Here is a 54839-nt window from a genome sequence, read left to right on the forward strand (position 1 = left end):
GGACATCGCAGATCGCTTCGAAGATGAGGTCCGCCCGGGCGCGCACTTTGGCCACGTTGCAGATCGCTTTCAAGACACAGGAGCGCCGGCAACGCGTCCCTACAGCGTCCGTCAAAGGCGTCTGCTACGGCTTCCGCGATTCGCGTGGCCAACGCCGTGGGAGACGCCGTGGTTGTCTCCAATTTGTACGGAGCGGCGGGCGAGCAGGACATCGATGCGCCCTAGCAGCCGCCAGAGAAGAACGCCCCTCCTCCCTCGCCTGACCCCTCTGCCTCGCGCACGACAAGAGAGGGCACGCATCCGGGCGGCGTTTCTCGCTCGCGGACGCGAGATGGAACCGCGTACGCTGGCTCGCCCTCACACACTTTCACTCAAACGGAACCTCACGGAAGCGGCGGTGGCAAAAATGCGCCTAAAGTATTCATATAATTGCTATCGCAATACTAAATATTCTCTACGCATTGGGTCGTTTATAAAGCAACAGTTCTAGGAAATAATCAGTTTGCAAACTGACAAAGTGGTTTAAAGCCCAGAAAGGCGAAATTTAGGCGATTTCATTCATGCATGAACCATCGATCTGATGCCGGTTTAATCGTTTTTCTTGCAGCTGCAGTACACACTAGCGCCAAAGTTCCCTCTAGAGATTTTTGTAGAAAAATATTTTTTTCCCGTAATTGCACGGCCCTGCTGGTGCTCGTGCCCGATTCCCAAATGTACGCGGCTCCGGTAACAGCCTTTACAGTCGCAGTTGTGGCAGTTGAGTTTTATTTTTCTTCGTCCTTTGGTGATGTGGAAGCTAGGGACCACGAAGTGGCCTAACGGGGAAAAAAACACTTACGTGTTGTCGTTCACGACGATGGCTGTCGTCACTGTAACGTAATGGACTGAAGAGACGGACAGGGCCGACCCGATTTTGAGCATATAACTGCTGTCACCGCACATTGTTTCACTTTATTTCACTACCACTGGTTCACACACTTTTTCTCGTTCGCCCACATTAAGCGCTCCTTAGTACCGGCATTTCATGGCCTCAAATGATCCCTTATTCTTCACGAAGGGCACCTCGAGGCTCCTTCTCTGAAAGCGACCGAAACAAAACCACCAAAAACGACAATATTGAGAATAAAATAAAGGTTGTCCAAAGCACTAAATTAGACACCGGGCTTGAGCTCGATGAACCGAAATCTCGCTGGCTTGTCCGGAGCATTGGCCACTTTCCCGACGAATCCAATGTCTTCGTAATGGTACTCAACCTTGTACTTCGACAGCAGCTGCAGAGAGGAGAGTACACGTAATGAGCAGAAAATTCTGTAAAAAGAGCTTCTGCTCTTCTGTTTTGCATAGATTATGCTCTGTTTGAGGAATAAAATAAGCCTCTTACCCCTCGCAATAACCCTGTTTCCTAAAGGTAGAACCAGTGAGTGAGTTTGTCACTTCGCAATGTCTGGAATTCTATGACTCATCGACAATGTGGGACGCCGTGCTGCTACGTGTCCATTCTTTGTGCTTCGAGCTATGCAGCTAACTTTATGTCATCAAACCTAGTTACTATGTAGAAACGTCATAGTTGGATGTGCGCACTAACATCCTTTAGCAGGCTTGAGACTGCGTTGATTTAGCTTAATCCCTGTGCGCCGATTGTAGGAAGCGCAGACCATGTTTCCAACAATCGGCGCACATTTAAGAAGTGCAAATGTTCAAAGCGCAATGCACACTTGTGCAATGTAAATAGCAAGAACAGCGCATAAAAAAGAATGCCAGCATTGTCTAGCACAGCAAATCAGATTTCCAAATTACGGATTTCGCTAAATGCAAAAAACAAATGTTAATAAAACTACGCAGATTCGCTTTACAAAAACCGATAAAGACTTTTGTTAGAAACAGAGGTGTCTGACACAATTTACGAAGTGAGCGTTAAATAGGCGCTCGATAGCCGCTCTATTAAACGAAGTTCAAGGACCAGCAGATGCTGATGAGCTCCTGGTGCACGTAAGATTGATACCTACCATGCGTCGCATTTTCTTTTGAAAACTTTTAATACGGTGAACATTCTTATGGTACTTCATGTACTTTTGGGTGTCTTCTTGCCTGTTTGCCAGTCTGTCTTCCTGGCTGTCTCAGTCTCTAATCTTTCTCCGCCAAATCGAGTCACTGGTAGGCCCACAGTCTAAGGGTTCGAGCATCGTGCTTCTGTGATCAGGGAACCAATCGTCCGGCCAACTTGGATCACGGGCACGTGACAGAGCGTATGTGCCACCCATCAGTGAAACCGCTTCGCACCTACTTGTGTTACTCGGTATGTGTCACAGCTCATGCGCCGCTATTCCGTGAACCACGTTCACGCCAAGTTGGATCATTGCGTATGTAAAGCTAGGTATGTTCCACACTTCACTGAACCTCTTTTTTTTTCTGTGTGAATTGGGCCCATTGTGCTTGTGCAACTGGATATGTGCCGCTGTTCAGTGAACCTCTTTGACACCAACTTGGGTCACTGGTTGTATGCCGTAGAATATGTGCCACAACGTATGCGCCGCTCTTCAATAAACCTGTTTCACACCAACTTTGGTATGTGTAACTGTGTATGTGTAGCTCTTCAATGAACCTCTTTGATGCCCGCAGTGTTTCCTTTTTCTTTTTTTTTTTTGCAGCTCGTGCTGAATTCCTGGGCTATCACAGAATATAATGCAGCTTGATAATACGAACCTAAACTCCACTTTACTCGGTAAAAGACCGACCAAGCAGATGTGCCAAATCCCAACCCCTAAGAAAGTTGGCATAGAAAGGTTTGCTTCATTGAAGGAATTGTGCTCTTGATGACGTATACTTGCGGCAATGCCGATATTTAGGTCTCGTTTGTTTTATCAATGAGTAAACTTGTAGAAAGAAAGGCCAGAAGGCAGGACACCTGTGATGGTAGTAAATATGGTAGTGTTCTCCGCCGTATGAGCTGTTCTGCTAGAAACAAAGCAGCGCTATACCCAGGGAACTTTGAAATTACGTAAAGTGTCTCTGTCATATCATCATTGTACATAACCATTGTCTACTACACTGTATATGCGGAAAATCATTTTGTACATGTGACATTTAGTTCATATGTAACTGCGCTTTTCCGTGGGTCTATGTTGTTATATGTTACTGAGTGAGGACTCGGACACTACTTTGAGAACGTGCCATGTATACAATCCTTCGTTTGTTGTATATTTTATCATCCTGGTGCATTTGTGCCGTGATTGTGACTCAGTGTTCGTATCGTCTCTTGTTTAAATAAACTTTTTTAGGCAGAATATTTATCAAAAAGGCTTCGCGTGAATAGTGTTGGCCTAGCGCCAATGAGAGGTACTTGCTAACCATGCCGCAGACCTAGGATCGATTCATCGTAGGGGCTAGGCTTTGGTCATTTCTTTGAGGTTGGTATTGCATCGGGGCCCCTTGTACAGAAGCCAAATTGGAGTATGGTAGCCGAAGAAATTCTCGTGCATTTAAAAGCCGAAATGAGTCATATAGCCATTACATGTGCTTTTGCGTTTCTGTTCTTCAAGTCTAGCGCGAGGACTCGTCCTCGCCCCAACTTCTTCAACACCAGTCGGTACAGGTTTTCAACCTATGCGCATTACCGCGCAACTTCACGACATTGACCTGGGGCCAAATTTATAGAAGAAACAATCCCGCGGGCTTTATTTATTGCGATGGCACCAAAAGGCGCCGTCCAGCAGGGAACTACACTGATGTATCTTTTACTATATGTAGTAGCATTCGTGTAGTAAAATTTATATAGGTAGCAACTGCAGATGCTGCTTAAGCAACAGCGAGGCTTGTAAAAATGGTTTCATATGGCAAGAAAGAGAGAGAGATAATGTTTAATGGCAGAAAGGTGGAGAGCAAAAAGTACACGGTGTGGCTTATGGAATCACTCGAGGCGACAGTTGTGTTGTCAGAACGTGCGTACCGTCTTTTGTTGGAATTAACTTTTTCTAAACACAAGCTACACCGGCGTCTTCTACTAAGCTATCTTATACTTCATGAGAGAAACTGCGAAAATGAAAAGAGAGAATGGTACAAATGCTGGCAGGTGACTGATGCAGTAGTTTCAAAACATAATACGAAACACGAAAAATGTGGATGGCGATTACACGGGCTCCAGACAAACCGCCAAAACATTATGCGCTTTCTTTCCGCTTACGCTCACTTAATTTCTCATGTTGTACATACGGTGTTATGTCTCTGTAACACGGCTTCTACACTTCAATATTTACGATTGCCGGCTTACAGTTGGTCTATCGAGCACCGCTGGATTTTCGTTTCTATCTGCCTTTTTCGGCGGCTTGCTGCCTGAGTCCGGCTCCACTGTTGCACTGTGATCATTGACCCGCGGGGGACTTCACCTCCTATTTCTTTGACAGTCGTATTCACCAGGCCTTATTTGCGGACTACAGATACTAAACAGAAGTACGTGTAGCTTTATGCCACAGCAGACAATACATCCTCATGTACCGCAGGTCGGGCCTGATGTATCGTACTCGATAGTGGCATATTGAGCACAATGGCCGCTCGACTTGTCCCTCCAGGTCCCCAGCGCTAACAGGTTTGCGGCATGCTTTCTTTAAAGGCATTATACGGAGTGAGTGCTTCAGCAAGAGCACATGACGATGTCACGTGACTATGGCACGTGCCATTTATTGTGTCCTTGTTTAATAATAACAAAAGTCTCTGCGTCCAGAAGAACTGGTGTGCTCAACCTAGGGCTTTGAAGCCGATGTTATCTTGTGATGACTGCCGTTAAGCCGTCATGAGCCCTTTGAGGAGGCAGCCGAGTTAACACTGAAAATGAACTTTTGTCATAAACAACTTCCTGTTCACAGCGCCTCTAGCGCATGCTTCCGTAACAGATTTCATATAAACTAAGGAATGGCAAAATTACCCATGTTCATCACAATATCTAAATAGGAATTGGCGAGCGCGCTTTGAGAGTAAACGACGAATTTCATCAGACAGGCTTCCCATCACACAGGGTTCTCTATCTTACCTTTACGAGGAGGATCCAGACTTCCAGTTCCGCCATTCTTCGGCCAAGGCACATGCGTGGGCCGAAGCTAAACGGCAAGGACGCATAAGGGTGTAGGGTCCAGTCATCACGCTGCTCTTCGGACTTCAGCCAGCGCTCCGGAAGAAACGCGTGTGCGTTGGTAAAGTTCTCCTCCAATTGACTCGCAACATAGTTTTCCGAGAACACTGGCGTCTGGAAAGTTTGACCCACGCGCTCTGTTTATGTTACAGTACAAAGACAACGACAATAATCTCTCATCGTTTGTTGCTTCATTCTGGCGTTTATGGAGATATTAATTTATGTCCCTTATATATTCGTCTACCTCTGATATTATGTCCCTGATATATTCGTCTAACTATGTTTAACGTGGCAAAAATTAGCTTAGTTTACCGGTGAACATTTTCAGTTCCGGCAACGCTTTTTCAGTGAAAACCGACACTTTTGGCTTTTAAGAATCATTTATTATGACGACCCTTTCCCGTATGGCTCGCGATCTCAAACAAAAAAGAAAGAAAGAAAGAAAGAAAGAAAGAAAGAAGGAAAGAAAGGAAGGAAGAAAGAAAGGAAGAAAGAAAGAAATGAAGAAAGAGACTCTTAAACTCTCGAGTTCCTCTGGCTTGTGCCAAACAGAGTTAATTGCCTTATGGACTTGTACATTCACTTTCCAGGTAACTTGTCGTCAAACCATTCTTCGTGGAATTTTCTATATGCACGAATTGCAAGGGGTCGATTCAGGGCAATTTATACTTGTGTTTCCTCTGAAGAAGTAACTCCTTATAAAACATGACGCTGGTTCTGTTTACATGGTCATGACAGTATGAGGTGAAGCTTAAGAGGCCACTTAACTTTCACGAAAATAAAAGCAATTTTCCTCCTGTCCAAATTTTTAAAGCTGTATTTTCTTTGAGCGCACGGCTGTAGCGTATCGTAAATATTTCCTGGTCTTCCGTGCGTTTAGAGAGCAGGCAGCATTATATTAAAATAATATTATTGTCATTTCAGCGACTGGGTACTCACACCTGCAGGGATGGTGTAGCCAGACATGACGACATCATGGTCCAGCTTACGGAAGACACCAGACAGCACTGGGTTTAACCTGCAAGGCGAATGTCGTGCGGTAAGAACAATGGGTATGGTTCGGCTGCATTTGATATAATTTTATTTAGTTTACCTTTATTTGCTTATCTGATTACATCAGGAGATGGGAAGGCCCAGTCAAAAAGTTATAGGTTCGCTTAAAGGAATATTTTGCCAGCACCAAGCTACAATCAGTGACATTGACGCTTTTAAGTAGTCAAAGTATGTACGTCAATGTCGAAACTGTGCGTTAGGGGCGAGACGACAGGAGCGGAAGAATTTTCATGTTCAAATGTATAGCTTCATTTCTTTTTCACATAGATACAAGATGAACAGCTTAACATATATAACAAATACTCCCATGCATTAACAAAGGAGCTCTTTCAACGACCTTCGGAAAGCTTTGAAGAAAAAAAATTGCAAACAATAAGATGTGTCTCCTCCACCCTTTAAATTCGGAAGACCGCGAAATCACCTGGGAGGATTGGTGCACATTGATTTCGGCGTTAAGAACCTGTCTATTAGATATTATGCGGTGTCAGGTCAACATTTAACACAAGCAAGAACTTCAGAATTTCGAATTCCCCTAATATTTCTGTCTCTGGCATCTTTGATACGAATTCCTATGGTCGATCAGATCTTCAATCTGCTCGAGAACACACATACGTCAAAACGGGCAGGCAATAAGAATATCCATGTGAAGTTATTAAACAACAACAAACATGCAGCTTTACTTCCTCTCATCACCTTCACAACTAAATTAATGAAATCAGAGCTCTTGACTTTAGCTTTTAAAAAATAACTGATCTTTTCCTGGAATACGTACAAGCGCAATCATAGAGAAAGTAGCGTTGATTTAACTTTCGCTGGGGTCCGTGAAAGCCAATTGCCGGCAGGCCCGGAGCCTCCGCTGTTGTGAGGGAGGGACAGTCTCCAGCTTCGTTTCTTCTGACGTCAAGAAAACTGACCTGTTATTCGATGACTTGATCGACTATCTTATGAACATGTACGGTTCTTTTCCGCGCCTTTCATTGCCATGAATACTACAGAGTTCACTCGCCTATGGTATCGATGTTTACATATCGCAATTGTCTTATGCAAGAGGTTTCGGACAAAGTTATAAATACTACAAAATAAATAGCCATCTCCAGAGAAAAATACTGCGACTAAAATAACCTCAAAATAATGCAGCATGGTTTCGGCGAAAAGACACAGAGTCCCCCGTCTGCCCCCATCGCGCGGTTCCATTCCTCCCAAAATCGCAGGACAGGGCAAAATCACTTATAAAGTCTTCTACGCCACTGCGATTAGGAGTACAGTGGCGTAAAGCACGCGATAAATGTGTGTTTTTGTCATTTTTTCCAACACCACATTAGCCCTGCTGTTTCGCTTCACTGCGCTAAGAACAAAACAACTGCTTAGCTTTTTCAGTCCAAAAGGTAAATTTTGTTTCACAAGCACTTTTCCACGACGAAGTGACCACAGATGTCGATAGTAACTGTAGGCACAGTGGCGCTATTTGTGACGGGTATTCCCGATTTCCTAGGTCGTGCGGTGGTAAAAAATATTTAACTCTCACAGTCCTTCCACTTCTCTCATACATACTTATTTATTTCTTCGATAACAATCATCAGCCTTATTTTGGGGTTCCTTGTGCATTCACCCTTCCCCCTGTCCCTGCTCTTCATCCTCTAACTAGCTATTCCTAATTTTCGTAAAGCAGCACACTTGGAAATAAAAGATGTTCAAGCAAGCGCGAATGATGAGGACGTACGCAAGTGCTGAATTTGTATCCCCTAATCAATGATGTTTTGTGAACGCATTTTTTTTTTTTCAAATGCGCTGCTTCACCAAAATCATGGGTGGTCAAGTAGGCCGTCAGTAGCTATTAGCTGTTCACGTTCCCTTAATTATATTAGCGCAACGCGGGTAGAAAAACCTACGTGTTATATTACTTTATCCATTTTCGGCAGCCATAAAACACAACAGCGATAGCGCTATAGTATCAGGCAGGCGCTGCTGCCGAAGATAGCGGAACCACGTCAATGAAAAATCGAGGCTGCAAGCATTCCTACTTTGTGTAGCCAATCGTAGTTTCTCGTGCACGTTAATAATAACTCGTATTGACGTAGAGTAGTTGTCAGTAATATAGGCGGACAGTCGGTCCTGTTAGAGGCCGCAGCAGGCGTCAAGTCATTCTTGCAATCTGAGGATACCTTGTACGTGAAACAAAAAAACACTCAAATATTGGGAAAACACGGGGAAGGCAGGAGATGGAAATTTAGGACGATAAGCAAAACCAGAACAAGGTGAAAGCTTTCACCTTCTTTTGAGTCAATGAGCAAAACGAGAAGGAGGTGAAAGCTTTCACCTTCTTCTCGTTTTGCTCATTGACTCAAATATTGTATGTCAATGGCGGTTGTGCCTCCATTACATGACAACCATTACAAGAACGAGTATTGTTGAATAGGTAACTCGCCTCTTCTACAAGTATTTGAAGCGACTAGTATAGGCCCTTAAACAAAAGCGCTGTTCCTAATAATTCAGTTATATATGCACAAAAAAGGCGAAATGACTTCTACAAGCGATCAGTTTCTGTAGCCTGTGAGGTGCGCAACTCATTTTAAGCAACCCAATGATCGGAGTTAGTTGGCGCACGTTCATACTTATCCTGCCTGCGTGTTGCACAGGAAGTGCAAGGAACCGTAAGGCTATAGAAAGATTGCGATTTTGTACTTTCATGTTTCTCGCGCCTGGCACTACTTTTGTAACACGTAGCGGGAGGCAATCGCATGTGTTTACGTACGAGTCAGGTATATATCTTTTTAACTTCCTACCTGAGCGATTCCTTGAGGCAAGCCTTCACGTATGGCAAGTTACTGAGATGATGGGATTCCACAGTGCGAAAATTTTCGCCCACTACAGACAACACCTCCTGGCGTGCCCTTTCTTGCGCTTCCGGATTCTTTGCTAAGTTGTACAGGCAAAAAGTGGCAGAGCTTGACGTCTGAAAATAATAAAGAGGAGACAGCGATGGCGATGACACGCATAGCAGTAGTCATAGCATAGCAATGGACAAAATTCCATTTCTCTTTTTATAGAGTGTGAGTCACCTTTGAAATGCAGGGAATGACCCTCTCATTAAGCTTCCTCAATAGGTAGAGGCAGATTGCCTGCATTTTTACTAATACGCAAAATATTGGCCTCCGAAAAGGATGTTAACAAATGGTAGTGGTTGAAAGCTTGTGTGGCTTATATCTACTTCAGGTTTTTCTTCAGGCAAACAGTAGGGACTGTTTACTTTATGAATATCTGAAGGCGTAAAATGCCATCAGATTTACACAACGAAGCATCGAGGAATATATATATATATATATATATATATATATATATATATATATATATATATATATATATATATATATATATATATATATATAGAGAGAGAGAGAGAGAGAGAGAGAGAGAAAGAGATGACCAAGAGTTAAGCGTATGCGTGCGGATAAAGGTTTCACTATAAGTTAAAACCTCCACGGATGTACATTTGAGTTAGAGCAGAACAAGAAAGAGGGTTCGCATACAACCCTTAAGCGGAATAATTTTTATTTGATAAAATTGCTGCTTCGCAATGCGCGCAGACGTTTCACATGCGTATGATCACTTGAAGTGATCAGCAATAGCTGGCAAAAGAAGTCTATGCGAAAACCAACGTTCTCACAAAACTACTTCTCAGGCAACCTGACAAAGAGAAGCTCCCTGTAGAAATGTTGACTCCATACTGGCCACGTTTCCTTGTTTTTTCAATGCTCATTGCTCTCCAATGCCATTTTTCTTGTCAGAAAATTGTGATAATCTTACTAAACTAAGCCTTTATTCGATGCCTTCTTAAAAGCCTCATGCGTCAATAATTCTCGCTTTTCTTTAATGCCCAGTAAGAATTGCGCTATTTCAGACGAATATATTGATCCGGCAACTTCTAATTATTTTGAACGTGTAGCTAATACAGAGAAACATTGCCACTGTTGTGCCGAAAGAAAAATAACTTTCCTGACATTCTCTGTTTTTTGCGAATGAACTACGCTTCACGTTATTGCCGAAAGATAAGTGCACCAACATGAAAACTCCGCAGCGACACGAAAAATGTCACCGTCCTTCGAGAGACCTCACTTTATGCAATACACTGCACGACACAACCAGTTAATTCAGACTTTATGTGGTACCGCGATCAAGTCAGAGTAAGCTGAATGGATATGCATTGTGAACCTCTGTACAGCCATTCTAAAAGCAAGTGAATTATAATGCACTCAAGACCGCAGCTGATTCAGTGACGGATACTCGGCCCCATATTATAACAGCACCGAGGAGACAAGCAAAACCCTTTCCTATCTCACTAGAAACGTTCAAGCGCCAGTAATCGCACAGGTGGTGATCACGTGGCCAGGAAATACGAACTGACATGGCTTCAGTGGTTTTGGTTCCATTCGCAAGGAGCGTACATGCTATCAGATTAGATACTTGATGTCAAAAATAAAAAAGCTCTTGAAGCTTCGTGCAGTTTACAGTAATGTTTGTCACAGAATCAGTGTCATTATTATCGCTAGAAAACAGCCAAGAGTGACCACACACTTTAACTTAAGACAGTTGAACTACGAAAGAAATACATATTTTAGTCTCAATAAATTTCGCGATGAAAACTCTGTTTCTTCGCCTCAATCTTTTGTAGCAGTTTGCTTCCTCCTAGTGAACTGTTATTCGTGTAGTACATGCAGATGATATATAATGTAGCATGCAGAGTAGTAGGAGGCAGAGTGGAGAATAATGTAGTTGTGTAAAATTGTGTTTCTTTTTCGTCACGAAAAACCACGGATTTCTCAAAAACCATTGTGAGAGAGATAAAAAACTAGGCTTGCTTTGCAACCCAGTTCATTTTGATGACGAGAGCGCAAGCAAATCGCTTTGTTATAAGAGTAGCAATTATCATGTTGTCTTGTGTTGGCGCTTCAGGCCAACGCTTAATGACACAAATAGAACAGATGTTCATTGAGTGGACGGTATGTTTACAGTATGGTTACGCTATATTTATATATATTTTTACCGTGTCTGCACCGCCCATAATGAAGTCGCTCATGAAGGAAAGTATTTCACCAAAGCCCAGTTTCTTCTCCACCAACAAGTGTTCCAAGATGGTGTATTCTTGGTCGCTCTTCCTTGTCTTAAGTCGGTTCGCGGCCTCTTGAATGTGCTTGAAAAGTCGCCTGAAATGCAAAGAGACAGAAATTTATGCGGCATTTACGCAGACGTTTCAGCAACTCACGGGCGTAGCACATTGTATCAGTGTACAAAGGTGAGCTACTTTGTGAGCGATCACGTTGGAAATAAAAAATAAGAAAATATAACAAGTGAAGAATGACGGCAATGTGCCCCTGTATTATTTCCTTGTGCCACTCTCTCACTGTTCTGTTCCTCGGGAGCACCTTGTGCTCCACATAGAGGGGCTTTCATCTGAGTCGGGTCAAAGAATAAAACATATCCACGTGTGAAGTACGAGAATGCAAGCAACTGAGTATTGTTCACTGTCATATTGAGCAACTCAGAGTATTTTTGCTGTGTGCTTAGGTAATGAGTTTACAGTAATTAATTAACGATTTTTAACCCTTGATTTAAATACAAAATCTTCAATCTAGAAGTTGTAGAACACATTGAGAAATATCCCAATAATTTCTTTCCGCGCTGATAGCGTGTGTGCATTTTAATTTTTGAGGACTGCCAGGAAAACGCTCAAAATATGAAAAAATATACCACGTGACCATGTGTTTACGTGCAGTGACATTGGTACCCCCAAACACTCTGCGAACGAAAGACCGACGCGGCACACAGACCGAAGGTATGAATGGGCCGCAAGCAAAAATGATGGGTGATGACGGCAGCCGTCATCTCCGATACACTGCCATCCACCGCCCAATCCTCATCGGTCCTTACGCTGCCCGTCAACAGTACAAACACTGGCAGGGCTTCAAGAATTGTCATACGTTATTTATCGCCTAACTATTTAACTGACAAGATATCTCGACGAAAGTGGAAGGCAAGACCATTGTGTTAGATCCGTCTCATTTGTTGAAGGTATCGAGTTTCATACAATTAACTGTAGCGAAATCTATGGCTCAAGGCTTGTTCGTGATTTCGGTTTCTGCGCAGCGTCTGTGATTCGTTCGTGGAAAGTTTGATGGCGCCCATGTCGCTGGGAGTACACGCTTATTCACCAGGTACTTCTTTGAAATCTCGAGCGCTTTCTTCACAGCCTGGGAAAATTGGCAGCAGCTATCACGAAAATTAATTATTTGGAAATTTGTCAATAGACTCTACAACTTCTGCGTCGAAGATATTGCGTTTAAGTTATTACTTTATAAGATGTTCAATTAATTATTGCTAATTATTCACATAAGCTCATAGAATAAATACCTTGAGTTGCTCAAGGGGAAAGCGAACAGTATTAGGTTGGTTGAATTTTCATAACTCCCGCATGTATATTTTAAATTTTGACCTGACTTAGCTGAAACAACACCATGTATATACTCTATGGATAAACCGTCCACGTCAGCGTATGTACACTCTAGTCAAACATCATGGGGACGACATAAGTTACGCCTAACAAAAGATATTGCCTTCACATGTCCGTCGGACTCACCGTCAAAAAAATTGTTGCCCACTACAAGCGTCTAAAGCTCGAAACGTGCTAGTTTGGCTCACATTGGTACCTTTGTATTTACTTGTGCTTTTAACCGTTGTTTCCATATCCGAAGGGCCACTCAATATAAGCAATAACGCTTTAACTGACATAAAAGAGAAACCCTAATGGTGAATTTGGCAAATCACAGCAGTTCACACCGGGGCACCGTTTCATCCCATCGTCGTCGCCACACGATGCCCCGGTGCGGAGCGGTGTGATTTGCCGAATTCACCGAAAACCAATTTACACTGATACAAGCATTGTAACAAAAATGTACATTCCTTATTTTCGCAGTAGGAGGCTGAGTTATAGATTAAATATAAATAAAGGCCAAACTTTCATTGGTTCAACTTCGCCCCGACACCCTAGCACTGGTACGGCACTGTGACGTCACGGATTTACGATACAATTATTTCATGATACGTCAGCGCAACAGCTCGACAGGGACGAATGCGAAGAGACGGTCACAGGAGCTTTGTCACAGGTGCTCCCACATTCTATATATTGCCCACATGTGTGCATGAAAGCTTCAGTTAATGGATAGCGCCTATGATCTTTCCCTTCTTTTTCGTCCGTGTCCAGTAGTCGGGCTGACGGTTCATGGACGCAGTCCAACTCGCCCATCATCGTTTACTCGTAGAATACAATGCGGTCCGTCTTTAGAGATTAAAAATTAAGTAGGTCCGAAGAAATGCCCTCAAAATAAAATACATCGTGGCGAGCTTGTCAGGGAAATTCATAATGACGTCACCGCCCGTCTTTCATGTTTGCGCCGTCTCTGACTTAGCAAGCTCCACTCCAGAGAAGAGTTGCTTTCTTGACGTTGAAGAAGGTTGACGCAGTAACACAACGCCACCTATTTTTAGTTAGTCTTTATCTAAGACACTTGTGTATTGCTCGCTGTAACATTACTAGGAGCTTTTCTTGCAGACGCTGTTGACAGTTCAAGGAGAAAACCACACATGATTGTCGAGGTCAACTTATCTTCACCACTTACCAACGCGTTAATGGTATCAGACTGTGAGCTCACAAACCGCCAGAGCTTAGAACAGCGTGTACAATTTTGTGTGCCTAAAATGGTGGTAATGGCATTAGGGCTTCTTTGCTTTATCATTGAAAAGTGATCAGTCTTCGAATCCGCATTTAAATAATTTCAGTCTGTCAGAAATGCATATTTCTAACATGGCACTAGGGCGTCTGTCGGAAACGGAAGCCAGTGTCGTCGGGGACCTGCACTTGTTCCCTCTTTATTGTAACTTTCTTGCGCAGCAAACCCTCACTTAGGGCAATATTGATCTATTGGGAAGACGAACTTACCATTAAACGGTTTCGCGCTTCTCGTTATGTCGACTTTCGCGGTCACTTACAGGGTGAACGCATCCATGGCCTTCTCAAACTTGCGCCAAGTAGGCGTGCGGAAGTAGCGGAAGTACGGGAACCGGTAGCCAAAGATCTGCACGCAGCCGAACACGTCGTCCATGTCTTTCAGGAAAGCTGCGCCGTCGGACGCGGGGGGAAGCGGATGTGCCAGGCAGCCTGCTCGCGTGTCAGCCGACGCCAGCATCACGCCTGGCGCGTTTTGGGGGAAAGGAAACGAAACATCCACCACTCGTCATTGCAATCAGGAGTCCCACTCAATGCACCGAAATCTGGGTTGGATGAACTGCGTTTTGGGTGAGCTGATAACAGAATGTTATCGTAATTTCAAGTTGGTTCTTTCGGAATATCTATTAATTGGTTGTGATACGTCACTTAATCGCAATTTTTTTTAAGTAGTCGCACGTGACGCTTTTTTTTTGTTCTTGCGTTCGTTTTGCATAGGTAGTGTTCGAAAGTAAAGGGTGATTGCGTGTAACGTCATTTTAAATAACCCAGCGTGAACAGACACGTATACTAGGAAAAACATAGGTACATGTCGCGTTGTTTCTTTCTTTCTTGGGTGCGTCTACGTTTGCGTCGTGTTCCTTGCGGCGAAAATTCACTACTTGCAGTAGACAGCACGTTTTTACGCTTAAATATAGCTGCAGTCATCAACACCGTAATATGATTCGATCACTTGAGACAAAGTTAATCTTACATTTTTTCAAAAACGTCCCTCAGTCGCTCTCCGCCTGCGTTAATAAGCACCGGGAAACAAGCGTTTGAGAAAAAAGAAATCGTTTATGGTGTCTTATAACAGAACTGCTTGGAGATGTTCAGTCCGCTCTTTCGGAATATCTTTTTCCAAGTCGTTGGACATGTCGCCTGGTTGCACCACTGTTCAAATGATCATTTGTGCAGAATATCTCTATATGTCACAGTATCTGTCTTTCCTAAAAAAAGGATGGTCAGTTCGTACTATTCACTACTCCAAATATAATAGTTTCACCGTTCTCAATTATATATTTTCTTATCGAGAACTTACCGCCGTGATAATCCTGTGTTAGAATTAGTCTACCGGTACACGGTGTTGGTGTTTTGAATGTTCCAAGCCACACTTCGCCGATCAATAGGCTCTTTTCCATTTTGGAGGTGTTTCTTTAACTACACTTTCGCAAAGCTCAAGATTTGTCATCTGTACGACCAATAAAAGACGTTTTAGGGATAGTTAGTTTCATTATATATTTGTGTATGATATTTAGTTGAATTTTGCATTACCACTCCTTTTTAACAATTACGCCTCGCCCTGTTTCTTTCCTCCTGCAAAGATTAGCTCATCGCTCTTTAGAAATCTCCGCCAAGCAGGCTTTGATTTTCTCAGAGGCTCTAAATGATAATACGCGGTATTTTTTTTTAATTTCGACATGCTAGTTTAACCTGGCGACTTGGTTATACATACGTGATAAGCAGAGGAAATCTGAAACAGGCTGTCAGGTGTACATCATGGTAGGAAGTCCTATTAACCACGCCGTTCATGTTTGTGTCACCGTTTCTGCTGCTGCTGACGATAGTTAATGGCATCTTCTTTGAATCTGGATGGCGAAAACTAGTCGCCTAGACTATGTAAGCTAGCTACGAGCCAACGTATCTTAATCTATCACTCTGCCTATCTGTGCCTTGTTACGTACATGTATGCATGTCCTGATCACATCTCCATATCTTCCCTGCCTTTTCCCTCTTTTTTTTTTCACCAATACTCTAATCATCTCTTGGTTACATTCGCTGCAGATCAGTAGTTAACGCTCCCATCAGTTTGCGCTCCCGGCCGTGAACTGCTGCTAGCGTCATCCAGCGGGAAAACTGAGCAATTGAAAAGAGAAAGTTGCGTTTTCGCCGCGAGATACCGCCGTCATCGGCCTGACAGCGTGGTCACGCTGCATCGTCTGCAAACCTCTGCATCATGTGCAATGTGTGTATGACTGCGTTCGGGATTCGGTTTTCTTCTGGTTTTCGTTCATTCAAAGCACTACGTTGAAGGTATCGTTGTGAAGAGGAGCTATGCGGCGCTGTTCTCAAGCTTATTGAGTACACTCAGAAATACTTCACGATTTCGCTCTGTGATAAATGTTATGTCGTCATGGACGGAGAAAATAAAAGGCTCGTGTCTGTTATTCGGAGTTTGTTATTGCGCAACCGTGTTTAGTTCATTAGGCAGCGCGAAATAGGAATGAATGGTATAACGGTCACCATTTCCAACATAGCTATAGGGACTTGTTGGTACGGCATCTTATGTTTTGTCGTAGCGCAAGCAGAACGACAGGGACAACAGAAAGGCACATTTCACATGCACACACAGAGCTGTGTGTGTGTCAAATGTGTCTTTCTGTTGTCCCTGTCGTTCAGCTTGCGCTACGACAAAATGGAGGATTTAGTGATTTTGCCCGTTGTCAGCCTGAGAAGCGTCTTTTAACTAACACCTCACGCTTCCTACGGATCTTTGTTTTGCCCAAGTATGGCGCCCTGCCATTGTCTTTCCTGCCCGTACTATTTCTGTGGCGAAAACCGGAATTCAAATATTTTACACATAACGAGGCAGCATAACTTAAATACATTTCCTTCATACCTTGTACAATACTTGTAAGGACGCTGGTAATTGCTGTGACCGCAATATTTTTCGCCACACATTTCGCGTGACTGCCACCTTTTTTTTTTCTTTTTACTAAGGCAACCTTTAGCTCTAGCAAAGACGCCACTAAACGTCATTCCACCACAAGCTTGCTACCACCACGAAGTTCGGTTCATTTCGAGAAGCAAAACGAGGAAACCCGTTGCAGCGCGTCTGAATATAGCGCTGACCAAGGTTACTGCTCTTATTCGGCGCTATAAGTTATCGCTGCACCACGGCGAAGTAATTCAAATGAGACATCACTGCGAAACTGTTCAGGGGAGTTCCACGAAAGCAGCTGTGTTCCGCGGTGGTCGGTGCCCAAGTTCAGTCAAAAAACAGCCAAAATCGCCGCCAGAATTTAAGTCGTAAATGGCAGTATTACCAGACCACCGGAACACGCCGCTGGAGGCCGGCGTCGGCAGAGCCGGTGCAGCATAGATGACCATGCGTCGGTTACAGCCGAGTACTAAGCTGTCATATAGCGAAGCGATTGAAAAGAGTCTGGTATACATAAGAATGGTACTGGACAGAGCAAAGGATTTGCACTCTAGGGCGGATTTCCGGCAGACCCATACTAGAACCCTAGAAGTTCCGAAGGATTCGAGAAACTCTTCTACAAATTCGCTCTAGCTTCGCTGTTTCACGTATGAATTGAGTTGCTCGCGCTGACACATATTTGCGAAGTTTTACAGAGAGGCTGCTAGTGCAACTAGAAGCTGTCAAAAACACTGTATGACAATTATCACTGTCTTCACAAAAAAAAATTAAGACCAAAGAAACGAACTGAATCAGGCAGTTTATCTTCTGGAGAAATATAAGCAGTTTGTAAAGAACAATAATTAAAGCCTTGTTTTCCGCATGTTTACACGCGTTATATTTAGCGCTTACAAAGTTTTCCCGCTTCCCGGGGAGGACAAAGAGGGCACTGATTTCGTGTGTGAAACAAATGGGGGCCATTCTAGTGTTGACGTGTACCGGAAGTTTGAAATGTGTAGATTATTATGTTCTTTAATTTATTTACCGAACGCTCGTTTTATCTCTATTTTCATGGATTATGCGAGGCGTGTTGTTGGTTTTCCCACCTTCTTCGTGAAATATGCAAGCCATGCTGTTCACATCTTTGGGGGGAGGGCGGGGGAGGGGGAAAAGCGATGTTTATTCTGTGCTGGTTGACTGCAGGCTTTGTCGAAAATCATTTGGTTGAGTATTAAAGGTTCTTATTATTACTTTATCAGCAATGTTTCGCACATCCCTAAAGCTACTTAGAAGACATCAAGTTCAAATTTAATTGCACTATATGGTAAAACATTCAGGTACCTAGCCTAATATGAAGGTTTAAAAAGAATTATTCAACCATCGTTGTTCTTTTTTCGATTTTCATGTATTATGCAAGTTTCATGCTATGTTTTCCCGATGTCTTCGGTGGAATATACAAGGCGTCTTCCTTATATTTGGCGAAAATACGTGGCACATTATGTCTTATGGGTAGGCAAAGTTCATAGCAGGGGGTGCGGTTGAGGGTTGTATCTTTAGAAATATGTTGAAAATGCAAGCGCCCAGGAACTCTTTGAGTGCGTTTACAAGCGGTGCATAAGCCTGTTTCCCTGACAGAATTACAATTGCTAACGAGATTAAACTTCAAAAATAGCGAGGGGGTTGCGCCAAATTTGTGTGCGAATATAAATGCGTATGGAGTAATTACAGCCTTTGTTAAAAAATCTTTTTGAAGAGTATATCAACGCGTCACACGGTCCTTATGAGCTATGTTTCCTAATGTTCTGAGAAAACTGTGTGTCACAGCCAATTTCAATTGGTGGAAATGAGAACCGTGATAAGCGTGATCTCTGTGCGGCAAAGCTTTAATGTTTCTGGTAAAATTAAAGGCGGTGCAAATAATTGCTCAGCCCACGTCTCTTTTTTTTTTTTTGTTATACTTAAGTTTTGGGCGTTGTATGAAATTTATAGTAGGTTTTCCCGGTGTCCACGGTGAACTAAGCAAAACGCCTTGATTAAATTTGATCTAAACTAAGGTCATGTTATAGGTGAGGTGCAGAGGTTGTTTAACGTGTGTACTAATTTCGGCCCTGAAAGTAAATTAGGTGATTTTTAGCGTTTTAAGTGAGCTTTACGAACAATACAGAATTTAGCCCGGTACCCTCGAAGCCTCACGAACGTCACCAAGACAAAATTTAGCCAGACTTTGGGGAACATTTTGGATAATGTTCTGGGGAAGTAAAGTGCGTGTGGATAAATTACAGCTTTTCTAAAATATTTCGTAAGTGCTCGAGTGAGTTATCAAAGGGGCTAGCCATTAGGAACAACGCTTTAAAGTATGTCGTTTATTTACAGACAAGTTCAAATTTATTGTAACTCACTGGAACTTCGATTGTGATTTCGCAGGGTCCCACCGGTCTGCTGTCTTTTTTTTCTTTTTTTGAGAAAAGTGGTCGAGTCTACTCCTCGAAATCACACCAGGCTTTCTTGGTATTTAGTTGTTGAACTTATTTCAACTTAATAATTTTAGCCATAATCGAGTGTTTTGACTATAGAGTAAACATAAAACTCGCCTGTGAGAGATATCGCTACTTCACTTCTTTTGATCGATTACTCAAAAACTTGGACGTTACTGTAACAAGAAATCTAAATTCATAATTGACGAATTAAGAAAATATCACTAATTAAAATTTGCGAACTGCACCCGGTGAGTTTGCCAACGTATCCTTTTAGAACAAATTCTCAGGATGCCACTAGTTTTGAAATGCTCATTCTCAAAATGTGTGGTGAAGTGCATAGACGTTGCACTCATTTTGGTGCTTGAATGCATAAAACGACAATTTTTAAAGAATATATGGAAAAGCTCAGCAATATTACGAAAATCTGATGGCACATATCTAAAACCAGTGCCATCCTCAGAAATTATCGCAAGCTGATATGCCTTGCAAGATCTTTAGCTAGAATTTTCATCAGGTTCAATATGTGAGCTTTCAATACGTACTTGGTGAAATTGTTTGAATGAGCGAATTATGCCTTCCGATTTATTCTAAAAGTCCTGCTCTTTGAGCACTCTGGTTCAATAATTGGCATTTGGTATTTGGGACCGACTAAATATTCTTAAATGACATTCGTCTCAACCGATAGCACTTGGGTGGGTCCCTAGTACTAATGGTCCTCGCTTGTCGGCTTAGCTGAGGCGGGTAGCTCACATTCACATTCCTAGCAGCACCCTTCCCAGACTTAAGCGCCCCCTTTGGCAACGACCAGGGTCCAGTGAAATCGCATCAGTCCTGCTACTGGCAAAGAATTCGGCCTTTCCCAAATGTCAAGCTCCTGATACAACAGCACTCCTGCAATAGTCCGACAGCACTTCTCTGGCCCGTGCTACTGGCAATGAGGCTGTGAAAGAACTCGGAAATGTCTAGGAGATCTGGGGACCTAAGATGTTAGTCAAGCAGCACGAAGGGCTCTCGATGCTTTTAAAACGAAACCTTTACTGGCCGCGAACTTGCGATTTTGCCGTGGCCGTGCTCCGAGGAGGCACATGATGTCAGACCGCGTTCCTACACTGCGTTCCTCTTCATACCGCGTTCTTCGTCGTTGTGCTCGCCTCCGCTCGCTTCGCCAGCTGCGTCGCATGCCTGATAACATGTAGGAGGATTGAAAAGGAGAGCTTGCTTGCGCCGCAACCTAGGGTGCCTCAATGTCCTCCCCGCCCGCTGCTCCGGACCGGCGGGCGAGGAGGACAATGACGCACCCTGCCGCAACCACAGTTGAAGCGGCAGTATGGACGGCGACAATTCTGATAAGTAGGAGGAGGCCTGGAATCGACATCGGAACGATATAAAGAGGAAACGAATCGCCCAGGAAGCAGACGAACAGCGCGCCGAACGACTGGCTAAACGCTGCAACATAGCTAGACAACCAGACTAACCTGGACCTGCAATCAAGATTAACCAAGGCTCACCATGGTATGCCTTAGCTTTCGCTACGTATATTGTGGCCTAGCCGAGCTACGCCACTGCCAGTTTTCTCTTTTAAACTTAGACAAGTCGAAACTGTACATAAAGCTCCTTTTCTCGTGCGTCCATACGCATATTTCACCTGCACCGCTCTAGCTCTGGAGCTTCTGTGGCCGTCCGGACCCAGATTGCTCACATAATAATAAAAAACGCCTGGTAATTACCTTCCGCGTGGAATTGTTAACCTAAAATATTTGAATGAATCCTGAAGAATTTTGTTGTTGAACATTTCTATTAAGGTTGCCGACAGTCCTAGTTAGATATGAAGGAGATATCTGCAAACCTACCAGAGAAAATACGGAGGTGTCTCAGGATATCGTCCATTAGCGTACGTACAAAAATTGGGCTCCGCTGACCGTGCGACGGGTGATGCGAGGAAAGTTATACCGTGCGCAGCACGTGTTCCGCACTTTCACCTGAAGGGCGAAGCAATGATAACGTTTAGTTGCGCTTGAACTACTCGGACAGTGTTGTAAATATGCGCGGGTGCAACATGTTATCACGACGCCGCACACAAGATAACTGCTGCCTGCGGAAATAACAGCGCCCCGGCAGCTACCAGGCGTCTCACAACGTTTACCTGATGAGAAGCGCCATTCACTGACGGGAGGGTTGCACCTCAGTGATGCCTATTTAATTGTTTTAGCTTGGCGTGTGCTCTCTATACCACTCGGACCAATGTATACACACTGCAGCTCAGCGTTAGAAGTAGTGTGCGTCCAGTGTCCGTGCGCACGGCGCTCAGTTGCGGTAGACACAACGCCGGCCTGGCTCTACCACCTAGCTGATGAAACGGCGGTGCGTTGACGGTGCGTCCACTTCACTTGGCCGTTTTTTACAGCCGTACCCACTTTTCGCCCCTGGAGGTCACACAATAAATGCGCCGTCAATAAAGGGACAGCAGGACGGCGGTGCCAATGATGGTTCGGACGCTCTAAATGCGCCTCGAGCGATGTTCCTATCGCCTTATTGCAATATAATAAGACATCAAAGAGGGGGTGCGCGCAAGTAGCGCATGGAAATAACGCCAGTCGTCGTGACCTATAGCACGGTCATATTGTTTCTTTCTCGCCTTCTAGCTAACGTTTTCCATGGCGGTATTGCATATAACTATAGTTCGTTTCATGCGTACATCAGGTGCAACGTTGTGAAAGCTACGCAAGAAGTAAGGTCACCAAAGCTTATATCTACGCGCATTTCGTGTGTGCTTCGCTGAGCGCCAGCGGCGCTTGCTCGCGCGAGCATGCGCGTGATGCTGCCGGAACAGTGCGCGAATTAAAAAAAAAAAAGAAATGAAAAGCAAATTGATCTAAAGCAACGTGTTGGCAGCCGTGTGAGTACACGGTTTCTTTGACTCTAAGGGTAAATTCTTTTATTCGTTCAGAACTCAGATTATATAAAGAAGATTTTCAATAAATTGGTCAACAAACATGGAACTATTTCTGCGAATTCAGCCATTGAATGAAGCATCTTTAGCCTCCATAGCGTTGTACCTGATGTATGAAACGGAGCCGTTTAATACTTTAGCGTTGATGCACCGCTTTCCCAATACGTATCTATGGCAGGTTGCGAAGCACCGCCAAACCAGGGACATTGCTGAGGCTAGAAATCAGAAAATCGAATCTGTAACTAAGCAGGAGGAGGAGGAGGAGGACAAATGGAAGCAAAGACAGGGAGGTCAGCCAGTGTAATTACTGGCTGGCTGCCCTGTGCTGAGGAAAGGGCTAAAGAGAATAAAACGTGTTAAAAGGAATTTAAAAAATAAAGACAGAAAAGAATGCACACAGGTTTCTTTATCACCCACGTCATCAATGTTGATCGCCATCGATGAGTACAGGAGTCAGAAAAGTTCTATAAAAAGATTTTAGTACATTCATACCTTGTACTACGACTAGCATTCTTTTGGAAACTTCGCCCAGTTTTCCGTGGGCGTGTTTGTCTCTGTTGAACTGTTTTACTCGACCTTCAATTTAAAAACACATCCTTTTTATGTGGTGCCGGGCGGAATCAAAGCCTCTTCACACGGGTTCCTCAATCACATCAGCCCTGCGCATTCTCGCACTTCGCAAGGAATGCACGCCGGAATAAGTGATTTGTAGCGTCCTGAGGTATAAACCCTGTAGTATGGGGGGGGGGGGGGGGGGCACAGGGACAAAACTGAATGCGGTGGGGAGGCAGTGTTTACTGGAGCTTTCTTTGTGGCGTCCAAAACTGCACACGCTGTGGTCTGTGGTCACACTAGGGTAATGCGTGTATTAACGTGAATAGCATTCATTACCTACTTCCCCCACTATCGATTGCAAATAAAAGTGTCTTCAGCAATAGGGTTTGTCGATTTATTGTTTCAAGACAAAAGGCATTAACGTCGACAGCCGTATTAGGATGTGTTACGCCATATATTTTTGTAACGTGGATAAACGTCGCAATTGCGTTGACTCGCGAGCTTCCGCGAGAAAACGACAGTAAACGATCAGAATTGTTCATGCGTTGCATGTCTGTGCCTCGAATTGTTTTGAAATAATACTATCTCGAGTCACTTCCACGAAGTAGAGGAAGACGACGATGGACGGAGCGTTGCTTATGTCCTTTGCGCCATCTTGGCTAATCTATAGTTATCTATAGTATTTGTGTGTATCATCATCATCAGCAGCAGAAGCCTGCTTACGCCCAATGCAGGGCAAAGGCCTCTCCCATACTTCTCCAACTATCCCGGTCATGTACTAATTGTGGCCATGTTGTCCCTACAAACTTCTTGATCTCATCCACACACCTAATTTTCTGCTGCCCCCTGCTACGCTTCCCTTCCCTTGGAACCCAGTCTGTAACCCTTAATGACCATCGGTTATCTTCCCTCCTCATGACATGTCCTGCCCATGCCCATTTCTTTTCCTTGATTTCAACCAAAATGTCATTAACTCGCGTTTATTCCCTCAACCAATCTTCTCTTTTCTTACCCCTTAACGTTACACCTATCATTCTCCTTTCCATAACTCGTTGCGTCATCCTCAATTTAAGTGGAGCCCTTTTCGTAAGCCTCCAGGTTTCTGCCCCATACGTGATTACTGGTAAGACACAGCTGTTATACACTTTTCTCATGAGGGATAATGGAAACCTCCTGTTCATGATCTGAGAATGCCGGCCAAACATACCCCAGCCCACTCTTATTCTTCTAGTTATTTCAGTCTCATGATCCGGATCCGCGGTCACTGCCTGCCCTAAATAGATCTGCTCCCTTACCACTTCCAGTGCTCCGGTACCTATCCTAAACTGCTGTTCTCTTCTGAGACTATTAAACATTACTTTAGTTTCCAGCAGATTAATTTTTAGACCCACCCTTCGGCGTTGCCTCTCCAGGTCAGTGAGCGTGCATTGCAATTGGTCCCCTGAGTTACTAAGCAAGTCAATATCATCAACGAATCGCAAGTTACCAAGGTGTTCTCCATTAACTCTTATCCCCACTTCTTCCCAATCCAGGTCTCTGAATACCTCCTGTAAACACGCTGTGAATAGCATTGGAGAGATCGTATCTCCCTGCCTGACGCCTTTCTTTATTAGGATTTTGTTGCTTTCTTTATGGATGACTACGGTGGTTGTGGAGCCGCTATAGATATCTTTCAGTATTTTTACATACGGCTCGTCTACACCCTGATTCCGTAATGTCTCCATGACTGCTGAGGTTTCGACTGAATGGAACGCTTTCTCGTGACCAATGAAAGCTATATATAAGGGTTGGTTATATTCTGCACATTTCTCTATCACCTAATTGATAGTGCGAATTTGATGTATTGTTGAGTAGCCTTTACGGAATCCTGCCTGGCCCTTTGGTTGACAGAAGTCTAACGTGTTCCTGATCTATTTGCGATTACCTTAGTAAATACTTTGTAGGCAACAGACAGTAAGCTGCTCGGTCTATAATTTTTCAAGTTTTTGGCTTGCTCTTTCTTATGGATTAGGATTATGTTAGCGTTCTTCCAAGACTTCGGTACGCTTGAGGCCGTGAGCTATTGCATATACAAGGTGGCCAGTTTTTCTAGAACAATCTGCCCACCATAGTTCAACAAATCTGCTGTAACCTGATCGTCCCCAGCTGCCTTCCCCTTTTGCATAGCTCCCAAGGCTTTCTTAACTTCTTCCGGCGTTACTTGCGGTATTTCCAATTCCTCTAGACTTTTCTCTCTTCCATTATCGCCGTGGGTGCCACTGGTACTGCATAAATCCGTCAGCGCGAAGTGCAATGCAAGTGCTGAGATGCTCTCAATTCAGTACTTGCAACTCTTGAGTAAGCATCATGGCCCACCCGCATCATTTTATTCGCAATGAAGTCAGAACGGCTGGTGTTTAGCTTAAAGATATACTGCCACGCGATGCAACGTACTGTTGACGCCCACCGGATCCTTGGTCTTCACTGGTAACTTCAACGTGCATCACCAGCTATGAACCGCCAAGATTGACGGCAGCCTAACGTATCGACGGAGCACTTGCTTTGACTTGATTGATTTCCAAGCACTTTGCTGCGTGCACAGATAGTGTTCCCTCTATCTCACTTTCCTATTTTTGTTCCCCTGTTCCCTTCCCCCAGAGTAGGGTAGCAAACCGGACGCTCGTCTGGTTGACCTCCCTACCTTTCCTCTTTTTTCTATCTCTCTCTCTCTCTCTCTATCTCTACAGAACTCCTCAGCCACTTGAACTACCTCATCCATATTAGTAATGATATTGCCAGTTTTGTCTCTTAACGCATACATCTGACTCTTGCCTTTTCCTAGTTTCTTCTTCACTGCTTTTAGGCTTCCTCCGTTCCTGCGAGCATGTTCAATTCTATCCATATTATACTCCCTTATGTCAGCTGTCTTACGCTTGTTGATTAACTTGGAAAGTTCTGCCAGTTCTATTCTAACTGTAGGGTTAGAGGCTTGCGTGTATGCTTTCTGCTAGATTTCACCCAATGGTCGCCGTCTATATTACATATGAACTTCTGCAGATCTGTGACGTATGCAAGGCGAAAAAAATAAACGAGGACACAGAGACACATAAAGTGTACACCACAAGCGCCTGTGGCGCATGCAGCGTGTGCCCTATTCATTTCAAGAAAGTGTGTAAAAGGAGGAATAGGTGCCTATATCGACGTGTGCTTTGCACCATCAAATTAAGCGTTTTCATGCATTCGTGCGCATGTGTGTGTCAATAAGTGTTTTAATAGTTTCAATGCACGATGTACCACAAATGAAGAAGCGCGTATGCTACGTGAAGCCACGCCAATCCTGAGGGACTAGAGAGGGACAGTAAGAGGGAAGGGCAGAGTGATTAACCATGCAGACGAGCTGCCCATTTGGCTACGCTGCATAAGGGTAGGGTAAAAGCGGGAAGCAGGATGAGAAAAGGAGACTGAGGAAAATCTGGCCGGAGAGAGTGATTGCATTTGACAGCGGCTATGCCTTTTCAACCAGTTCCGATGATTTAAGAAAAAAAGAACACTAGTGCTTCAGGAGCAACTTGGGCTAATTGTCGGCTAGGACCCGGTCCGAGAATTGTTTTACATAAGGGTGTGGTTGTTGGGCCTGTCCAGCCTGGTTCTGAGGACGTTTCCTTGCACACTGAAACTAGGACAACAGCAGGGAAGGTGCGCAATTATCTCTTTGCACCTACAAGCTTTAATTTCCGGACTTCCAATCCAAGTGTGTCACATGGCGAGCCGCCTGCCTTCACGCCCTGATATGGGGAACAAATCTCAAGAATACTGGCCAGGTAACTCCTTTGCTGCGGAGGTGAGATATACCGTAGCGAATGTCTACAATACCATTGCCTTTCCGTGAAGTGGGAAAGCGGTGCCTAGTTCCTACCTATTTGTTCTATAGTGGGCGAGTTTGGCGCCACTATGTCGGGCAATGACGCAGTTTCGTTCTGAAACGGAAGTCCCCGGGGATACCTAACCACATACCCCGTCTAGAGCAAAACAACTCAAAACATCAAAAGTGAATAACTGCAAGGCGAAGGTATTCTCCAGATTAAGGGAAGCGCGATAATATGACGAGTGCTGCACAAAATCATATTCTTGAATTTAGGACACGCCCATTATGACCCGACGCCCGTGCAGTCACTGATGCTTGTGTTGCACGTCTAAGCTAGTTCTCTGGCCATCCGAATATGCAGCGTGTTTATAGGTAGCTGTGTCTGGGATTAAGGAAGCGCAACTACAGGACTAACAACACATCGCTCAATGCGATGAGGCATTTTTGTTTGCAGGGCGGTTATGGTCGTTAAGATGTACGTTTATACAGTGCGTTCTTTTTTTTTTTCTGACGTTTCGTTACATGTCTATGGGAGGACGTGTAGCATGCGGCATGCATCTCACATGCATGCGGCATCTCAAGTTTAGCTCATATTTATACGTATCCTTTTCTAACGGCTGCTCGAAGGATGGGAACCATCACTTAGCCCTACACGTCGATCCTCAGGCTCTTGTTCCAGTCGCTTACGGTTGTCACCGTGTTTGAAGTGTTCTATGCGCCGTATGAATCGACTGTTGTCATTCTGGTCAATACATTTAGCGTCCGACACCAACTCACTCTCGAGCGCCCAGCGGTAGAGTATCGTGTAACAGTCATCCACTTCTTTCTTGTCGTCTCGCGTCTTATCGATGAGCTGCAGGGCGTCCTCGGCAATCAGGTCCATGCCGGGCACATAGGACATGATTGTGCGTGGCCGGAGCGTGTACGGCTGCGTCTTCGAGCGGACATTGTACCACTCCTGGCCTTGCCTGCGAGAGAATCAGAATCAAATCGAGCTTTAAGCGGCGTCGTGCACGGTTGCGATTTGACTTAACGCACAGATTACGACGGGAACATCGAATGTCGTGAATGTGGCTTTCAATCCAGTGTCTAAATTTTGATATGTGCATGACCCCTAAGAAATGTCTAGCTGAAAGAATTATTTTCTCTAGGCTGGAACGATATGCGGAGGTCTCACGCCTGCAGCAGACAGTCGAATTTCATGGCAGTTACCTTTTAGTCGAAGTGCCCACCCAATAGAGAATTCGTGATGAAGCTTGAATAAACGAACTAGTCGCGTTACTAGCTGTTTTAGCCTTGTCCACCGTACTAGAGGCTACTAAACATTTAGAGCGAGCTAATTTTAGAATGCATTGAGAAAGGCATGGAGAATGGAGTCGTGTAACGGCAGAAAGTTTGACAACCTAAGCCGCTCCCACCGACACAGAGCAAACTACAGAAACGTCTTTCACGTCTTCTATCTGTTGCCAGAGAAAATTGTCGAAGTCTGAAAGGAATAGCCATCAAAGGGTAAAGGCTGCGCGCTGAGTCTACTACACAGGCCCATTTTTCTCATCTTTATGTGAGTAAAAAGAATGTCGCATGCCAAAGGCGGGGGGGGGGGGGGGGGGGGGTCGTAACGTGTACAGGGTAGCTCTACACCATGACAACCGCATGATAAATGGGGGCTTGAGACTGGACATTCAACATGAGTGAACATATTGACACGTGTGCTTATTTCTCCTTTTCTCCGGCACTGCATTTCACCCACTGACAACTTAATGTTATCGCTCTGCAAAAGAAGCGCCTGCATGACTGAAACTTAATGGAATGCTACCGATGGACCTATACATTGTCTGTTGTCACCGAAGCTTGTGTAATCTGATTATATGCGTTACACGAATTGTGTAGTACTTTCTGGAAGACACGCGGGCACTAGCACTTACTCTGGAAACTTCGATGACTTCGAGGATGTGATGACGCCCTGAGCTACGTTACCGAGGTGTCTGTCGCGAAAGCAGCAGCCTATATGCATATTTTCTTTTTCTATGGTTTTAATATAGATGCACATATATATTTTCAAGTACGTGAAATAATTTCTAAGAGAAAACGCTTCCTGATGGTAACTTGTGTTTATTGTACACTTCTGTGAAAGTTGTAATATATATATATATATATATATATATATATATATATATATATATATATATATATATATATATATATATATATATATATATATATATATATATATATATTGCTGTTGCATTCTTATGATGTATGCATTTCACCCTGTGTTAAATAATAATATGGAAAATAGCAGATTGTAATTGTATGCTGGGAGTTATTTTACACAACTGAATCATAACTAGTTTCTATGCAATAACATGCAAGTATCTACATGTATTTGTGTTTACAACACTCTGATATCCACACTTTATGCGTGACTGTATTAGTATATCAGCCGCTACCGTGCCTGTCTGGGAGACCGGAGCTTTGACAAGCCGAAGAAATTTCAGCTTCTTTTTCCGGCTCTCCCTTTTTCACCTTGTATCCAGCGGTGAAAATAATAATCGTGATGAAATCATGGTGATAATGATGATAACTCATGTCTGAAAGGCGACGCGCTTGACCAGAAGGTCAGATTTTCGCCGATGGCCGAATGTGTTCGCCGCTGTCGTTGTGCTTTGAGTGCGACTTGCTTTTGTGGGCGCAGGTTCACCCAACAAAAAGTTAGTCAAGATATGTTGACAGTTCTGCTGCTGTGTTGCTTGACCCTCACTACCATGTGACAAATTTACGTGAGTGAACATTTAACATCGAGTGCGCACACTGGCCTTCTTCTCTCTTAAAGGTAATGCTTCTCCGAAATAATAAACTAAATTCTGAGTTTTTACGCGCTAGAACTACTATCTCGTTATGATGTACTCCGCAGTGGGGGACTGCAGATTAATTTTGACCCCCTCGGGGTTCTTTGTCGGGTGCCTGACTATAAGCACACAAGCGTTTTAGCATATCGCCCTCATCAAAATGAAGCTGCCGCGGCCTGGATCGACTCCGAGACCTCAAGCTCAGCTGCGCAATTACACTACCACACCTGGTTTCAAAGTATTCGAGCCTTTGTCATTGAAGAAACGTATGTCGCACCGAACATGATATCGACCAGGGTATCTGTCGACTGTACATGTTTGACAACAGTATAAGGCTCGTTAAAATATAGTGGTATAGTGGAAGCTATAGTGGAAGCTATAGTGCTACTCTGGAGTGCTTGAGCAGACGACGCTTTCATTCGCAGAGACAAGCAGTGATCAAGGATTATGATTCACACCATCGTGCTTTAAAAAAAGCGAATTTAATTCCCGGGTTTTAAGTGCTAAAAATTGTAATCCGATTATGATGCACGCGGAAGTGCGATACCGCAGTGGGTATCGCCCTTCTTATTGGATCACGCCAACTCTACATTCCACTCCAGCGTGTCAGTACTACACAACGGAATATACCTTATCCTACCTGAATACCACATATGAGCTTCGAATCACCTGACCTCTATAGTAAAAATTGCGCCGTTAGGTATGTGTCTTCATGAGGAATCGTCAACCTTGTTATTAGAGAATAATTCCAAGACACTAGTCTCCCAGCAACAGAGACTACTGAGAAGCAGAGGTGGTCTGAGAATTCTAGGGAAACTAGGATACAAAACTAACATCAAAGTGACAAACACGGGAACCATTCCCTCACAAATCAGAGACAGGATACGCATGGCACCACTCCCGAAGAATATGCATCCCAGTCACCACCCGGATAGGAGGAAAGACAGGATTAAATCATTACAAAAATCACTAGATACAAAGCAAGTGGTGTTCTGCACGGATGCAGCAGAATATAAAAGCAGACCAGGTTTTGTCGACACAGGCTAACGGTGAGAACTCAAAGAGCTGCACTACCCCGCAAAACAGAGTGGAGGTTGCAGAGGAGGTGGGCATAGCCCTAGCTTTAACTCAAAAAGGGGTCAAAATCATAGTGTCAGATTCCAAAACAGCCATCAGAAATTATACCGCAGGAAGAATCTCCAAGGAGTCGCTCAACATATTGGAGAAAGGGCCAATTCCAGAACAATTAGTAAACCTTATATGGACTCCAGCCCGCTAAGGCTTGCCCGGCAACGAGAAAGCGCACGCATTGGCCCGAGAGCTTATTTACGGGTACACCAATGTAGCCTGTTCAGCCAGGGAGCCCCTACAAAAAGAAGGCATAAACACTTACAGCGAAATTGTCACTTATTATACAATGGGAAAGAAAACACTGCCAGAGGCGCATAAGAAACTAAGTAAGCAAGAAGAGATAACATGGAGGCAACTCCAAGCGAGGATGACCTGCAACCCCTACATTCTGAAGAGATGGCACGATAACACTGAGAACATGAATTGCAAACTCTACGTCCATCATGACACGCGGAGTGCACCTGCCGGCCAGCTTGCGTGCGCTCGAGCTCACACTGAGGAGATGTACCACCAATGGGAAGCGACCGTCTGTGGCTTCATCAAAGGAGGCCGCGAGCGGCGTTCGACGACAGTGGTCTGCGGCAGAGGACGTTTTCGACTATCTTCGCTGCAGAGGCGACAAAGTGATCTTCTTCAGCTGTGGGCGCAAGTTCGCCCCTTAATAAATAGTTTATTTTTACAAACCTGTGTCGACTAAAGTTGCTACCTTTCTGGTGGAGGTGCGGGGCATGATTCCGAGCCCCACGGACCGAAGAGAGCGTAGTCCTGAGCCTCGGCGATTGGAACCCATGGACTTGACACCAGTGCACCAAAGGACCAGCCGTCATCTTCGAGGGGATTAGGCAGAATGCGGACCTCTTCGCGGCCAGCGAGCCAACTGGCACTAGCCAAGTTACACCGGCACAACTCGTTGTGAGCCAACCTATCACACCACAGGCTTTCCACGGCGACTCCTTCGAAGACGCCGCGGACTGGTTGGACCATTTCGAGAGAGTGGCAAGGTCGAACGGATGGAGTGAACAACGCGAGATGCGCAATGTCTACTTTGCTTTAGAAGACTCGGCGCGAATGTGGTACGAAAACCACGAGGCTTCTCTGTCGTCTAGGGAAGAGTTTCGGTGGCAGCTGCTGCCTACGTATGATCGCAATGATCACCGGAATACTCGGCGACAGCTCACTACATCAAATACATCATGCGGTTTTTTAATGGAAGGTGAATAATGCGAAACAGAAAAGCACAAGCTTTTTGTCAAGTAAGTAATAAGTACAGCGCACATTCGTCCTACTCTTCTGAGAGAACGGCTAAAAAAATTGTGCAGAAACCATCGAGAAGAATTGGCATCATTAACGAACAGCTGAACGCTTGTATAAGACTATCCGCTATGTTTAAGGAATGATGCGCTTGACGAACTGTATTCACTGCAGTGAGCACGTTATAGTCAGTGACAACCTAATAATTCAGTACGCGGTCCACCCAAAAAAATTCAGTGCACCTGCCCGTCATTTCTAAAACAGAGCCAACTAAAGTCCACCCATGGCTTTATGGCGTTGCTCTGCTGATGTAAATGTCCCGCTAGTCGAAAAATAAAAGCTTTTTTGACCCTAAAGTATTACTTTTTGGTATAGTACTGATATCAGAATTACCAATAAACTTTGCCACGATGTTGAGATTTCTACCTAAAGCTAGTGACACACACATACGCACAGACACACAAACAAATAATCTGCATAGAGAAAACAGCCGCTTTAAAAGCGGAAAAATTGTTTGACGTAGTAGATATAAACGAACCTAATTGGCTCACGCCAAAAAAAAGCCCATTAAACATGCAATTTTCGTAAGTGTGCCCCTTTGTTGTACATATATATATAAGTAGCATTCGTTGTGTCATTGCGCAATTTGCTTATGAGAATAGAGGAGTTAACGCTCCACCACAGTGTCTAAGCCTTCAGAAGCCCCAAAGCTCTCACACGACAGCACGTACGTCTCAGAGCTACAATAGCTGGAGGTCCGCAAAGAACGCGCCCCCCGACTCGGTTTCGCGAGAGCACCTCCTGCCCTCTGCAGTGTTGCCTTTGTCTCAGCGGTGAAAGCCCAACCGCTCCAACCACCGCATACGATCGCGAAAAATGGCGTAAGAGCCAGAGAAAGCTGTTCGCTTTGGAATAAAACTACACTAATAAGTTACCTTCGCAGAAAAGATGAGTGTAGAACGCTGTACTTACAAATTGAGGATACCGACGTTGGCGTAGTACTGAGGCCGGCTCTCACGGTACCTCTTGAATGCTGTGGCCCCCATACGAAAGGGCATCTTGCCTTCTTCTTGGTACAGCGTCCGGAAGTCGTCGGCATTGAAGAGGTGTACCAAGGAGTAGCGGCCTGGCAGGCGCTCGGCTACCACTGGGCCGTACTTGCGGTACATGTCCGCGGCCGCGAGGTGCCGCCGGTCCGGGTGGTACTTGCCTGTGCATTTTTTAGAAGCCTTGAGTTAACAATTCCTTCTAAAAGGCCCATGAGAGGTTAAGGAAATGAAGATGGTTTCAATTAGCTCCACCAGGATAGTTAAGCACTGAACGTACGATTTCTGAAAGTACAACGCAGGCTCTTCAAAATTTGCACGGCAGTTTTCGAAGTAGCACCGCACTCCCAATATAAGAAAGTCGAACGTTCTCGCCTGTCTGATTTTCAAGTTGTGTAGCTTTGTCTATAGTCAAACTGTCATCCCTATTTTTAGAGGCGTGGGAACATTCGCTATCTTGAATACGAATCGAACTTATTTTCTGTTTCATTCATAATCGACTCGCAATAGCACCGTGCGAAAATGTTGAATGTTAGTTTATCTTCGAAAATCAATATAACGCTTATTCCAGTCTAGTATGGGGAAAACGCACGGGATGGTTACGAGAGTGCAACGCGGATGTGTTTATCCGTTGGCTGTGTTACGGCCTGTAAGTGTTTTCACTCCCAATATTGTGCTCGACGAATCGCTTGAAGTCTGAATGTCCTGTTTCATCCATGATGTTTCACTGTGAATGATATGTCATACACTTCTCCTTTAAACTGCTACGCTCCTGTCAGATGACAGCATGACGACAATGGGATGAAGATGGTTTCAATTAGCTCCACCACGATAGTTAAGCACTGAACGTACGATTTCTGAAAGTACAACGCAGGCTCGCGTTGTAGGCTGTATGACGACGATGGCGCAACGACAACGGCGCGACGAGAGTCAGGCGTCGAAGCTGGAATGACTACGATGGAATGACCACGACGGCACTATGGCGACGGCACGATAACGCATGCATGACAACGACTGTATGACAACGACGCAACGACGATCATAATATGAAAACACCGGCACGAACACGCTGTAAAGTCGACGGCATGAGTAGGGCGGCATGAGAACAATGGACCCGCCGTAGTTGCTTAGTGACTGTGGTGTTGAGCTACTAAGCACGAGGTCGTGGGATCGAATCCCGGCCACGGCTGCCAGAAACTACGGTTAAGACAAAGCTGGAATGACGACAATGCAACGACCACTAAGGCATGACGATCATGGTATCACAACGAATGCATCTTGATGACAGTACAATTACGATGGAATGACCACGAATGAGGACGGCGTGTTCACTATTGAATGGTGAGAGCATGATCACGGCGGGGTCATAACGTGAACCTCGAATGATTTTGGAGCGACACAGCTGGGTCAATCGGTGGATTACGCTGGGCTTGATGCGCGAAGCGCTGCACCATCTGGTGGCATGAAAAAGAATGGAGCATTGCTTCACGTCACCGAACAATCTTTCCTCATTGGTGAAAGCGCACGCGGCAATCCTCTCTCATTAGCGTAAGCACCTTCTGGCGCTTCTCTCGCCTATCTAGTCTATCTCGCTTACGTATCTCGTTGCGGAGGAGGGCCAGGGCGCCAAACAGTGAAGCGCGCTAATGCTGTAAAAGACCAACGCCAGCGGAAACTGTTCCGAACAGTTCTGCTGCAGGATAAGAGCGGTTGAGTTCCTCAGCGAATTCACGGAGTGGCGGACTTTTGTAAAAGAACTCCAAGCCATTCAATAAGGGCGCCTCGCAAATCCGACAGTCTACGAAAATTATTGTGTTGATTTAAATTAAGAAATATTCATTGCCAGAGCAATTAAATGGACATTCGAGGCTCGCATGCGTCATTGTCGCATGCCGCCGACACCACCGTGCTGTCGCAGCGCAGGTGGCGCATGGTCTCAGGAGTAGTGAAAAATGTGCAGTGCGTCTGGCTGCGGAAACGGTGAAGCCAAGTCGAAGCACCTTCATGCTCCGCTCAATGAGCTCTGCTATGGAGCCGGGGTAGCGTTCTCCAACACGCTGCTGGTGGGGGGGGGGGGGGGGGGTGCGCACGAGAACTAGTGTTTCAGCTGATAAGCTGTGTGCAGCGTTAACTCGCGGACAACTTTCTGTGGCAATGAAAGGAAAGCTACGCTGACAAAACTCGCACAAACCAGAGCGCTTCTGAAAGAAAAAGTCCCATATTTTCGTCCACGTTAGTTTACTCCTTGTCCTGCTAAATTCAAGCTGGTGAAGATAAAACATAAATACCTCATCTACAACAGCCGACTAACACAAAGAACACCATTGAGTGCTAAAGTTGATTAATATTCCTGGTTTTTCCTTTTGCGTCTTTGCAGACGCGAAGTAATCATACGTTGGAGGCTACGCCGATTCAGTAGCTTCTCTAGGGAACCGATCGAAATCGCTGTCATACACACTGCCCTACTACTACGATCGGTGAAACGTTTGCAGTAGTTCCGCCCCCGTAACTTTCCTTTCATTGCCACAGGACGTCCACATGTAGAGAGCTTCAGTTCTAGCAAAGTCGGTTGTTGGCGTACCTCAACGCGGCGACGCTGGAACGCGTGTGTTCACTTTCAGTGCGGGCGTGACCCGACCATGGTTCCGCAGTGTTTTGAGCAGGGCGTACCCTACACTTCAAGCTACGAACGCCGATGATATTCCTTGGGTCTCATCTTCCGTACTATTGAGGTGCGACGCCTGCAACGGCGGTGGCGGTGCTCCAGATCATAGAGTTTCCTACAAACTCTATGCTCCAGGTCACACCAGTATGCTGAGACACGTATAGCAGCGTCCCAAGACGGTGGTTCTTCCAACATTGTTTCTTTTGTACAGCAGCAGTTGACTGGCTTACTGCGTCGCGCCAATAGGTTAATTGCCTCATATCATTGTTACGACACTGTCCGTAAAGCATGAGAGCAACGGTGATGCCTGCTATCGCTTTGAACGGTAGTCCTTTCCGAGTGCAAGTGACCACGTTTTGGTAACCATTCGTAGCAAACATTTGAACAGCACCGTTTCAGGCATGTTTTCAAGCTTGTATTCGGTAATGTTAGCTTAACTAACATGAGGGAAGGTGACAAATGCTTTTCTTTACATCTTTCTTTTGTAGTTGCAAATAAAGCTAAATAAACATGCAGCCGTAGACAGCATACTAAGTGGGTCAAGAAAGGTGGCCTTTCAAGATGGCATAGGTTAGCCTTGCCTACGTAAATTTGGCTCCCGAACTTTTCAGTAACTCCCACGTGGCCTCACCCGTCAGAAGCAGGTGTCGCTCCTAAGAGTTCGCGTGCGTGCGACTGTCACCCCTTTCACCCGCGCGCAGTTCGGATATATTCACGCCTTCTCTAGATGACCATACTGCCCTGCGCCAGTACAGGAGGTAGACCTACAGCTCTTTCTATGGATATGCCCCGGTCTGCAATCGGCACATCAACGTCATCTGAGCCGTGCGGGTCTCCACCCTAATCGACCGCCAGAGATACACAAGTGAATCATTGGCCCTCATCTCCGGTCCTTTTTGGACTTGATGCAGGAGACAGAGCTTTACAATTATGTGTAACAGTTCCTTTAATGCCTCGAGGCAAACCAACGCACTAAAAAAAAGTGACGACTTTCGCAGAGATTGTCCTTATGGGGGGGGGGGGGGGGGGGAGGCATTTGGAAATGGCCGCTGCCCCTGCTGTGGTATATACCAGAAACAACGCCTCAGACGGTGTTCGTATTCGCAGCTGCCAAAGGCGTGTCGCATGCCGGTAAACGTGCTTATGGCGTTCGCGTTAATTTCCGCAGCAGAAGCAAACGGTGTATCTGCGCGCAGCTCGGCCAATATTCACAAAACTTCTTACGCTGTAATTTGTCGTGAGAACAAATTCCAGCCAATCCTGATACTGGACATATTATTAGCGACGGCAGCCACTCTGTGGAAAAGAGCACTTACGAGCAAACAGGTTTGTGAATCCGGCCCCTGGTTTTTAATCCGAAGGACTCTCTGTGTCATTCCGGACGTTTTCGGGAGGTGCATAAGTGGGTTCACTTCCCATCTCGTTTCGGACCGTTTCAATAAAACTTGTTACCGACGGAGAAACGAACCTCTGTCTTCCAGCACAGCAGACCGATGCTCAAACCATTAGGCCAAGATTCATATTTTTTTATCTCTTGCCTAACATAATACAACAATACAAAACTCACTTGCCGTTTACGCACGATAACAACATGTACTTAACATTCGCACACATAAAAAAGTACTAAAAAAAGCCTTTTTTTTTCTACATCGCTTATAACATTGGCCAGCCTTGACTCGGCCTTGGCTTGGCTAAGCGTGCGTCGGTGTCGGCGTGTCGTATGGCCATAGTACACCGCCACATGCTTTGCTGGCGTGAGGCGAGTTTGTTTTATTCATTATTATATGGTAATTAGAAGATGACGTCGCCTTTATTTGGCGCCGGCTACTCCTTTTCACATAGGGACTTTAAGAAAGAAGAATAAATCATAGCAAAAATAGTGAAATTATAACAACACCAATTTCGGTACCATAAGTACACTAATGTCACATTATAACTTAAACACAACTCCAAATCATAATAACACAAAGTCGAGTCACTTAAGTAGAATAATGCCACTATAACTGAAACTCAACTCAGAAGCACAGCAACACAAAGTCCAGTCACGTATGTGCACTGAAGTAAACACAAAGTCTGGTCACTTAGCTGGAATAATATAAGTGCACAAAAGAAATAGTGGATTAAATTCTGACCAAGTTACAAAGAACCAGGCATTCGATTGGCCAAAGTCAGGAAAAAGAAAAACATCGAATGCGCTATCACATTTAAACACTCTACTCAATAGTTTCCGAGAATATTGCGCGCTTCTAGAAAGCTTTATAGGGCCAGTAACGCTCGTCTTTGCAATGAGCAAGTTGGCCAAGGGCCTAAGATGTTCCTGATGCCGAAGGGCTTGCGATCTAACGCCACTAAATCACGTGCCAAGCGTTGTCAGTGTGTGTCATGTCGCGGACATTCTAGCAGAAGATGCTGTGCATCTTCATCAGCGTGGCTACACGTGCATTCCACACTATCAGCTCTTGAAATTTTATGGCGACAGTGTTTTGTGCGCACGATACCGAGCCGCAGACGGTGAATCAGTGCTTCAAAGGCAGTGGTTATATTTAATGCGTACGGGATTTTAACTTAAAGTGATTGGTCAATGCGAAATAAATCTGAAGATTTCGAGTTCTGATCTAACCGTGTCACTTTGCAACCATGGGCTGATATCTGTCTTAGTCTGCGGCGTAATTCGCCTTTTGTTAGACGGAGACAATGTGTGGCATTATTAACATGCGCTTATCCAGCTTCCTTATCTGCCGCAACATTACCGGGGATATTTCAGTTGCCAGGTATCCATTGGAACATTACTGTACGATTATCTTCACTTGCTTTTGTGAGTTCCTTAAGCGTCTCGTGAACTAACACCATGTTTTGCGAATTGCTGATGTCACTATGAAGATGAAGCTGCCTGCGAGTCACAAAGGATGACCTATTTTTCCCCTTTTGTATTGAATTTACGTAGTGCAGCAAAGACAAAATTGCAAAAAGCTCTGCTGTTGTTGGTGACGTCGTGTGAGATAGTTTAAACTTTCGTACATTGTTCCATTCTGAAGCATGTTTATATAGATTTATATACGGGCTTTATATGAATTATTCGGAAGTTCTTTTTTGAGAGTACGTTGAGGAGAGGCCCCGTAGAAAGACCGCGCGTCCCTATAGTCAGGGAGTGCGTGTTCAAAAACTTTGTCACTTGTTGCCTATAATAACGTGAACACCCCACGGAACAAATAATTAAAGCTTTCTCTGCTTGGCGTCGCTTTACAGGCAACGTACCGGTGTGCACGCAACGAATAATGTGCTTGTCGCTGCTAGTACCATCATTCTCTTAACTCGCTTAAGAGCACCTATTTCTTCTTTCGTAGAATAACAAATCAATCGGTAAAATACACTGCAGGGAACGCAAAACGACAAAAATCATCGTACATTCTTTTACAATTTACTTCGCTGAGATACTTTAACTAGAAGCCTACAGACCACGAACGACAAGCCAAAACGACTTTGAATTGAATATATATTTATTTCCAACAGATTGGTGGAGACAGGGAAGAAAAGCTGCAAGTGCAGCTTGAAAAAAACTTGCTTAAAAACTTGCTTCTCTTAGGAATCCCTGAACTAGCCCTGTCGTTCGATCATCCGAGACCACAACAACGAGCAAAGTGCCTCCCAAGCGGAGCTGCAAGACTGTACGCAACAAAAGTGGCCTTTTACAACTATAATAAACAGAACTCATGCGACGTCTTGGCGCAATAACAAGGTGTACTAAACTCAATCTGCCGTCGCGGTCGCGTCAGAAAACATTTATACGAGTCGTCCACTCCTAGGAAGTCCCTCACATGAAACCCGCGAACACTAGATACCGCGTTTCCGTGTTTACTGCAAACAGGTTACTGAGACTGCTTCTACCAAATATAGACCATATTTTCCATTTGCTTGTTTTCTCTCGCAATTCGCACAGGTGATTTCGCCAATATACTTTATTTGCACCTCGACATCGTCGTCACTGCCCCCTGAAGAAGGAGCCGAGTTGGTTCCGAAGCGTCGGCAAAATAAGCTTGATGTTTTGGTTGCAGCCACTTGAAGGTCATAATTAATGAACCGAACCAGATAGGCAATTCTGTCAAAATGTTTAGCTTAAACATTACAATGCAGCGCCCAAATCATTTGCGTGAGTTGTAACAAAGGTTTTATTGGCAAAGGTGTCTGGCGCTGTTGATCAGTCAGCATACCGTAGCCACAGACATTTTCCCTGTAGACAGCGCTCCCGTTCACGTCAGAAAAACATTTTATAGCTTCAACGAACTGCACGATGCCTTTATAGCCAACGCAGAAATCCGTGCCAACCTCTGGGTAATCCAAAAGTTTTACTTCTGCTTGTTTCGACCTAATTACTCTGACAAGTTCGCTGCCAATAATGCGCAATCGAAAGGGCTCCAAGTACAAAGAAAACAAAAGCGGTGAGAGAGGGCGCGCCTGGCGGAAGAGAGATCGTTGCCATTTCTGTGCGCTCACCCACTTTTTGGCGCACTATCATTCACGTTGTCCAAGCCCTGTACGCCATGGTGACTCCCCTTCTGATCCTACTACCCAAGTTTACACAGTCTAATCTCAAAGCTAAAGATCATGGCCAACTCTGTCAAAAGCGTTTTCTATGTCAATGGCGATCACAGCCGCCCCAAGTCCAGAGTCATCCCAACATTCTAGAACAGAACGCGCTACATTATTTCTTGTAGATATCGGTCTACCTTTGATTCCGCACAATTGGTGTGGCACCACATTGTTTAGCTAGTATTTTTCAACGAATTTTATAACCTACATTGGTCAAGCTAACGTCCATAGTCTGGTCTCCTCGTCAGAAGCACCTCGTTAACAAGATAGAGTCGATCCAAAATAGAGCCAGTTGATTTATATGAATAACCACACACCACCATGTCGGTGGTACTAACATTTAACAAGAACTTAACCTCCAGCCGTTGGATACCCGTCGCTCTGTCTCACTTTTATGCCTACTGCATAAGTACGTTCATATCCTACCGTCCCGTCGCTAAGCAATTCACCCTCCAACGCGCACATCACGACGTCTGCATTGCAACCTGAGCCTCAAATGCATTTGTGGAAGGACTCCAGCTTTTAATTCATTTGCACTACCACGCGCCATTGCACTTTGGAATGATCTTCCCGCAGCCATCGTCATGATCACTGACCGTAACTACTTTCGTGAACAACTGGGCATACATTATAATATTGTCTAAGGATTCCACATTCAAATGCGAAAACACCCGTGTACTTAGATTTAGGTGCACGTTAAAGAACCTCAGGTAGTCCAAATTTCCGGAGTCCTCCACTACGGCGTGCCTCATAATCAGAAAGTGGTTTTGGCACGTAAAACCCCATAATCAATCAAGGATTCCACATTGGCTTGTATTACATACAGAACATGTATGTATAGTACTTTGATGACACTCCAGTGTTTTGGTTTACTTGCTGTGTGCTGACATAACTCTGTTTATTACTCTGTGCCCCCCTCAATCAATGCCTCTTCGGAAGCACTGTGAGGTATCGCAAATAATAATAACAATAGGAAGTGACACTGCGCTGTTTTTCTGAGTGGGTTATATGTTCTGATATAAGAACCGCGTGTATTCCCGCAAAGGAAGGGGGCAATTCACTTACATCATATGCTTCAATAAAAGCGGTAGTTGGAGTTGTCGTCAACCAGCCTCTCAGAACTTTGTAAAAAGCTACACTGAGCCCGTGACTTCCGCGAGACTTGCCGGGGTTGAGCTTTTAAATTGCCTATACTTAACCTCGTCCTCACTAATGGGCCATTCCAGTTGCTCTGTTGTATATTCCCCGAGACGCCGCGTCGAGGAAAGAAACTTTGTCTTAAAACCTTCGGGTCTACTGCGCTGCACGCGAATAAGTTATACTAACAATGAAAAAAAAAAGTATTGTTGACTTTCCTTTGGTTCTCTAGTAAAAGTTCCTTGGAAATTAATCTGCGTGGCATTTGCCCTTTTTCAGGGCCTGGTGCCTTTTTCGCTGGCGCTTCACCCATCATCAGCCTTTAATTTCTTGACCTGACTCACTTAAGCGCCTTGATAGTCGACGCATCAAATAGTTGCATCCTGGTTTAAGTTACCGAAAGTAATCTTTAAACTCGCCTGTGCTTATGCATTCCGGTTTTATTAGCTGCTGCCAGTTTACCTGCATTGCTTCCGCGTTCTTTTCTTTGTTGAAAGCACATGAGCGTCATTATGCTTTTATTTTCACTTCTTGTTTGAACACTTTTTTACCTTGGGCCAGGTTTTGCTCTGCTGTTCTCGGCTCACTTGTTAAACACATTTCTAACGTAGACGCATGCTTTTCTCTTCTGCGAAAGCCAATTAACGCTTTGAGACGTTTGGCGCGTGCATCAAACGCCAAACTTTCTTTCTTTCTTTAAATTAAGTATGAAAGTTTATTATTCATTAAAAGCGTGTGAAAAGAGTCAGGTGAATGCCGCAATATTAGTATGCATTGCGAAGTTTCTCATTCCCGTATTTCTGTGTTCCACCGCAGCGAAGGAAAGGAGACGTTTAATTTAAATTTTACGTGAATGGCGGGCATAGCTACGAACAAAATGTTTCGACCTTCCACCTTTATCACTTGGCCTTGCCAGTTCCGGCATTTTCATACAGGGCGCTTGCCTGATAATCTTATCGCGCCGACTACTTGACCGACGAACCCTTTAGAAAGCATGGGCTAATCCAGCTACTAAGGGAAAGTCTGATGTCATCAGTTATATAATCGTAAAATTATGCTCGCACGCCTCGCGCAGTAAGTACAATGCATTTCTCCTTCTTATGCTGGTAAGAAAGGGCACAGAAGCGTGACTGCTTCAGCTAAAAGAATCGAAATTGGCCTGTGATGCGACTCAAAAGAGCAGTATTTAGAATAATTAACCGAAAACCCAGGACAGTCGTCTCTTAAAGTTTAGACCATAACGTAAAGGGCAGTATAGTGTAACATTAGATGTGCGATCTAATTTGACATCTATAGGGGCAAAAGAAGAATGATCAGAAGCTATGATAGCAGTTTTCTACCAGGTGACCGTAAAGTGACGGTTAAGTGAACATGGTGGTAATAAAATTTGAACCTTTACTTACGGCAGTGCAGTGATCACTACAGGAAACGCTGCAAATGTCCGCTACCTATTTGAAGACGTATCTGAATATAATCCTGCGTATTGTTAAATACTCTGTGCAATGAGCTGAGTTGTATGTGCGAATGTGCTAAATAATGTCTGTCTGTAGCTTCTACAATTATTGAGAATTGTTTTCGTACACCCATCATTTTAGTGTACCCATAGACGTTATCAGATGAACTACAGGTCTTGTGCTATCAAACCACACGTGAAACTGCGATATCATTCACAAAAAAATCATCGTATTTTTGTTTGTTTTTCACACAGCGCAATTAATTTTCGGGTACCCTATAGCGTCTATGCAGAAGAACCAATTCCCATGCGACAAATTTACTTGTACGCAGACAGGAGAGAAATCTATGTCAACACGTTCGCGTAATCCTGCTGAACAATCGAGGTTTCTTTCCTATATTTTTTTACCTGATGTTTATGATTCGAATAAAATACGCTTTATTTTGTGCAAATTTAAAAAATGCATTCATTTCTGCATACTTACGTTATCACCACAGCTATTTGATTATTTATCTTGTCATGCCACAGATAGCACAATGTCGTCAAAGCTCACTGCTGTTATATGTTTAAAAAGAGATAAGCAGCAGCGCTCTTATATATAATTCATCTTATATCCATATATCTGATATCCGTTTCGCCCAACTGGTCCTTACAATATCTTACACAAATTTCAATCTTGACGAGCATTGTTTAATGCAACCTAAACGTTGGTGCCGCTCACTACGAGGTAAACATTTTCTGCTCAAACTCGCGAAATAATAATTCCTTGCACCACAACCATCCATTCTGTCCTTTCGTACCAATCGGCGTTTTCCCTTTCAACTTTACGAAAATTTCGTACGCATAGACATCACCGGCATCATAAAGGCCGCGTTTACTACACATAGACGTCGTCTTTCATACGTCACAAACTTCTGATCTAGTCTCGCACTGCAATAATTAAGCCGACTTGATGTTAATCCAGCGCATCTTACTTTACGCCTTCGACTGTTTCTTGTTTGCAAACCGATGTAAAGCGGGAAATACTTAGGGCGTAAAATTGGGCTAGCTGATTAGCGTTAATTGTCGCCGCAACACAAAGAGACCGAGACACCATGAAAAAGAAGGACACAGAACAGCTAGCACTGAACTAACAGCTGGAACTTGCAGTCTTTGGTTAAGCGCTTGCCCTGCGTACTCCTTAATCTCTGAATGGCCATCCGTTGGTGCTGCTATCATAATGAACCACGGAAGTGCGCCACAGAAGATCTACCTGATCACTGTTACCATAGTTCAACCAAGGGGCAAAATAAGCCAATTTAAAGCGAAGACGAAAAAAGTCAAAAAATGAAAGAATACAGCATTAATCATGCGGCGCAGTACGACAAAGATCTACGGGCACTTTGCTGAACCAAACTGCGATAGGCGAAGGCCTATCTGTGACTGCCTCTGTTGCTGCTGTCTGAACTGTTCTGCGAACGGACGCAGCCGTGGCCGTGAGCATGGGACGCAATCGCAGCCATATGGCTGCAAGGTTTGTCGCCAATGTGCGCGCACCCCCCCCCCCCCCTCCCCCGCACATGTCCGCGCTCTCCCACGCGCCCACTCGCACAGCGCTACTGGCACGGCGCCTCCTCTCCTTGCACCCCTCGCCGGTTATCAGCGCTTTCCTGCGTCCAACACGTACTGCGCCCGGGCACTCATGAGCCACTAAAGGCTTACACATTAAAAAACGTAGCCTGCTGCCTTATTGCCCCGTTCACACCGGATAATTTCTGGTGGGCGACGACATCGGTGAACGGAAAGACTACGTTGGGCGAAGTCGCACGACAGAAAAAAAAGCCTTCGTAGCGCCAATCACTCCGAGGCTATTGATCGAACACTTACGAAAATTTCGAAGGCCGTGATAAGAACCATCAAAAATATCTTTTTTCGGAGAGTTTTGGAATTATTGGCAAACTACCCTAAGTAAATATAACGGCAGACGAGGTGGCATGCAATGACATGTTTATAAAACGTGGAGGACGTTTAAGCTTCGCCTTAAGAGGAAGTTTTAGCTCGGGAACAACTCCGACGCGTACATGTACATGTAAAACAATTAAGTACATGTAAAACAAGGTCAAGTACATGTACAACGCAGAAACGTTTTTCTGGGTTAAACCCTGGACCGATTTTAATGAAGTTTGTGGCGTGTCAGAGAAAAAAGCTAAATTCTAGTGACCATTGCAAGCGGAATTTCGATTTGCGGCGTGAATTTTGTTAAACAGATTTTCAAATATTCGACCGTTCGAAAAAAATAGAAGCGCGAAGTTTACAAATTCGTAGCTCTGTATCAAGAATAGATATCGCGGTTCTGTAAACGGAATCCATTAGATAATTCAAAGCGGACAAATTCGATGTGTCATTTTACATCTTACCTTGATTGCTTACGTTGGTTACAAGGGTTCTGCAAAAAGCTGTATTGTCATATTACTAACTTTCTTAAAATGTAGTGACTATTGGTTTCGAGTTTTTGAGTTAGGTCGTCAATTTTTTATTAAATATCGGCAAAATGTGAAAATCTTCAAGAAACGAAACTATCGAGTTTACAACTATGTAACTCAACAACGCAAAACGATAATACAATTATGTGAATTGCATCTAATAGTACATCTAAAGCGGACAAAATTGATATGTTACACGTGAATATAAGAAAGTTAGTAATATGACACATTAATATGTCATATAATATGACAAAATGCAACAAACCTCGTCAAATTTGGTGCAGTGGTTGCCGAGAAAAACGAATTCTCATTTTACATGTATTTAGATAGGAGCACCCGAGCTAAAGCTTCCTCTTAAGGAGCGCAACGCGATTGCGTTCAGGGATACCTGACTGCTTCTCACGCTTCCCGGCCACTGCAGCTTATGTAACCGTTATGTTTACCGGGAAACGGTGGCGGCGAACGCTATCCCGGAAGTAGTGCACAGCTGCTCCAAACGAATTACGTCGTTTTCAGGTTTCTTTTATTGTTTCGCATTTTAACGCGATAGCGTTAAGGAGCTCGTGTCGCAGAAAAGCCGGTGTCGTCGGCGTCGGCGTCCGCGGCGTTGGCCGTGAGCAATAAATCACGGCAGGCACTTCATAAATAAAAAGCAACTTCCATGATGGGCTTGGGTGGGAGTCGAACCAGGGTCTCCGGAGTGTGTTTATTATTTCGGGCTGAGTAGATTTAACATAAAAGGCAGGCGCTGTAAGAGTTTTGTTTCATCATATGTGATTCTGGGCTGTTATTCTAAAAATTCTGAGGAATAACTTTGTCAAGAATGTGAGACAAGGGGCGAGCAACTATTGATAGAATGGTGTGGCAGTATAACCCGCATATACCTCATGTCATATAGCAAGGCATGACCAGACAAGTTCTCAAAACTTGCTATGTGAGCCTTTGGTTATTTGAAAATAAAATCTGGACTGTAGCTCTCCCCTAGTGAAAAACAGTTAACTATAAATCCAGGCGAGCACATTCAAAATCCAGGACGTTTATATATATATATATAAACGTCCTGGATTTTGACTGCGCTCACCTGGATTTATAGTTAACTGTTTTTCACTAGGGAAGAGCTACAGTCCAGATTTTATTTTCAAATAATATATATATATATATATATATATATATATATATATATATATATATATATATATATATATATATATATTATGGGGTTTTACGTGCCAAAACCACTTTCTGATTTTGAGGCATGCCGTAGTGGAGGACTCCGGAAATTTTGACCACCTGGGGCTCTTTAACATGCACCTAAATCTAAGCACACGGGTGTTCTCGGATTTCGCCCCCATCAAATTGTGGCCGCCGTGGCCGGGATTCGACCCCGCGACGTCGTGCTCAGCAGCCCAACACCATAGCCCCTGAGCAACCACGGCGGGTATCTCAGACGTCTTGGCGAGCTGATGCAGAAAACTTTAGGCATAACCTGGATATTCTTTTTGCGCTCTTTCTGCCCTACTTATCATGGGGAAAGGGAGCTTCTGCCATTTGTAACACCTAAGGTACTAATATAACAAGCGCCATTTTTATTTAGTGTTTCTATAAAAGTCAGAATTGCCTGCCTAACATAAAATCTAGGCAAATCAATTTGGTGACAGCAACACCTCAAACGTATTGCTGTACAACTCTGTCGGTTCGATTTGTACAGCCAGAGAGTCTATCACCATTGAATATGACAGCACAAAGGTTTTAATTAAGAGCCAAGAAAATAATCAAAAATTTATGAACGCTTTCCTTATTTTAATGAGACTCAAAGCTAAGTCATGTTGTTCCTTTGCAGATGAAAGCTAGGGGTGGAACAATTTCTAAAGTAATGGAACCAGGCGAAGGGAGGAGGGAGTGAAGATCAGATCAAATTGCGATATATTCAAGTTGATCGCGCACCAAGAAACAGAAGCGCAAAGTGGCTGCTGAGAAATGCTGCTCAGAATTACCAAGCTATCGGCTTGGTTATTTATTTATTTATTTATTTATTTATTTATTTATTTATTTATTTATTTATTGTTACTCCATTATTCAATCAGTTAGTTAGTTAGTTAGTTTTACATAGTACAGGCCCGTTGTGGCTATGGTAGCAGTGGGGATAGCATCACATATCCATTGCAGATAAAAAAATGGCCAATATCAATGACGATTATCTATACACGCATCACTCTCATGTTCATTTGTTAAGGAAAAAAAACTGTGTTTGTAAAAGTCCGTTCTATGGGTTGAAACGTTAAACCGTTTACGCTGTGAGACATACGATCGAGTACTGGAAGGTTTAACGAACATAATGTATTTATCTAATTGATTGGGAAGGGAAATAATTAGGGCGTGAAGAACCTTTACTCTGTACATGTGACGGCATGTTATAAGGCGTTAGGTTCACAGGAGAAAGGTAAGAGGAATGTGAAAAGTGCCTATATTATATATACGGCAAATAAAACTCACAGTTTTCCTCTGTACACACTCAATCTTGTCACTTTAGACAAATGCGAATCCTGTTCTGCGTACCGACTCATATGTGCTTCCAGATGCTAGGCAAGGCATCCCATGTGGCTTTTAAAGCAAGTTTTTTTTTTCTAATCATTATGAATGACAGGGTTACCGGGCTGCACTTGTCATTTATTTAGCCGTAAAAAGTCCTATCCTGTGCCCCATCACAATCACCGTCAAAATGTTATGTTGACTGAATTTTTAAGCTCACAAAGCCACACCAACCTACCTTTGTAATAATTCACATCAGTGCACTTATTTTAAATCGTAAATTTTGAGCATTGGCATATCTCCCCCCGCCCCCCTTTCTTTTATGCCCAGGAAAAAAAAAAGAGATAACAGTGGTCTTCGTCCTCGGCTTCTTTTCTCTCTTTTTCTTTCTGAACCCTCACATTTCTGTTCGTAACAAATTTTGCCAGAAGAAAAGAATTGCTCGACGCAAGCAACTTATAACGCGGGATTAGGAGAGAACGGTGGGGACGAGGGCAGAAGATGCTCTCAGTTGTAAACGTCAGGTTAGCCTTATTCCAGGCACGTTTTCTTTAAGGCATATTTGTTTGTACTGTGGGTATTTGGGCGATGCTTTGAAGGAAAAGTCTGCGAGACAAGCGTACTGTGTAGTAGTGTAGAACATGGACGTTGTGTGCATTAAGACAGCTGTGGATTAAGCGTGCGTGTGCGTTTCTCGCGTTGGGAGGAGACGAATCAGTCTTCCACCGTGAGTACGTAGCACCTTTCTTTTTTTCTCCGTATGGTTGCGTTGGAGGAAATTGACGTCATCATTCCAGCCCGTTCAAAATAGATTGGCCTGCGAAGTAACAACGCGATTCCTGCTGCCCTCAGAGTATCTGTAGGTATGGTGCAATGCAAATGGTGAACGCGTACGACGTCTTGCACTACGTAGCGTATGGTCAAGACCGACAGTACAGTCGCGCGGGCGCCGCAGCTTCAAGCAAGATCAGCGCGATACGCTTGGTTAGCATGTCGCCGCTGTGGGTACAGTGCGAGTGGAATGCCAAACCTGCACGAAGCCAAACGCGACGTCAGTGCGATTCCCGATTTTCGTGGGAGCTAGTCGCCGTACTTGTCCACGTAAGTGAGAGTGAGAGTTAGTGACCGGCAACTATAGGATTTCATCATGTGCAACGAGACATCCGGCCTCAATGCGTTCATTTTGCCGCCGACTGTCGCGCTGCTCCTCGCGCGATAGAAAATTTGGCAGTGTGAACGGGGCATGTGTGAAAACGAGCACATGGTTCGAAACGGCTACGACCGACACCGGTGTACACATGCACAGCCATTTGAGCCACAGGAGAGCGCTAAAAGTCACTAGCATAGCAAACAAACAAGTAAGAAAGAAAGAAAGGAAGAAAGAAAAAAATATGCAACCGGAATGTTCGTGCTGCTGAGCACGAGGTCATGGGATCGAATCCCGCCCAGGGCGGCTGCATTTCGATGGGGGCGCAATGCGAAAACACCTGTGTACTTAAAGAACCTCAGGCGACGCAAATTTCCCGAACACACAACCCCCCCCCCCCCTCCCTACGGCATGCCTCATAAACATGGTTTTGGTACGGAAAGACAGACAAATTAATTTTATTCATCGAGCAGTGGAATTCGCCACTACACACCGACTCATTTCATGCTCTTGCTGTCCGGCAACATTCGGCGACTGCGCATACCTCGAAGCCATTAGTTGAACAGCACATCAATGATTTCTCGCCAATAACAAAGCTTATCTCTACCGCCCCTCGTAATCCGCCAAAAAAGAAAGCCGCGGGCCCTTCTAATGGTCAGCGTCGCGGCGCCAGCTCAACTATGATTGATGCAAGATTTAACGTCACCATGGTCTGGGCTCTGAAGCACAAACACAGCGTATGCTCGCGAAACAACCAAGAACCAGTGGTTCAATTTTATTTATATATATATTTATTTATTTATTTATTTATTTATTTATTTATTTATTTATTCATTTCCTATCTAGTAGAGCCTTGCGACATAGTGAGCATGCTACAGCATGAGAACTTGATTCATTGTCTGTCCCGCTGACTCTAGCGATAAATTGACTGTCCCTTGACTCTCGTAGCAACGAACTCAAATATTATTGCACTCAAATGAAAGCGAAAACAGCGGTAAATTCGAAGAAGTAAGCTGTTTATATTTTTTAATGAAGAAAAAAGCAAAAAATGGGCAGGGACATATGGACGGTACACGCGATCTTTTGTGATGTCCACTATTGAAAAATCGAAGTGCGTCAGAACGCGAGCGTGGTCGATTCCGGTCGCCTTTTCCGAAGCATCCGTATCTCTACAGCCATGCACGATGACCTAGACTGCTCTTATTCATTGTGAGCAAACGCTGGTTAGCCGTGATGTTTCAAAGAATCCAGCCTGCGACATGCAGGTTGACACCAAGCGCTAAAGGGACGTATGTGTGCTTACGACCAGTCCGGCACAAATACTCATTCTAAGCTACTAGGCCTTCCCGGAAGAAATTCTCATCTTTAGCTGTCATGGCAAAGAAGATGGGATGCAAACATATCGTAACTTTCCTTTATTATTATTCGGTTGTTTGTCGAGTTCTCGTGATTCTAAATCGGTGTGCGCGCACAAATTACGGCAGGAAAGGCTGCAGTTCATACATACATACATACATACATACATACATACATACATACGTACGTACATACATACATACATACATACATACATACATACATACATACATACATACATACATACATACATACATACACAAAGAAAACAATAGGGGGTCTTTTTTTTATTGCGATAAAGACATGCCCTTTAGGCATAATTCTTGGAGCGTATATGTGTGCCGTGAGGCCTGTGTTGTGTATGAATTCAAGCAGTGTTTTGTGGAATCTGTTGTCAGGGACTTGCTCTTCAAATTTGTCAGGATAGTGATTCAGACATACAGCCCTCTACTATATGAACCAACGAAGAAACCTGATATGACCGTCTTGACCTGTCGACATACTTAGAAAAAGCTATATATATATATATATATATATATATATATATATATATATATATATATATATATATATATATAGCCGACCATATATATATGGTCATTTCATAAGAAGCCAACAAACACTAACACCAAGGACAACATAGGGGAAATTACTTGTGCTTAATAAATTAAATAAAGAAATGATAAATTACTGGAAATTAAAGTGGATGAAAAAACAACTTGCCGCAGGTGGGAACCGAACCCACAACCTTCGCATTTCGCGTGCGATGCTCTACCAATTCAGCTACCGCGGCGCTGTTTCCCCATCCACTTTCTTGGGTATTTATGTGTACTAGTAGAACCCTGGGACTTTCTTCTACAGTGTAGTGTAGTCCCTATAATTGTTTTTAACGGTATTCCCTGACCCGTTAGGCCTGTTCTCTCTAAAAGAGCTTTTATTTATGCCCTTTATTTAGTCTATCTTGATGCCTTTAAAAACTAATTCTCGCCTAGAATGTTACGTACTAGAGGTACAAGGACAAGACGGCAACATGCAAAGAGAGAGGGAAAAGACGCCATGGGATTTGGAATGTTACACATTAGCCAGTTGAAGAGAACTATTCATTCGGCACTACGACTCTTTAGTGTATTAATTATACATCGCCTAACATTTTTTTCAGCGTACGCCTAAACTTATATCAGTGCTGCATGGCAAAACATTTTTGCTATCGGAAGAAACAATATTGTTCTAAAAAACGCATAAGGGACCTCACCCTACGAATAAAAGGAATGGAAATATTTTACGGTGCAGTCGATATTTGAAAGCATCTCCGTCATAAATGAATAAATTTTGCCTCGACCTTTCATAATTAGGGAGGTAAAATGTTCCGTGCTTTGATAAATTGTAAAAATCATTATAAACTATTGGCGTGCTTATTTCCTTAGCAAAGCGCAGCAACTCATAAGGGCCTGTCACCGATTTCTAATTTTCCTTTTCCTCGGCTACTGTTTAATATGAAAAGTGAACAAGCGCTTTATAGCACTTGCGCGGCGCTCACGCTACACTCAGGGTAGGTTCTCATTGGTTTTTGTTATTGTTAGGTTATATACTCGCCTTCGGTGGAAACCTTTCATTATTTCATAAACAAATGACCCTGAGTGCGCCGAGCCCATTAAATTTTCAAAGGTCACGTTTTTTTTTTTCTTTTGGCTCAGGACGTCAGATACCTTATGAGTCTACTCATTGTTAGCTATAAAATAAAATCAAGTAAAATCTGGAGTCTATGACAGGTGTCATCAATTTATTGCATCGCACTTGGTTTTCTCTTGTACAGGTACTTCCGTGTTGCTTTCGAACGACATGATTGCCGCTCACTGCAACTATAAGCATCCCCTAAATGAAGATGCCTAATTTTTATTTCTTTTTTCTTGCGAACTGCGGATCGTTAAAAACGAAATGCTACCAACATTTTCGATTAATATGACTGCAGAAATAACACGAAAAAGTTGAACCGTTCATATAGATTTCCTTAAGAAAGTACTTTTTAAAATGTTTATTTTCTACCAGTTATGTCCATTTGGTGCTGAATGGGTCTGTTTTGCTCCTTATTTTTGCGACTGAGACTTATAAAGAGCAGAAAAATGTAACCAAAAAGAAGGATCAGAACGGAAGGCGGACAGAAGAGCAGTAAACGTGTGTATTGCCTTGTCTCCTTCGTTCAATTGTGAATTCCACATTGGACTCTACTTTTAAGGGCTCACTGAAACTCAAGAAAAAAAGGATGTTTAAGGCTGTTCAGAAAATAAATTTGGAGCTTCTTTAATGTAGCTTATCATTTTCTGTCATAACAATAATATGAGATAAAATCCGTACCATATCACACTTTCATAACTGCTATAATTACCCGGCAGCAGGATATCTTATTCAACCCTTAACTGAGGCCTTCTTTAAAATATACAATAACCTTTAATGTTGAAACTGCAAGATCAAGTTGCTGTGAACTTGGGCATAATATGACTCCGTGCGTATTTGTTTGTGACTGATAAAAACATCCCTCGCTGTCTACAAGCAACATGAATCATATGCCTTGTCAAATAACATTTCTCAGTAAAGCCCTCATCTGCTTACAAATTTAGGTAAACGCGTCAATTGTGGCCAAGAACATAGCTTCTGCTGTCATCTAAAATTAATGTGAGCGATTTGTTCGTACTGAAATATCCGGCAGGAAACGAGGATGAAACATGAAACGTACCTGCGCATGTTCTTTCTTGAAAGACTCCGTATAGCATACGTTTGTCGTTTCAGTATGAATTCTGCTATTATTTACGCAACTAAAGCTTCTGCTCTTGTTTAGACCGCTAACATTTGTGTTCTTAACGAGGTGACATGGGCTGGCATTGCCCGCCCTATACATGTGAATAAATAGAGACAGAGAAAGGTATATGATATCTGGAGAGGTTAGCTTAGCGACAGGCTATACTCAAGGTAAGATGATGAGCGATGAAAGAGAGGAAGTGAGATAAGAAAAACAACAAAGCAAACTCACGCTAACACAGCACGCAAACAAAATGCAGTAACACAAAGGTTATGAACAGAGTCTCATTGAGGCCTTGTCGCGTAGAAATACTCTAAGCGATTTCGTGCAGTTCGATTGAAACCAAGGACATTGCCAAATGGGAACATTACGGGAAGTAATGGTCACAAACCGTTTTGTATGCTTGAGCGAGGCAATTCTATGACCTAGCGCGGCATGCGCTGAGTGACCTAAAGGTGACGCAGTGAACAGACTAGTTTTTCTCTGGTACAATATCTAAGTACGCGCAGGTAAAACAACATGGCCTTGGTGTTTGCTGCAATAATTTAGGTAACGATCTGCATAAAGAAACGAAATGCCCAAGTGTGTTATTTAAAGAAAATTTTGAAGCATGTGCTGTCAAGTAAGCTACCAGCCTGATCGAAGGCCGGCGTAACAATTAAGAAGGTACAGCACAGAAACCATCTTCCGGGTGATTTGACATTTTCGCGCAAAACTGTGATTGACAGGCATTCTCAACGATGCAGTTTGTGTCACTGGGAATTATATGCATTACTTATGTCGCACTGTGAATCACCGTGTTAACTGTGAGTTCAATTACATGAAGAATCGTGAATTATGAGACAGATCACAGAGTCTGATTTTTTTTCTTTTTTCATGAATGAAGTCCTTCCGCAGCATCTTCCACGCACCGGGACATAGCAACTCATGTTTAGCTGAACAAAAAGGTGCGGTGAAGCCAATAACAGAAACCCTCACCCACAAGACGCCAGTACATCCACGAACTTCCAACCAATGGCAGTGAGGGAACCCTGGGAACCTCGCTGAAGGGCTTCGGCTTGACACTTGTCGGTTTCGCATCTTCCACGGAGGCGACAACCGCTTGCGAGTACGGCCTCGCGAGTGCAGCTGCGTTCCGCCACGCAACTAGCGATGGATTAAGGTGCTTCATTCCGAATTTAGAGCGGCGTCCTCTTACAAATATGACGGCTCACGGAGAAACCCGAGCCTGCGCCCGAGAGATCCCGCCGGCACAAAGTCATTCACACGACGGACTCGCTTCTGCTATCGGGCGGAAAATGTCCTCGCGTGGCCCGCAGCTATCAGGGAGGTTACCTCCGGTCCACAGTCAGCCTTATCAGCTCGAGGGCTTCGTCTCCTATTCACTGCTCTTGTTTGCGATCCCGATACCACTCGCAAGGTTGTCTCCAATGGCTCAGCGCTGTTGTAATGCTCGGAAGTGATGTGGCTATAGCATCTAGCTATAGGCACCTATGCGATCGTGGGAAGTACTGGGGAAAAGTGCAAGGACCGCGCAGGCACAATGAGGCATAGAACACGTGATGCCCGGCTTTTACGGTTTCCGTAAAGGCTGAAGCTGTTTCTTTTCTGTTTTTCTTTTTTTGTTTTTTCTGTCAGAAGCCCACCTGTTCGCTTTAGTTCTCCAGCCATTTCACAGGCTGTGTGCCCAAGCTTTCCATCAAACTCGGCAGGCTAAAACATTGCTCTCTTGTAGGTGATTGGTCTTTTTATGAA

General features: G+C 44.0%; 1 protein-coding gene across 1 annotated transcript; it reads right to left on the bottom strand.

Moving 5' to 3' along the window:
* Window positions 1-696: 696 nt before the first annotated feature.
* Window positions 697-54438, bottom strand: LOC142583149 (putative cytochrome P450 49a1). Its single transcript, XM_075693494.1, has 9 exons — window positions 54063-54438; window positions 32881-33118; window positions 27455-27645; window positions 14216-14417; window positions 11217-11376; window positions 8959-9128; window positions 6062-6140; window positions 5024-5236; window positions 697-1271 (listed from the first exon to the last, which is right to left on the bottom strand). Exons 1-9 carry the CDS (start codon window positions 54253-54255, stop codon window positions 1152-1154), a joined length of 1566 nt encoding a protein of 521 aa, XP_075549609.1. The 5' UTR covers window positions 54256-54438; the 3' UTR covers window positions 697-1151.
* Between the last annotated feature and the right edge of the window lie 401 nt (window positions 54439-54839).

Source organism: Dermacentor variabilis, chromosome 5 (genome assembly GCF_050947875.1).
Source record: "Dermacentor variabilis isolate Ectoservices chromosome 5, ASM5094787v1, whole genome shotgun sequence".
NCBI lineage: Eukaryota > Metazoa > Arthropoda > Arachnida > Ixodida > Ixodidae > Dermacentor > Dermacentor variabilis.

What these genes read in the sequence shown, in the direction of transcription:
- LOC142583149 (XM_075693494.1), bottom strand. Translation starts at nt 54,255, where the DNA reads ATGAAGCACCTTAATCCATCGCTAGTTGCGTGGCGGAACGCAGCTGCA. An exon ending in GATGTACTGGCGTCTTGTGG is followed by an intron (nt 33,119 to 54,062) that starts GTGAGGGTTTCT and finishes AAAAATGCACAG; the next exon opens with GCAAGTACCACCCGGACCGG. An exon ending in TTATGGGCGGTGCAGACACG is followed by an intron (nt 9,129 to 11,216) that starts GTAAAAATATAT and finishes TATTATTTTCAG; the next exon opens with ACGTCAAGCTCTGCCACTTT.